The sequence below is a fragment of the Coffea arabica genome, chromosome 4c (assembly GCF_036785885.1).
Source record: "Coffea arabica cultivar ET-39 chromosome 4c, Coffea Arabica ET-39 HiFi, whole genome shotgun sequence".
In the NCBI taxonomy this organism is placed as follows: domain Eukaryota; kingdom Viridiplantae; phylum Streptophyta; class Magnoliopsida; order Gentianales; family Rubiaceae; genus Coffea; species Coffea arabica.
The window spans coordinates 23,024,276-23,096,364 of record NC_092316.1 but is presented as its reverse complement, the minus strand read 5'-3'; the positions used below and the strand labels follow the sequence as shown (position 1 = coordinate 23,096,364).

The window sequence follows — 72,089 nt, the reverse complement described above, 5'->3', positions numbered from 1 at the left end:
TAAGTATTCAGGCCGCTTTTGTATGTTAGTTGCTTATGTGTTTCGATATGTATGAAGAGGGTACTTAGACGAGGGTGTACTTTATCGCACTCGCTCTAAACCCTAATTTGCACACATATTTGTACATGACTTATGTATATGAGCAATTTTGGAACTAAAACCCTTGAGCTGGTGGCTCAGGGTGACTTTTGAATAATTTTGTGAATTTTGTGAGTTTGAGGTTGAACTCAATACCTAGATGGACTATTCGAGCCGATTAGGGCTTGGTCGAAGTCAGTCCAACTTGGTTTGAGGTCACCAAGTTTGTGAACCCGGTTCGCTGAGTATGTGAACCAATTTTGTGACCCGAGCTTGTGACTCAAGCTCAAGTTTGTGATTTCGTTCGCCTGGGCAAGTTTGTGAGGTGACTGGCCAGTGAGGGTGATAAGGTGTTCGGTGGGTGTACAAGTGGAGTTCTACGGACCTTATGTATGGTCGACGGAGTGTCGACAGGAGGTCACGCATGGCAACGACTTGGCTTTGGAGCCACCTGTATCCTTATTATGTGATGTTACTTTTCTGCTTTTGCTTTACTCTTATTGAGTAACTGTGGTTACGTGACATTTATGCTTTTGCCCCTGTTTACTTACTAAGCATATAGCTTACCCCGTTCCTTTTGTTTTCCTTAGCAGGGGCCGACGCGGGGACTTATGGGCACTTACACTAGTATTGGTTTGTCATAGTTGGACAATTAGGATGTTTGTTTTTATTGTGGTGGTTTGTATAAGGACCCTCCTTAGGGTCTACCTTTTAGTTTTGGTTGTAATTATAAGGGTGTAATAGTTTGAGCAGGTACTTTTAGAGAATGTAATTATAACCTTTTTGGGATTTGTATATAGTATGTAAGGTACTCTTTTGGATTTTCTGGTTTTTATCGCTTTAAGGTTTGAGTCCTGGCGCGAGCTAGGCAGGCGGCCCGCCGATACCCTTGGGTTCGCCCTTGGGAGAAGTGGGGTCGTCACACTGACTCAGAGGATCGGGCACTGGAAAGGTTTCTGAAGTTTGGACCTCCTAAATTCTATGGAGGACCCGAGCCGGAAGTGGCTGAAGGCTGGTGGGAGAGAATCACTGAAATCTTCACCGCCTTAAATTATGCGGAGGAGCGAAAGGTGACTTTTGCCACCTTCCAGTTTGAGGGAGCTGCTCGCTCCTGGTGGTACCTAGTACGGGTTACTTGGGAGACTAACTGTGAGGACTCACAAAATTTACTTATTTAATCTCCTATTTGTAGCTTATTTAATTATTTATTTGGTCTTTTACTCCGAATATTATTTTCTAAGCTCTTGAGACCTAATTACATGGAAATATAGTTTCATTATATTTTTAAAATGACTTGTTTCAAAAATTAATTTTCGGAAGCTCGTTTAGTGAAAATAGTGAACACGTCTTTGGAAATCTTGATCGATTGAGAGTACAATAGGTTTGAAATATTGGAGACATGTACAATGGACCTAAATTAGACATTTTAATGTTTAAATACTCAAGTGATAGTTATTAGTACTATCGTTATAAGAATTTCTCGGAAGTTTCGCGTTATTGCGCTTAAATTGGAGATACGCGTTTTCACACGCGCAATTTAAATTGAGGAACTTTAGACCCTTATTTTGGGACAATTAAGAGTGAATAATATTTATATGAATATAAATGCATTAGAAGTTTGGTACACTAGTGAAACAAACGCGAGAGGAATCGAGCACAAAACGCGCACGTGCGCGCACTTTTTGCGGTTGACTTTTGTGCACCCAATCCTTAGTCATTAAGCTTCCTTTGGAAGCCTCATTTCAGACCACAATTTCTCTCTCTTGTTCCCTCATCTGGCCGAACAACAAAGCAAGAAAAACAGCTCAAGAGTTCTTCCAATTCCTCCATCAAATCTTCACCAAACCTCTTCCAATTCACTCCAAATTCGAACTACACTTAGCTTAACACTTGAGGAGTATTTTGAGCTGCAAAAGGGAGCTGAAAAGCCACGGTTTTCTGGAGCAAAGAGTGACCAAAATTTCTGATCTAATCATCCAAGAAGGTAGCAAATCATCCAACCCATAGATCTTAGTTTTTGTAAGATTTATTGCACATATAAGGTTATATAATCATGTGGGTAGTCTTGTTTATGGTATAAAATGTGAAAGTGGGCTCTATGAACTCCCACTCTTGGGTTGTTGCTGATTTGATGTTGGATGATGAAATTAATGGTGGTTTAGTGCTTATATTAGTAGATTAATGTTGTATTGTTGGTAGAAAATCAAAGGAGGTGCTTGGAGCAAAAGTGACCGTTTTACCCCTGCCTTGTCCGACCATTTTCGTGCCAGATTTTGAGATTCTAATGAATTGATTATGTTGTTTATCTATTATTGTAAGTGTGTACAAAATTGCATTGAAAAATAACATGATTTGGTTGGTCAAATGAGTTGATTTCCAAAGTTAGCAAAACTGGAAAATGAATCCCGTATTGCCCAGGCAGTCATTTTGTAACGGCCATAACTCTTTGTTCCGATGTCGAAATCAAGTACCGTTTGCGGCATTGGAAACTAGACATTCCTAGCTTTCCATCGGTACCAATTTCACATTCTGGTTCCACTTGAGTGAGCCACACCATTCGATTGAATATCACTGTCCTGTTTCGTTGCTCTCCAGGAGACAGGACAGAAATTGCTTCTTGATGCTCAAAAACGAGCTATTTGTGAATGGAATTTGAAAATGGTTTCTTCTGAGAAAATTCAGCTTTAGAAGAGAGCTTTCCAACGCCATCAACCACGCCCAATTCCAAGTTGAATGGAGTGAGTTGTGGCCAAAGTTTGAAACTGCTACAGTGATAGAATTTTCCACTTGGACAGATTTGTAACTAACAATGATTTGGGACTTGTTGTTTTGGAAACTTTGATGTCCGACATCTACCAAACTTTAGATTAGATGTTCCTTGGACTTTGTTTCACAAATAAACCAGATTTGGGTTGGTTGCTTTGGACAAAATGTTTAAAAAGGAAAGAAGAGCTAGAAGACAGTTTTACCTTGGGAAATTTCCTGAACTTTGATGGTTTAGTTAACTACCTTCCCGTGTGAATTTTCAAATGAAATTTGATAGAAGAGTAATCCTCATATGGAGGTTTAATTGTACAAAATTTGGTAATATTCTAAGACCATTTTGATATGCAAATGATGTCACAAAATTCGCTCATCGAATCTGGAAAACTTTTCGTTTTCTCTTAGCCAAATGGTCAAATCTGATTTGGAGAGTTTTATTTCTAGAATTTGGGTGTCAATGGTCTTTAAATTGCTCAGTGTATGTTTATGAACTCTTGGTTTCAATAATGGAGAGATTTGAAACTGATTTCATGGTACAAAAAGTTTGTAAACAAAAGAAAAGTGAGAAGGTAGTTTAGCCTTGAAACTCTTCATAAACTTTGGTTGTTTTAATGACTACCTTACCGTGTGAGTTTTCGTATGAAACTTGGTAGAAACGTTGTTTACATATGGAAGATTTAGTGTACCAAGTTTGATGTATTTCTAATGCCAACTTGATGACCAAACGATACTTCGAATCTAGTTTTTAAACCTGGAAAATAGCCCAACAGTCTTAACTTTTTCAGCAACTTGGAGGTACTATATCTTGGTGCTCGAAACTCCGTTTCTCGTTCCGCTTGTTTTGTTATACTCTTGGATTGCAACACTAATTGATTTCCAAATTTCAAAGGTTAGTTCAAAACAAGTGAATTTTGCCGAATTTCTAAAGTTGGCCAAAAACCAACTTAAATCTGTCTTGATAATTCAAGTTACCAACTTTGAGCCAAAATTTGAGTGCCTTTCACTTACATTCGTGGAAAAGTGTCTTCTAAGAACTTTTAGTACTTTGAAAGAGGATTCCAACAGTACCAAGTTTTCCAATTTTGGACTTGTGGAGAGTGAAATATGATTTTTCAAAAATTGCTTGTTAAATCTGGAATTTTCTAACTTAAAGGAAACTAAGGGTTTCAAACCCTCCATTTTCCTTCAATATCATTTGATCGTTTTACATTTGATTTCAAAGATGGAAATCAGATTTGTCTTGTATTTTAAAACCCACTTTTGAACCTCGAGTTACACGAACTCTTAGACTCGTCTCTGCGTTAATTTCTTAGATTGTACTAGTGTACAATTTTCCTCGATAATTAGAATGATTTTGAGTGGTAGTTGATTATTGTTTGCTCAGGCACTCGAGGGAATCTCCCAGAGGAACTCGGAGCGGACACCTAAGACGCTTGTTTAAGAACTACTCGCTTGTTTTGACTAGGTGAGTGTTCCATATAGGAATACGTAATTGGAATAAGTCTATGACATGCTTAACCCATGGTCATTAAGTATTTACCACACTCATGCATATTTGAATAATGTATACTTGAATTACTCGACATGAAACACCTGAAGTAGGTATATTTGAACTATTCGATATGAAATGCTTAAAGAGCATACTTATGTGATTACTTGAAATACTAGATATGAAATGTTTGGAGAGCATATTTACATGATGTGTTTAAATGATTAATTATGCTATGGAAGCATAAGTCGGTTGGAGTAAATCTCCTCGACTCTTACATGGTGAAAGTGAAAAACGGCCAATGGCGGCCTATTGAAATGACATATGTCTACCAATTAACCGTAATTACTACCGTTAACCGTTTACCGTTTACCGTTAACCGTGTTTACTTACCGTTTTCTAATCTATTTGGTTACTTGCTTACTTGGTTATCTGCTTACGTGATCACCAACTTACTTGGTTACTTGACCACTTGATTACTTGATTATCATGAATCACATGTTATATGAAGCTGTCCATCATTATTAGGCGAGTGTGTACTTTACCTCACTCGACCTACTCAAATGATGAATTTTACCTTTTGTCGAATTACTTGGTTACCTGTGCATGTTGTAAGCTCTAAGCTGAACTTGGGCCCTGCCCTTGGTTACTGACCTACTCGAGCCAGGACTGGGCTCGGTCGGGTAGGTTGGAACCCTGGGCCACCATTTCGGTATACTCGAGTATTACCACTGGAGGGATAAGGCGATGGCCAGACCGTACCGTGGGGATCAGAAGTCATAAGGTGCAGATGACCGACAGAGTTCCACTGGAACACCGTATCCTACCGTATATGTTTACCTTGTATCATGATAATTGTTTCATGCTAAAATGTCAACATGAAATCCTGAACTATGCCTGTGATATGCTCCATACCTGTTACCTGACCAATGTACTTATATCATGATACCTGTCTCATGATAAATGTCTCATACCATGATAAATGTCTCAAATTACTCGTACAATGATTATCACCTCATGATAACACGCCATTGTGTAACATTGAACCATGCATATGATATGCCCAACTTACTTGATTTATTTGAATTGTTAGAGTGTATTGGAACCTCACTGGGCTGTGTAGCTCATCCCACGTTGTGGTTTTCTTTTACAGGGTTCGAGACCAAGGGTGCTCGTGAGTAGTACTAGATTGTTTTCTTTTGAAAACTTTAAGTTATATTATAACGGATGGCTATTGTACCCTTTTCCGTTGGGTTGTATTTAAGCTTGGAAGCTGCATAATTGTAAGTGTGAGATATTTGGAGTACTTTAATTATGTATTGAAGTTACTTAAAGTATTTCGAGCTTTTGAATGATGGATTGTAGTGAGTCCTGGCGAGAGCTGGGCAGGCGTCCCGCGGATACCCTTTGGTTCGCCTTAGGGAGAAGTGGGGGCGTTACACTAACTATACACCAAGGACTTAGGTGAACTTCACAAGGGAGTTCAATGCCAAATTCCTTCCACCTCTCATTCAAGAGAAGAGAGAGGATGATTTCATTAGATGCAAACAGGGAGCGATGAGTGTCGCCGAATATGAAGTCCAGTTCACAAAGCTATCCCGCTTCGCACCTGAATTGATAGCCACTAAACAAAGGCATGTTCGGAGGTTTGTACAGGGTTTGAATGTGGAAATACAGGAAAGCTTAGCCGCCGTGAGGATAGATACTTTCGCAGATGCTGTCGAGAGAGCCCAGAGAGTTGAAGTAGCTAGAGCCCAAGTGAAATCTTTCCAGTCTAAGAAAAGATTTGCTCCTAGTAGTAGTCGGGAGCCGACTTTTGGAAATGCCCCACCGGCCAAAATGGGCCGAGGAACCAGTGGAGTGACTAATCCTGGAACACCACGAGGCACTCTCGCAAGAGGAACCGGGACAAGGAATGCAGGGGGAAGAAACAATGGAGCTAGAGGGGGATCGAATGGAAGAGGACAACCTAGGAATAGCTCGCAAGGGGGTCGAGCAATAATTCCTCAAGTGACCTGTGCTTATTGCAAGAAACCTGGTCATTCTATGGATAGTTGCTGGAAGAAGCAAGGAAGGTGCTTGAAATGCGGAAGTAGTGAGCACCAAATTTCTGGATGTCCAAAGGTGCAGGAAGGGACTACTCCGAACGCTAGACCAAACACTTCTGGAGGGAGCCGACCAACAGTTACTACCAGAGTGTATGCTATAGATGACCAACCTGTACCTGATTCCTCGGAAGTTGTGGAAGGTACACTTCCAATTTTTCATCGATTAGCTAAAGTGTTAATTGACCCTGGTGCAACGCATTCATTCATAGATCCATCTTTTATGTCTGGAATTGATGTGCAACCCATTAGATTACCCTTTGACCTTGAAATTAGGACACCAATGGGTAATAAGAAGGTAATCACTAGCTTAGTTTATAAGAATTGCGAATTCTGGGTTGGAGAGCGAAAAATGTTAGTGGATCTGATCAGTTTGGACATAAAAGGTTATGATGTTATCATAGGAATGGATTTCCTAGGTCACCATCATGCTAAGCTTGATTGCCGAGCGAAAGTGGTGGAGTTTTGTATACCTGGAGAAGCGACCCTGAGATTAGATGTTAAGGGTAGGTTAGCATCTTCTGCTATGGTCTCGGGAATACGGGCAAGGAAAATGTTATCTAAAGGAGCTCAAGGTTTCATAGCCTTCTTGATCAATACTCCCAGCGATCAAGCAAAGTTAGAGGATGTACCAGTGGTACGGGAATTTCCGGATGTCTTTCCCGAAGAATTAAAGACTTTACCACCAGAAAGAGATGTGGAGTTCAAGATTGACTTGGTGCCTGGAACGGCTCCAATTTCTAAGACTCCGTATCGAATGGCTCCTGCTGAGTTAAAAGAGTTGAAAATTCAATTACAAGACCTCTTGGAGAAAGGTTTCGTGAAGGAGAGTGACTCACTAGTGGGACTGACCCATGTTTAGTGGCAATAAAGACGAAATGCACGCTAGTGGGACTGACCCATATTTAGCGGCGATGAAAATAAAATGCTCACTAGTGGGACTGACCCATGTTTAGTGGCAATAAAGACGAAATGCACGCTAGTGAGACTGACCCATGTTTAGCGGCGACGAAAATAAACTGCTCACTAGTGGGACTGACCCATGTTTAGTGGCAATAAAGACGAAATGCACGCTAGTGGGACTGACCCATGTTTAGCGGCGATGCAAATGAAGTTTAAAAACTGAAAATTCCAGTATACTTACCTGAAAATGGCCCAGAATTTTGCCTCAGTAGAGGTTAAGTTTTTACCTCTGAGCTAATTAGTTGATTCGGCATTGCCATGTTATTGCACCTTTTGATCAAACTTGCTTGCAATATTTTTTCGATTTGCTTTCGTTCACTGGAGAACTTTTCCTGACACCGATTCTAGTGCGAAGTGTGATTGCTTTCATTTGTACATGCAATTTTTCTGCAAAAGAGAAAGAACAAAGAAATTGCCGCCATCATTTAATCCGTTTTCCTCTTGAGAATCGTGTAAACATGAGTTTTCGTGCGACCTTCGTCAACTTTTGCCGCGGCATTTTTCCAGACTAACCCGATATGCACTTTGCCATATTGTGAAACTTGCGTTGCCGGCTTTGCTGAATCTCAACCATTTCCAAAAGATGACTGAATCCAAGTATGCTTCGAGTAAACCATAGGGATTGTTATTCACCAAAATTCAATGACTAAAATGATATATGCAGGGAAAATTCACATGTCATGCAGGAATGAATATGACAAGAATATAACCATCTGTGCTTAAAGCCTACAAAATGCCATGAATGCAAGCAATGAGCTTCCTAAGAATGTATTTGCAAAAGAATATTTTTTACAAAATGACACAGCTTTTGGCCAACAGATGTCATATTCAAATCTCTGGATATCTTTGTTCTGGAATTCAATATTGGCAGAAGTATTACAAAAATGAGGAGGAATCCAAATGAACCAGGTCACCAGCTGTTCCTCCTCGTGCTCGCTCACTGCAAAACCCTACCTTGGCGCCCTTTCGGGTTTTCACCAAGGTTGTCCCCACCCTTTTTTCTGTTTTGTTTTGTTTTTGTTTCTTTTTTCCTTTTCTTTCCCTTTTTTTTTTGAGGTGCCCTTTCGGGTTTTCACCTAAGGAGCAATGGAACAAACTCGGCCATGATCGACTCAAGAATGTGAGTTGAAGATCGCTGGCATCAGTAAAATGCGCTTCCCTTATAAGTTTAGGTGAAGGCATTATGGACATCACTTACCAGTTGATTAGCGAATTTCCTAATAGAAATACAACAAGTGACGAAAGCCAGGACTTTGGGCTTTTGTAATGAGGTCAGGTGGGATGTTTTTTCAAGAAAAGTTGAGGTTTGAAAGCAAATTTTGATGAGAGGTGTGAAATAGCCTGAGATTACATCATTTTGAGATCATCTCCAATTTTTTTTTTTTAACGAAACTGAGGAAAATTCGCCCCAATTTGATCGAATTCTTCTCTTTTTCCATTTTCTTTATTATAATTTCCTCACTTTTGCATTTTTCTAAAAACTAAATTTGCCCCAGTATGGGGTTTTCTTTTTCCTTCTTTTCTCTCTTCCAAAATGAATTTGCCCCAATGTGGGGTTTTCCTTTTCTTCTTTTCTCTCTTCCAAAATGAATTTGCCCCAGTGTGGGGTTTGCAATTCTCAAGGGCTGTCAAACGAAAATTATTGTTATGATAGCTCAAAGGGGATGACTAGGGATGAAATGTTTTGATTGGAAAAGAAGATGGCCTGACTTTTGTCTCGTCCCTTGCATGACTTCCTAAAAGAAATTTGCATAATTAAATAAAGAACTTCTTACATATGTCTGAGTTGATAGGTTGAGGGAATGTCTGTCCATCCATCTCTGTTAGGACAAATGCTTCACCCGGTAGCATCTTTTGAACGATAAATGGGCCTTGCCAGTTTAGAACGAATTCACCTTCGACTTCATCTCGCATTAACAAATTCACTTTAGCACTTTGTTCCCTTCTTCAAAAGATCGCCGGTGGACTTTTTGAGTCATGTGTTTTTGGCAGTTTCGGCCGTGGCATAGCATTCAGACACTTTTTATCAATCAGAGCCTATTGTTCATGATGTTGCCTTGATCAATCAGCTTCTTCCAATTTGGCTTCCATTAAAATACGCAATGAAAGGACTTTAATCTCGGCAGGCAACACAGCTTCCCTTTTCCAGCTTTTCATTCAAATGTCTACTGATCTTTATTTCTTTGACTTCAGTCTCAGTGCCATATGTTAACAATATCTGTCTTCAAGGTTCGAATTGGATTTCTCTTCGTATTGTTCGAGACCTTTTTGAAAAAGAATCAGATACTTCTTCACTATCACTCTTGTTTTGAAACTCGGATTCCATAATCTCAAAGTCATGAGTGAAATCGAGATTGCCATCATCGGATTCCAGAACAGTGACATCCAAATGGTCAAATAATTTTATTTTTGACCATTGAAAGAATTTAGAATGAAAATAAACAATCAACCAATATAAAATAATGAAAAGATGTAACTATGCACTCTATTGAAAAATTCAAAAAAAAACATCACAGGAACTTGATAATGCAAAAATTGTTTTAGCAAAAAACTTGATTGAACATGATAAAACTATTTACACAAAAGCAAACAGTGACGATTTTCAGGAATTTTAACAAATGACAATCCCCAAATTTATCGAAATTTCCTTCGAGAGAGAAAATATTCGGCAATCCAATTGTGCAAAACTCCTTCAAGATTTTCAAATTTCTTCGTTGGAGATGGATGCCTCAAAGGTGTCCTTGTGTTCAGGAAAAGAATTTGTACTTATGCTCGGCCCTTGTTCACCCTTTTTTCTTAGCACTATTTCCCCTGCTTCGATCATGTTTTGGACTTTGTTCTTAAGTGCTTTGCAGTCGGCGGTTGAGTGGCCAGGTGCTTCCGAATGATAAGCGCAAGTGTACTGTGGGTTGTATCCACCAGGGACGCCATGAAGGTAAGCTGGAAGGGGAATTACGCCGATTTTACTAGCGACTTTTAATTGTTTATACAATTGGTCCAGAGGCCTGCCAAGCTTAGTAAAAGTGCGATAAGGATTTTGATTTTGGGGTTCAATGGGTTGAGGGTAATTATAGGTGGGTCTATTTGGTGGAGGAAATTGTTGGAAGTTAGGTTGAGATATTTGGAAAGGGGCTATAGGCGAGTTGGTGTAATGGGCGAGGTCGAGGATGAGTGATATTGGTGTGATAAACAGGATGAAGGTTTGAATAGTAAGGGTAAGGGTTTGAGTGGGTAGGGTATTGTCGAGGTCTGGGTCTTAGGGTAGGTTTTCGATCCCAGACAAAAGCAATTTCCCCCTCTTTCTTTTGGAGTTGCGGCTTTTTTCCACTATTACTTTGGCCTTGCAAAGCTTCCACTTGAGTTTTCAGGGCAGACACATTAACAATCTTTCCAGCCTTCACAAAATCATCATATTCTTCAAGTTTATTGACAATAGCAGCAAATGAGCATCCAGTCATGCGAAAGATTTCCTCAAAATGCGGGGGATCGTGTGCTTTAATAAAGGTGCGAATGATTTCATCTTCAGTCATTGGTGGCTCAACCTTTGCAGCTATTTTCCTCCACCTTTTAGCATAAGTTTTATGATCTTCAGATGGCTTCATCTTTGTCCCCTCTAGTATGGTCCTCGTCGGTGCTAGTTCACAGTTGTATTCATATTGCCTTATAAATGCATCAGACAGGTCCAGCCAAGTCTTTATCTCATCAGGCTTCAAATTTGAATACCAATCAAGCGTGTCGCTTTCCAGACTCTCTGGGAATAGCCTTAAAGATAGATTTTCATTATCTGTTGGCTTACCCAATTTGTTGGCGAACAGTCGGAGGTGTGTCTTGGGATTACCCGTCCCATCATACTTGTTGAATTTCGGGGTTTTGAACCCCTCAGGCAATTGCACATTCGAAAAAAGGCAAAGCTCATCGTAATCCAGGACTCCTTGTTTGTTCAACCCCTGACTTTTCCTCATAAATTCATCAAAACAGTCAAGGCGCTTGAGCAACTTCATATCAACAGGAGCAGAAGATTCTCCTATCTCTGGCATGGTTTGCACAGGATGGTCTGGCAGTAAGGGCTCTGTAGTGGTGGGATAAAAAGTATACTGCTCTGGAAGCATATTCGAAGTGACTTGTGGTGGTGGGATTTGTGTGTGAGTAGGAAAAAATGAAGGATTAGGAGGGTAGGTGTATGGCAAACTTGTGGTGGTATAGGTGAGAGTTGCTTCGGGTGGAATAGAGAAAGATGGTATAACAGTAGTTTGAGTCGGGGGTATGACAAATGGTTCTTGCTCAGGCTGCCTGACGGATACAGGTTCGGGTTGAACTCCGCTGCTAATTAGCTCATCAATCAACTTCCTTTGGGCCGCTATCTCGGTAGCCATCTCACCAAACTTAGTAAGCATCTCAGTCAACTGAACCCCCAAACTCGCAGTCTCGAGTTGAGCGGTAGTAGCAGACCTATCTGATTGTTCCAGTTGTGAACTCATGTTTACACGGCTCCTCTGGGTTTGACTACGGGATCACGTTATGATGGGGCTTCGACGAGAAGCTATGTTTAAATATTACCTGAGAATTTTTGAAAGATTGCCTTTAGATTTAACCCTCGCTTAGTTATTCCAATAAAAATAAAGAAAAGGAAAAGAAAAAAGCAAGAGTTAGTAGATATCCAGAAAATTCGGATGCATGTCCTATGGGGGAACTCTTTTTGTGCCAAGGGTAGGCCTAGCATGAAAATGCAATCCTCTAGGGTAGGCACTATACCATACCTGAGTGGTCCGATCAACAGATTGAGTGAAAAATGATTAAAAAAATTTGGCCAATTTGGAGCGAGAAGGAACATTTGTCCTAAGAGATGAGGACAAAGTCCGAATGGATTGCTTACTTTGATCAACACATGATATGTGAAAGAGAGCTTACTTCTTGAAAGGATCGCAATGCCTCGACTAATTTATTCAGTGAACTTTAGATTTAAACCCTAAAAAGGAATAAGCAGATCAAGAGGATAGGATGAAATTGATGATTTATTCAAAAATTGACCGGATCACCTTTAAAAGGGTAAAATGGTCAAATGTATTGAATGAAATTTCATTATTTATTCAAAATTGAATGGACAACCCTAAAATGAATTAAACTACTCAAATGAATGAAATGAAATCAATTGATTAAGCGAAATGATGATTTATTCAAAATTGACCGAATTGCCCTAAAAATAGGTAAATTGGTCAAATGTATCGGATGATTTATTCAAAATTGACAAGATCACCCTAAAAAGGGTAAACTGGTCAAATGAAAATTGAACGAAACTGATGATTTATTCAAAATTGATTGAATTGACCTAAGAATGGGTAAACTAATCAAATGAATTAAATGAAATTGGTGATCTATTTAAAATCGACTAGATTGTCCTAAAAATGGACAAATTGATAAAATGGACTAGATGAAATTGATGAATAATGGTCCAATGGAGGGAATTGAATTGACAGCTTATTTGAAAATCAATCTATCCACTGGTAGCTTCAAAAATTTATTGCGATGCATTAGTTATGAGCCTTCGAAAATCAAATTTTGGCTTCAATTTATTTATCGTCTCAATAGTGAGGGATTACTTGTGAATTTCTTCAAATTAATGTCCTTTAAGCAAGGGATTTTTACCAATTTTGATAAAATGGCCAAAAGGTGATTATTAGACGCTCATATTCCAAAGATTGCTCTTGAAAATGATCGGATCTTACCTTACCTCGTGCACTACCCCTTCGGATGGTACAAAATGTAAACGTGCAAGTCTCCTTGGATTAAGTATCCGAGACACGAGGTGGTTTATTCCTAACACGGGATCCCCTAAATGGCATTCCCTTTCTAGGGTTTTTGCATGATGCCAGTTTATTAAAGCGGTAAAATATGCAATTCGAAATGAAACGTGACCTAAGGAACCCTTTATTTGCCTGGGTAGGCCTAAAATGGTATGGCATTATTAATTTATGAATGAAATATACCACAATTTTTTAAACGTGCGATAGCCTATCTACAAGTGTAGGTCCTAAAAGAAGGTCATGCCAGACCTTTTATCTCTTAATGTTTGTGAATGCAAAGGCAAGAAACAAGGAAAGTTAGCTCAACACATAATCACACAACACATTGGACAATTAGATGACATAAAAAGCAACAAAGATAAATAAGGAAAGAGAGGTAGAATCCCTCCCCTCGTGCTTAGTGTCCTTAATAGGGTAAGGTCGACTCTACCCTAGGCAATTCTAATATGGATGCATGAGGTTTGGTTCACTAATGCATCTAGACTCGATAAGGCTTCGGCTCCCAAGCCTTCAGACCTAAAGGCGAAGGGTCATCACTCCCAGGGCCTTCGGTCGGTGGCTCGAGTGATCCCTTAGGTAGCGCTATGGGCGCAGAGCACACCATCCGCCTACCCAAGGCAATCGATCCTAATCCTACAAGAAGGTGTGGGAAACGCCCACAAAAAAGAAAAAAAATGGGGTAAATAAGACTATGCATGCACGTATGAGGTGCTTTCTTATTGAGGGGAGGGATTGTACCATTATATGCGGTCGAAGGTTCTAGGGTGACTACTCCCCACCTAATAATGCAAGCGCGATACAAATAAATCATCCATTCATTACATACATAGTGCGCAAGAAGCGATTGTACGCGTGATAGATGCAAAAACCCTAATAAAGAGAAAAAAAGAGAAAAAAGGAAAAGAAGAATGCAACTTGCTACTCCAAATGTGATATATATGAAGGTTAAAAGTAGAAAAGGTCGACTAAATCGGATGCTCGTGTGACGCCCCGAAAGAATGAGTGCGAGAACCCAAGAATTTTTTTTAAATTTTCTAGGGTTTATTCTATTTAATTGCCCATTTTTTTTTCTACATTTTCTTTATTAGAAAATTCCCCCAGATAATTTTTATTGAGTAAATATAGTTCTTAGATAATTTTTCTAGTATCGGTTAGTTTTTGAGAAATTAAGAACGTATATCGGATGTGGGACCCACTAGTGCGGAAAGTTCGGTAAAATTCGGCCGATTAGGTTAAGTTTCGGATACTGGGTTTAATTTACCGGGTGTTATGAGATATTTAGAGGTATCAAGTGGATAGGTGGAAGAGAGAGAAAAAAGTTAGGCAAGTCATTAAATGAGGTGACAAGTGTCACCATAGTATTGTTTCTTACATAAGACCACTATTCAACCTTTTACCAATTACTAAATAAAACCAAAAATTTACCAAATATCTTCCATTTTTCTTCAAGCTTGGCCTGCTCTTTCTCTCAAAAAGAAAGGAAGAAACTCTTCAAGTTTTGCTTCCATTTTGCCCCAAATCATCAAAACCAACCATTGAAACTTGAACTTACTCCATAAAACCTCTTCAATTAGTGTTAGTAAGTTGATTGGTGGAGTGATTGGAAAAGCTAGGAGGACCTATAGCTCTCTCTCTCTTGTTTTAAAGGTAAGTCATGAAGAACCACCCCCCTCCCTTACTTGATGCTTAAATCATGCTTAGTGGTTGTATGAGATGCAAAATTATGGGTTATTTCTTGATTTGTGGTTGAAATGATGAAGTTTTATTATTTTTGGAGATTTTTTCTGTTTTAATATGAACATGATGGTGTGGCTATATATGATGATTGGAAATGGTATATAATGATTCTAGAGGGTGGAAAAAGTGGAAGATTGCAAGTAATTTCTGTTTTGGAAGAAATCTGGAAAATTAGGGTTCCTTGGTTCTTCATTCTGTCCGAAAATTTTGGTCCTAGATAGAGGCCGAATTTGTGACAGCCCCACCTCCCCCTAGGGCGTACCAAAGGGTTCGGCGGGCCGCCTGCCCAGCTCTCGCCGGGACTCAGTCGTTCACTACAATCCTCAAATATATTACAATACAAATCTCAAATATACATCAAATGGTCCACAAATACACATCCGTCTCCAATAATTACATGTCACAAATGCAGCGGAAACTAATCCCAAATATACATAAAATAATTCCAAATCCAAAATTGTACAAAGTTTAGGCCATCCATTCACGTGTATAAGCACAACAAGTCCTTCTTTCACCACGAGCCCTGTGGAGGGGAATAAAATAGTTTTTGGGGTGAGCTAAAAGCTCAGCGAGTAACCAGAAAATCATTAATCAAATCGGTTTCACAATAGTTCATTTCTATGATGTCATATAGCAATGATGTCATAAATCAAATGATAAATCCGGAAACCACTACAACATTTGCAAAACAGTAAATATGGATTAGCAATAATTTAAGAAACATTTACAATGGAAAGCGATAGTAACATTCATGAAAGGATACATTCATTCTCCTGACATTTCCTCGCTCATTTGGTCATTCATTTCATTTCATTCACCCCGTCCCTGGCTTTTGGCCAGGCTCCACCAACCTACATAGGTAATACTCGAGTATACCAAACGTTCACCCAAGTTCCTAATCGCCTGACCGAGTCCGCTTCTGGCTCAAGACGACCGGTAACAAGGGGCAATGGCCAGTTCAGCCCAAAAGGCTTACATTCATGCACAAGTAACATTTCAATCGAAAATTTCACATTTATCGAGGTCGAGTGCGATAAAGTACACACTCGCCTCGAAAACTCGTTTTGGAAATCATTATAAGCGCTTAACACGTTATCAACCAAAATACAAATCATGAAATCAAGAAATATAGCAAACAAGGCACACTCACATGCCAGCACGCATGATATGCAAGAAAACATTTCAAAAGTAACTTTGGAAACAGTTCAAAAGTAAATAACGTAAGAAACGGTTCATAAATAACTTTAGAAGTAGTTTGAGGTCACTCACCTCCACTGCTCAGAACCCATCCGTCATAAACCATTATCTTGTCCGAATCCAAGCCCTAAAACCCAAAACAGATTTGATGTCCTTTAGTGATTTTGGCACCATTGGCACTACGATTATCGGATGGGGGTGTAAGATACACCATTTCGAAGCTAAAAGACAGGGCTGCAACATTACAGAAGGTCACTCAACCCAGTTTTTGAGTGCAAACAGGTCAAAAATACAGAATACCAAACCAGAATCGTAATTGCAGGTTTACAAATCACACCATGCTGTAATTAGTCCAACTCAGTCTATACAGGTCCAAATGCATTGATTCCAAAGGTATGCGGTAGCTAAGACCTCAAGCTACATTTCATAAGAAGACACCAACATCCAAATCCAAAGCAATTCCAGTCAAAACAGACGATTACAAGCGCAGTTCGTACATTCTGATCAACCCAGAACAGCAACAGTAAAATCGACATATCTCACTCTACACCACTCAAAATGACCTGAAATTTTGCAGGCACCTCTAAATTATCATTCCCTACAACTTTCATGAAGACCACTCGGTCCATTTCTCACCCTAACTAGGTCATATTTACCAAAACAACCCCAAATTTTCTAGTTCGAAGCTCACTGTGGCAGTTCTGATTCATTCAGTCATAACTCAGCACACACAACTCCAAATCAGGTAATTCCAAAGCCATTTAAAAACTAAGATACAAGGCTAGAATTCGTAAGAAGACATCAACAACCAAATCAGTAGTATTCCCAGTCAAACTAACCAATTACCAAAGCTGATTTCCAGGTTCGGACAGAAACAGGGCAGCAGGGGTATTTTGGTCCTTTCACAGGCTACCGAACTCGGATTGAGCTGAAATTTTGTAGGCAACTATAAAACATCATTATCTACAACTTTCATGTTTTGTGCTAAGGCCCATTCGGCCTCTAACTATGATGAACAGTGCCAGGCAGAATTGGGGAAATTAAAAACCCTAATCTGGAATTTCATGCATTCAAGTGCTAATCCTCCATAAAATCACATCTTTAACCAATACAAACCATTAATTTGACATTAGCAAGACCAAAGAAGGAATTCATAAGTCACTCACCTTGAAACCTCAAGAAAGGAAGCAACTTAGCACCATTTTCTTCCAAACCACTTCACAACCAACCTCACAACCACTAAACTAAGGGTTTTTATGGAGAAATTGGAAGTTTAAACGGTTGATTTGCTAGATTTGAGCAAGAAATTGAAGAAACAAGTTGAGAGCTTTCTTTTCTTTTCTTGGAGAGAGAGAGAGTCGGCCAAGACAATAAAATGGAAAGAAATTGGGTCAAAATTTGGTTTAGTAAAGGTTAAGACAAGTCCAAGTCAAAGTCAAAGTCCAATGGTTTTGTGACAAATGGTTCTTTAGGGTTTTAATCTTATCTTTTTGTCTCTCCAATACAAATATCTTAACACATTGTAAAATAATATCACTTAATACAAAATTCCAACAAGTTTTAAAAAATATAATGCATTTACCGCACTTGCGGGTCCCACGTCCAAAATACGCTTTTAATTTCTCAAAAACTAACCGATACTAGAAAAATCATTTTAAAACTATCATTGCTCATCATCTTTATTTGGAGAATTTTTCTAATAAAGAAAATGCAGAAAATGCGGGCAATTAAATAAAATAAACCCTAGAAAATTAGAAAATTTCCGGGTTCTCAAAATTTTTTTTTTCGGGGCGTCACAATTTAAAACTTATCTTTTGTCTCTCCAATTACAAATATCTTAACACCTTGTAAAATAATATCACTTAATACAAAATTCCAACAAGTTGTAAAAAAAATATAATGCATTTACCGCACTTGCGGGTCCCACGTCCAAAATACGCTTTTAATTTCTCAAAAACTAACCGATACTAGAAAAATCATTTTAAAACTATTTTTGCTCATAAACTTTATCTGGAAAATTTTTCTAATCAAGAAAATGTAGAAAAGGCGGGCAATTAAAAAAATAAACCCTAGAAAATTAGAAAATTTCCGGGTTCTCAAACTCAGTTTTTTTCGGGGCGTCACAGAATTGGCCTTGGCTTAAAACATGAAAGTTGTAGGTAATGTTATTTTAGAGGTGCCTACAAAATTTCAGGTCAATCAGAGTAGCGTAGAGTGAGAAAAGTCGAAATTACCCTTGCTGTCCTGGTTTTATCCGAATGTAAGAACTGCACCTGTAATTAGTGATTTTGGTTAGGAATGCTTCCGAACTGGTTATTGAGGTCTTCTGATGAAATGTAGCCCTGTTTCTAAGCTTTCATGTGGCTTTGGAATTTCTGGATTTGGACTTATATAGGCTGTTTTATGATGTTTGAACTAGAATACGGTTTGTGAACCTGTTATGAGATTCTGGTATAATATGTTACATTTTTGACGTAATTACACTCAAAATTGGGTTGAGTGGCCTTCTTCAACATTGTAGCCTCTTAAGTCCTGAATCTACCTGTAAAATCTCAGGTCAAACAGATTAGAGTATCCTGAGTTATGGACCAAACCCTCAGGCCTGTTTTAGACATTAGTTTGTGTACGTTTTGAATTTTAGTTTCTGATCGTGGGTTTTTCTGTGTTGATCATGTATGAACTGGGTGCTGATCCCTTCATATGAAATTTAGATCTTGGTCTCAGCTTCGAAACGGTATAAAGTACGTCAAAATCCAAGTTCCGTAGCTCCTGTTATCACCGAAATAAAAGCGATCGTCAGAACTGCCTTGTATCTGGACAGTTCTGACGGGTACTTTGGCACTCGATTTTTGTTCTGTTTTGAGTGGATTCAGGTCTTTGCCAAAACATCAAAGTTTTAGCCTTATGTCTCAGATTTCTAACGCCTCTGGAATTTCTTGATTTTGATTTTTGAGCCGTGAGTTGCGGCCTTACAAACAGGGCCTGTTTGGTAACCCGTAATGAAACAGCTGGCACTATTTCGTGCATTTTTTACCTATACCAATTGAGATCTGGGTTGAGATGTCTAAATTAAAGTTGTAGCTCTTCCTCTTAGCTTCGAAACGGTGTCTAACCCACCTTGATCCGACACTCCTAGCCTAACTTTTGACCAAAACGGTTTGAGATGGCAGATTTGGCCGTCCCGTTTGCCGTCCGCGCGCGCGCGCGTGCCCCTTTTTGCCGTTTCCGCACTTGCGTGTGCCGATTTTGCCGTTTTGCTTGTTTTAAGCATGTTAGTAGCCGTTTGTGATATATTGTGACACAATCTTCTATTTCAGACGTTGGTGAGTTAGGTGGAGCCGGTGGGGCCTACTAGCTACTCCTCGCGGCACAAATTTCGTATTTTGCCCTTTTGTTCGTTGTGTAAGTATTCAGGCCGCTTTTATGTGTTAGTTGCTTATGTGTTTCGACATGTATGAAGAGGGTACTTAGGCGAGGGTGTACTTTATCGCACTCGCTCTAAACCCGAATTTACGCTCATATTTGTACATGACATATGTATGTGAATCATTTTGGAACTAAAACCCTTGAGCTTGTGGCTCGGGGTGATTTTGAATAATTTTGTGAAGTTTGTGAGTTTGGGGCGAGCTCTTGACCTAGATGGACTATTCGAGCCGGTTAGGGCTTGGTCGAAGTCAGTCCAACCTGGTTGGAGGTCACCAAGTTTGTGAATCCGGTTCACCGAGTATGTGGACCAAGTTTGTGACCCGAGCTTGTGACTCAAGCTCAAGTTTGTGATTTCGTTCGCCCGGGCAAGTTTGTGAGGTGACTGGCCAGTGAGGGTGATAAGGTGTCGGTGGGTGTACAAGTGAAGTTCTACGGACCATTAAGTGTGGTCGACGGAGTGTCGGCAGGAGATCACGCATGGCATATGAATTGGCTTTGGAGCCACCTGTATCCTTATTATGTGATGTTATTTTTCTGCTTTTGCTTTACTCTTACTATGTCACTGTTGTTACGTGAAATTTACGCTTTTGCCCCTGTTTACTTACTAAGCATATAGCTTACCCCTTTAGTTTTGTTTTCCTTAGCAGGGGAAGACGCGCAAGGACGGGATCTTGGCATACTAGCTTGGTCTAGTTTTTGATTTTTGTAATGGTTCTCACCCTAGTGCTTGGCACGGGTTGGTTGTAGGTGAATTGAGAACCTGTGTATATTCGACGGTTGTACTTCCTCTTGAGATAGTAATGTAGATAAGTTTTGTTTAGGTTTTGGATCGTTATTATGTTATTCTTATGGTTATTCCGGTAGTTGCTTAAAGTGATCAACTGAGTCCCGGCGAGAGTTGGGCAGGCGGCCCGCCGAACCCTCTAGTTCGCCTTAGGGAGAGGTGGGGCTGTCACAGCTCGGACCCTCTAAGTCCCCAGTGGAGTCGCCAACTGGCCCGAATACATTCTTAAGAAGCTCATTGCTTGCATTCATGGCATTTTGTAGGCTTTAAGCACTGATGGTTATATTCTTGTCATATTCATTCCTGCATGACATGTGAATTTTCCCTGCATACATCATTTTAGTCATTGAATTTTGGTGAATAACAACCCCTATGGTTATTCTCGAAGCATACTTGGATTCAATCATCTTTTGGAAATGGTTGAGATTCAGCAAAGCCGGCAACGCAAGTTTTACAATATGGCAAAGTGCATATCAGGTTAGTCTGGAAAAATGCCGCGGCAAAAGTTGACGAAGGTCGCACGAAAACTTATGTTTACACGATTCTCAAGAGGAAAACGGATTAAATGATGGCGGCAATTTCTTTGTTCTTTCTCTTTTGCAGAAAAATTGCGTGTACAAATGAAAGCAATCACACTTCGCACTGGAATCGGTGTCGGGAAAAGTTCTCCAGTGAACGAAAGCAAATTGAAAAAATATAGCAAGCAAGTTTGATCAAAAGGTGCAATAACATGGCAATGCCGAATCAACTAATTAGCTCAGAGGCAAAAACTTAACCTCTACTGGGGCAAAATTCTGGGCCATTTTCAGGTAAGTATACTGGAATTTTCCGTTTTTAAACCTCATTTGCATCGCCGCTAAACATGGGTCAGTCCCACTAGCGTGCATTTCGTCTTTATTGCCACTAAACATGGGTTAGTCCCACTAGTGAGCAGTTTATTTTCGTCGCTGCTAAACATGGGTCAGTCCCACTAGCGTGCATTTCGTCTTTATTGCCACTAAACATGGGTCAGTCCCACTAGTGAGCATTTTATTTTCGTCGCCGCTAAACATGGGTCAGTCCCACTAGCGTGCATTTCGTCTTTATTGCCACTAAACATGGGTTAGTCCCACTAGTGAGCATTTTATTTTCGTCGCCGTTAAACATGGGTCAGTCCCACTAGCGTGCATTTTGTCTTTCATTGCCACTAAACATGGGTCAGTCCCACTAGTGTGCATTTCATTTTCATTGCCACTAAACATGGGTCAGTCCTACCAGTGAGCACTTCAGTTTCACTGCCACTAAACATGGGTCAGTCCCACTAGTGAGCACTTCATTTGCATCGCCGCTAAACATGGGTCAGTCCCACTAGCGTGCACTTCATTTTCATTGCCATTGAACATGGGTCAGTCCCACCAGTGAGCACTTCAGTTTCACTGCCACTAAACATGGGTCAGTCCCACTAGTGAGCACTTCATTTGCATCGCCGCTAAACATGGGTTAGTCCCACTGTGACGGCCCACCTCCCCCTAGGGCGTACCCCAGGGTTCGGCGGACAGCCTGCCCAGCTCTCGCCGGGAGTCAGTCGTTCACTACATTTCTCAAATAGATTACAATATAAATCTCAAAAATTACATCAAATTCTCTAATAATTACATGTTATAAGCGAAGCGGAAACGATTCCCAACTATATAGCAAATGATTCCAAATCCAAACTGTACAAGATATAAACCATCTAGTCACGTGAATAATTACTACAAGTCCTTCCTTCGCCTTGAGCCCTGTGGAGGGGAATAAAATAGTTTTGGGGTGAGCTAAAAGCTCAGCGAGTAACCAGTAAAATCAGTAATCAAATCGGTTTCACAATAGTTCATTTCAATGATGTCATAAATCAAACGATAAGTCAAGAAACAATTACAACATTTACAAGAAACCATACATGAAAAGGATACGTTCGTTCGTTCATTCGTTCCTTCGTTCGTTCTCCTGTCAGTCCCCTTTCCTTCATTCATTTGAAAATGCATTTTTCATTTATCAATAAAACCCTCGTTCGTTCGTTCGTTCATTCAACTTTTCCTGGACATTGACCAGGTTCCACTAACCTCCACCAACCTACAAGGTAATACTCGAGTATACCAAACGTTCACCCAGGTCACCATATCGCCCGACCGAGTCCGCTTCTGGCTCGAGTCGATCTGTAACAAGGGGCAGTGGCCAGTTCAGCCAAAAGGCTTACAGTCATGCACAAGTAACATTTCAATCGTTCCATCTTTGAAAATTTCACATTTATCTAGGTCGAGTGCGATAAAGTACACACTCGCCTAGAAAACTCGTTTTGGAAATCATTGAAAACACTTAATACGTTATCAAACAATAATACAAGTCATGAAGTCAAGAAAATACAACAAACAAGGAACACTCACATGCAAGCACGCATGATATGCAATCAAGTAAATAATGCAAGAAAACAGTTCAAAAGTAACTTTGGAAACAGTTTAGGGTCACTCACCTCCACGGCTCAGGAACCAACCATCATATATCATTGTCTTGCTCAAATCCAAGTCTTAGATTACAAACTCAATGCAATCAAGTCCTTTCAAAGTTCGGACAGCACTTCCACTAAATTTGCTTACTTTTCCAGCCGTCAAGGCTTCATTATTTCCTCAGCCAGTCCCAAAGTCACACAAATAAGTTCATTCAACAACCGTTCAATAAGCTCCAAGTAGTACAAGTACAATTCAAGCTAGGCAAAAGTCCGGAAATGAAAGTTAAGTTCTAAACCATAAAAACAGTTTTTGACATCATTTTGCGATTTCGGCACCATTGGCACTACAATTATCAAATAGAGGTCAAAGATACACCGTTTCGAAGATGAGAGATAGGGCTACAATGTTGAAGAAGGCTACTCAGTCCAGTTTCGAGTGTAACCAGGTCAAAAATTCAATATACTACACCAGAACCGCAAAAACAGGTTCACAAACCGCATTCTAGTTCAAACATCATAAGTCAGGCTCCCTAAGTCCAAATCAAGTGATTCTAAAGCCATACAAAAGATAAGATACACGGTTACAATTCATCAGAAGACCTAAACAACCAATTCCGAAGTATTCCCAACCAAAATAACCAATTACAGACGCAATTATCAAATTCGGATAGAAACAGGGCAGCAGGGGTAATTTAGTCGTTTCACAAGTTACGTTGCTCCGATTGACCTGAAATTTTGTAGAAATCTCTAAAATATCATTCCCTAAAACTTTCATGTTTTAACCCAAGGCCAATTCAGCCTCTAACTATGAGGTACTGTGCCGGGCAGAATGTAAACAATTGAAACCCTAACTTTCCAAATTTCTTTCCAAAATAGAAATTTCTTGCAATTAACCGCTTTTTCCACCTTCTAGCTTCATTCTAGATCATTTCCAATCATCATACATAGCCACAACATATGAATCATATTAAATCAGAAAAATCATCAATAATTATAAAACTTCACCAAATTCAACCAAAATCAAGATATAATCCACAAAATTCCCTCTTAGGCTACCACAATTCATTACTTTGACATTATCAAGACCAAAGGAAGCATTCCCTGGATACTCACCTTGAAATGCAAGAAAAGGATCAACTTGGCACCTTAATCCTCCAAACAACTCCACTAATCACCTTAAACTAGCTTAGCAACTCACTTTTGTGGAGAAATTTGGAATTTAACCGGTAGGTTTGCAAGATTTAAGCTAGAAATGAAGGAAAATTGAAGAAACTCTCTCTCTCTTTCTCTCCTCCATGGCCGGCCAACAAGAAAGAAATAAGAAGAGATTTTTTGGGTCAATTTTGTTATATGGTAAAGGTAAAGTTAAATAGTCAAAGTCAAGAGTGAATTGGATGGTGACACTTGTCACCTTTAGGTTTAAAACTTATCTTTTTGTCTCTCTCACACCAATCCATAATTTTCTCTTAACACCTTGTAGAAAAATATCACTTAGCACAAAACTCCAACAAGTTGTCAAAAATATATTGCATTTACCGCACTTGCGGGTCCCACGTCCATAATACACTTCAAAATTAATGTGGACTAACTTGGATCAAGAAAATGATTTGAAAACTATATTTCCTTATAAAAATGTATAGAAAATTAATATATTGAAGAAAACAAACTTATAGACAAGAAAACAAAATAATGTCGAGAAAATATATAAAAATTTTCGATTTCTCACACTCATACTTTTCGGGGCGTCACACCCACTAGCGTGCATTTCATTGCCACTGAACATGGGTTAGTCCCACCAGTGTGCGTTTCATTTTCACGGCCATTAAACATGGGTCAGTCCCACTAGTGAGCATTTCATTCATCACGGCCACTAAACATGGGTTAATCTCACTAGTGCGCATTTTCATCTTATCATTAGACATAGGTCAGTCTCACTAACGTTTCATTTCACTTCATTGCATGATTTAAATTTTGTTCGGGCCAGTCCCATGATTTTATATTTTATTCGGGTCAGTCCCATGATTTTAAATTTTATTCGGGTCAGTCCCATGATTTTAAATTTTATTCGGGCCAGTCCCATGATTTTAAATTGTATTTGGGTCAGTCCCATGATTTTAAATTTTTGTTCGGGCCAGTCCCATGATTTTAAATTTTGTTCGGGTTAGTCCCATGATTTTAAACTTCTTGTTCGGGTTAGTCCCGTTTAAATTTTCTGTTTGGGTCAGTCCGTTTTAAATTTCTCGTCCGAATCAGTCTTATCAAAAGGGGTCAGTCCTCATTTCAAGAACGGCAGTCGTTCGGCCAATTTGCAGGTAAGTATTTGGTGTCTATTTCTTTGTCTCAAGTTTTTCCAAAACTCAGACAAAGAGGGGCAAACTGTAGACACCAAAATTTTATTTTTTATTTTTATTTTTTTATTTTATTATCCATGTTTGCTCATTAGTCTCTTAATTTTATTTTTAGGTATTTTTAGCATTAAATATATATATATAAAATAAAAAAAAAAGGGGACCGACCAAGCTCATGCACCGTGAGCCACACAAGATCAAAATTCTTTCTTTGTATCATATTTTTTTTTACAGAATAGCATGCGGGAAAGGAAAGGATCCGAGGACTTAAAAAAAAAAGGCAAGAGTTGAGGATTCTTGGGGAGCCCTTTAGATGAGGATTTAGGGTTTGCCATTTGATATAAAAGGGAGAGTTTTGGGATAGCATGTAGGGGGCAAGGAGTGACGGCTAGAAAGACTGGGTTTTTCGGGCAGAAAGAAAAGGAAACCGAAAACAGAAAAGGGGGGGAGAGAGTAGCGGCGGAGGGTTAGAGAGAAAGCTGGGGAAGAAAAACAAAGGGAACAGGAGAGGAGAGTGTGGACGCCTAGGGAATAAGAGAGAGCGAGAGAGAGAGCTAGGGCAGTGGACGGCTAAAGAGATTCTGGGGACGGCTGAAAAGAAAACCAGAGAGGAGAGTAGAGGAAAACAAGAGAGCAAGAGAGGAGAGGGGCGGCTGGGAAAAAACTAAGAAAAGCGAGAGAAAAAGCTGGGAAAGCAAAGGTTTCTTCATCAGAGCCTGGGGATGGTCTCTTCATCAAACTCAAGCTGAGGTTTTAGATCCAAAGGAGGTATAACAGGTAACCTTCGACCTATTTCTCGTTCATACCACTTCCCATATGAAGCCCGTGAGTGTGGTCAGAGGTCGAGAGAGAGACAGTCTACCTGCAAGTTTACCATTTTATAGCAGTTTTCTCGCATGTTACTTGTGTTTTACAGTCAAAAGCTGCTTTCTTTAGTCGTTTGCTTGTTCTCTTTTGCTGTCTGCTGGTTCCATTTTTGCTTCCATGTTGACTGATGATTCTTCACGGATGAAGTTATAATGTCTGGAGTTCTGGGTAAGGAGTCAGAAGGTAAATTATCTTGCATGATTGTGTTTTAGCCGAATGAAAAATTGCAGAAAGTTTCCAGCTTTGATTGTTCTTTATTCAGAATCTTTTGATATGTATAGATCTAGAGTGGGGTTTTGTTTGGATTAGGTTTTTGGGGGGGGGGGCAGGCATGGCTGTCTTCTATAGAGTTGTATCATGGCTTCTTGCTTGAATTTATTGGCTGGTGTTTGTGTTTGGATAAGCAAACCCAGAAAATGACATAAAACGTCGGGCAGTGTGTCTTTCTTGCTGTTTACTTGTGGTAGTGTTTAGTGGTTCTTGTTTTTCTTACCATTTTGTTCTTAGTATCTTGTTTGTTGTCATGGTTTGGCTTTAGAATGTTTTCTCAAAGTTTTTGAGTTAGAGGTCAGTAAATGTTGATATGATTTTGCATTGCTGCTGAATTTTGGTTGGGGATGGGTGAACCTGTTTCGTCACCTTGCTGCGTTTTATGATTGCCTTGTTGTTTTATCCTTTGTTTGTTGATTTTTGGGCATGAGCTTTTAGAGAATAAAAGGCATAAGTCGCCTGAGTTTCGTTAGTTTAGAGACTGTTTGTATGATCCGTGATTTTGATAAAGCAAAACCCATAAACTTGTGAATGAACTTGGAACTTGTAAAGCCTTTCCCATCTCAGGTTTTCCTTCCCCTCACATGATATTTTGAGGATAAGTTTGTAGTACTGAATGAGAACTTGGAGCTTAGATGTTTGTCAATGATTCTGGTTTCATGTTTTTTTTTTGTTGCACGTTTTCTCTTTTTCGATAAATCAAGAACCTTGTCCAGATTATGCTAACTAAATGGGTTGAGATTTTTATTGGTTTTGGATTGATAAACCCGTGAGCTTGGTGCATTTTTTTGGTGTGAAGTTCGCGTGAGTTGAGCTGCAAAGTTGCAGCTGCAAAATTGCAGCAGCAAACCTTGACTTGAATCTAATTTGGAATGAACCTGAAACCTCAAATTTTTTTTCCTTGTTCTGTCTCTCTCTCACATAGTATCTTGGCAATGAATTCCTGAGGTCTAGTGTGAACTTGGAAGTTGAATCTTTCTCCTTGTTAAAATTTTTGTTTGCCACACAAGGTTACTGAAGTTTCCAAAGTTTTAGCTGGCTGTCGAAAGTCTCTTCTTGTTGCAGAAATGTTTCGTAAGCTTTGCATGAAGTTGCTTGAACTGTTCAGATTTTGCATGTCTGTTGTCCGACTTTTTGGTGTTTAAATCTCCAAGTTTCATGTTGCGAAGTGAGAGGATTAGAAAGTGGTCTCACTGTTTTACGCTTGAATCTTGTTAGGATGTTCTGTTTGAATCTTGTTGCAAATTGCGGCAGGCTTCATTCTTTGTTGCAGAAGGTTCATTCGTAGTGTGCATGGCAGTTTGCATGAAAAATGTTTTCAAAGTTTGCATTCCAACCCCTCATGTTACAAAGGCCCAATTATATTCTAGTCTCTTGCAATTAGGGCCTAGAGTATTTGCAATTTTAACCATTACTTGACTTCTTCTTTACTCTTGGACCCTTGAAGCTCCCAAAATGTTTTGTTTGGACTTGAATGATTGATTAAGGGTTGCTTTTGAGTTCCTAGTAGTTGCTATATTTGGGAATTTGATGGGTCATTCCACTTTTCTTGGTAATTATGCACTATGTGATTTCATTTGAGTTGCAATTGGGGGGATTTTGGTGATTTTGTTTATATTATTAGTTAATTGGTACCTTGACCCTTTTATTGTTTTGAAGCTAATATCTCATTTACTCGATTTCCATTGCAAAGGAGGTAACCTCTACCTCCTTGATTTTATTTCTCCTACGTGCTCCTACGTGTTATGTGTGAATATGCATGCTTTAATTCGCTTTTCATTTTATATTTAATTGCTTGTTTTGCTTGCTTTTATATCGCTTTCTTTAATTAAGCAAGTTATTCATGGGCATTTGAATCCCAATTTGTAATAGTTTAGTATTTCTTTTAATCATTTATTTATTTATTCCCCCTTTTTAGATTGTAGTAGGTTTCCCCCAAATGTAATAGTTAGGGCTTTGTTCGTTTTATTTGCCTCATGTGTGATTTGCATGTCTATGTGCTATGTGTTACTCGCTTTGTTAGGGCATTGCATCTAGATACCATGCTTATGTGTTATGTGCTATATGTGGTTTATGTGTTTATTTGCTTTACTTATCCTTTACATGTTTGATTTGATTTGTAATGAATATGTGACGTCACCACACTAGTCCAACGCTAGTTGTGGCCCCTTTCCCGAATCCACACTAGTCCAATGCTAGTCGTTGTCCTTCTTTCCGATTTTCCACTAGTCCAATGCTAGTAGGAATTCATAGATATGGGCTAGTCCAACGCTAGACCCTTAGGGACCTCCTACGCTAGATCATGCTTGTATGACTACATCACATTCTCATGCATATTTTTCACTTTTTTAGGGTCTTTTATCATTTGTTGCATGACATCCCTCCTTACACGTATATCCCTTCCCCCATATTTTTCCTTTATGTATATTACTTACCCCTTCGTATGAAACATGACATTAGACTTGCATTTCATCTAAGCACTAGACCTAGGTTAGTACATTTGCTTGATTAGACTAGGAAAAACCCCTTGAATATGGGATATGGACGAGTTTGGCTTTCCTAGTCTTAGCACGCTCGTATTCCCTCTATTAAAGGGAACATTGAAAGTCACGAGTATAAAGTCCCCCACACCCATTATGATGCATTCCTTTAGATCGTACACATTTGTATATTATTATTTTCTTTACTTCTTCTTTCTTTCGAGTCTCATGACTTGCATTATTCGTGACCTCTTCGAAGAGTCTTTATTGGGCATCACAATTAATGTGATTGGCACCAAGTAAGTTTTGAAGATACATTTCGACCCCCCGACACCCTCCTAGGTTTAGGGTATGCATTCATATAGTACATCCAAAAGTGATAAATCTTAAGGTTAAAATAAGAAAATTTTTTACTGAATCGCGCAACTAGCCTTGGCTAGGTTGAAAAGGTGCCTTAGATTCTTATCCTTGCCTTCCCTTTCTTCAAATGTGACTCCCGAATCTTTTTCTCTGATTTTCGTTGACTTGGAGTCGTTTAAAAAGGGTTTTCTACTTTTTTTTAAAAAAATTCATTTTTAGGTGACTTGGTACACCTTAACTCTATACCAAGTAGTGACTCCATTTTCCATTCAAAAAACCCTTTTTAAACTATATTTTGGGTCAAATCGTCGCATTTTCAAGTCCCATTTAGACCCATGTTTTTCATTTTCTTTTTAAATCAAAAATTCACTTTCCAATCAAAAATTGAATCAAAAACCATTTTTCTAAACTCGTCTTTTATTTTTCTTTATTCAAAAAAATGGGGCGCGACACATAATAGGTAATTTTATATGACATCAAACAGTTGATCCCATATTAATATTGATATCACTTTCTCAAAATTGTGAACTAAATTACAACTTACTTATCTTTCTTTTCATTATTTTTGCCCAAAACTCCAGAATTTTTTTTATTTTATAATAAGAAGAGATGATTTGTTTCAAATGGTTAATTTCACTTCAAATTATTGCACTAATATTAATTTACATGACAAAATTTGAGTTCCTAATAGTTAAAAAAATCATTAGAGAGCAAAAACAGAATAACAATTGGTAGAGTGTATACATATTTTAAATCAGATCGTGACAAGAGAAAGTTGTCACTAACTAGTTCCATTATTATTAGTGACAACAACAACCAAGTTGTCAAAGAAAGGGGAATTATTACTGATAACTCCTACATAGTCGTCGCTGATGTAGTTTGGCGCGAAGTGGCGGGAGTCCAACTGTGACGAAAATTCAACGTCATCTCTGATGCCTTTGCTCCTCTCAGTCAATTGTGACAACTTTTCATGTTGTGGCTAATGGGCACCATTTTGTGACGACATTGTTTCATCACTGGAAAATGTTGTCACTAATGACCAAATTTCTTGTAGTGTATTAACCGTATAATTAATATCTTAGAACGGTTAGCAGAGCGTCAAGATCCAAGACCTGTTAATCAGCCTGGGGCTCAGGAGAGAGGGGAGGATAGAGGCTTGGAGCAATTTTTGAAGTTTGCCCCGCCTAAGTTTCTTGGGGGATCTGATCCCGAAATAGTGGAGAATTGGTTGGAGAGAATGACCAGCATCTTTACCACCTTAGACTATACTGAGCAGAGGCGAGTGAATTTCGCTGCCTTTCAATTTAAGGGTGCGGTGTGATGGCCTCACCTCCTCCTAAGGCGAACCAAAGGGTCGGCGGACCGCCTGCCTAGCTCTCGCCAGGACTACGGATCAAATCATCAGGAAAATGAATCATCGGAAAGCGCTAAGGACCGCGGCTACGTCAAAATCCGACCAAATTTTTCTTCCTCGTTCAAGCTTCACACTCGCTCGTTTTTCCCAATGGATACAAGCAAGTTCACATAGCTATAGAAACGTACAATCTTAAATGAATACGCGTGAAACGCTTGATCAAACACTTATTTACATATATGTGCATCAAAGTTTTCAACCAGTTAACTTGAAATACAAACCATAGCAGTCATACTTATATAAACTATATTTAGGGTTTGCCAATACAGAAAAGCCTAATCAAAGGAAACATCTAGAACTGGCTCAACTCTTATCTTCAAAATCATAACTCTCAAAATATTGAACCCTGTAAGGAAAACAAAGATAACGGGAACGTGGTGAGCTTACGCTCAATGAGGTACTACAAGTACAAGTAGTAAAGAATCATGGCATTTCACTTTTAAAGCACATATACACAACATATAAGAAAATGAACAAACACCTCAAATAGAAAGGATATAGGTGACTCTCAGGAGCCAAATTTCCGTTGCAGTACTTGATCCACCCTCATTGACTCTCCGTCAACGTTTAGAGAACATACATGACCGTAGACCCCACTTGTCAACAAATTCCGTCCACCGAACATACCCCTTGCCGGGCCCGAACACCACATACAGAACAGAGGTGGTAATACTCGAGTTTACTGAAAATCCAGAGTCTCAAATACCCAAGGATTTCTCAGAAACAAACTACCATGATTCATTATCTAATCGACCAGGCTCTTGTCGGCTCGACTCGAATAACTAGCCACAGGTTTTGAGCTCAGAGGTCACAGAAGGGTCGTTGGATACAAACCTCCAAACGACATCAAATAGATATAGATACAGATATAGATAACAAATTAAAACATATACAAGAACCAGAACAGACAGATGAGAGAAACGAGTGTGATAAAGTACACTCTCGTTTCATACAGAACATACAAAAGTCACAGATAATCAGATTGTAAGTTGCAAGTACAAATAAACCAGATAGATAAACCAGAGAAGCGACACATTAGGGGAGTGGTATACTCACCAGTTCAAGTAAAGCTACCTTCAAAAGTTTTCTCCCAAAGGATGGCTTTGATTACTGTCACATCCTATCAACAACCAAGATAGAACAATTATGGTTTCTCCCATCCACTAACCCAGGAAACGAAATGCACAAATGAAGCTCGACTATAAGTCGTGTGCCCAGCCAAGTGAACTACTAGTGCGAAGAAATAACAATGTGACATTAGTGTAAAAAGGTAGCAGTTGGTCTTAAAACTTGAACAACCCTAAAAACCTTTCACTCGAGTCATAAGTACATCCAACTAGCCTGCGAGTGAAGATTTGGGCAGCATACCGCTTGTGTTTACCTATTTTCCAGCCATTTATGGCTTCATTATTTTCCTCAAATTAGCCCCAATGTCACACATAGGTAATGTTACCACAATAGCTCATCAACTAGGCTCAAAATAACCCAATTACAACAAAAGTCTAAACAAGACAACCGGAAATCAAGTTTAAAGACAAATAGCCAAACAGTAGATTCGACGTCTCTTAGCGTATCGGTCACAACTGAAGCTACATGTAACGGCCCCACCTCCCCCTAGGGCGTACCAGAGGGTTCGGCGGACCGCCTGCCCTGCTCTCGCCGGGACTCAGTCGCTCACTACAGTCCTCAACCCAATTACAATATAAATCTCAAAATTACATCAAATTCTCCAATGATTACATATGACAAATGCAGCGGAAACTGATTCCAATCGTGGAACGTATACTTACATCCATATCAATTTCAAATATTTATACAAGACCAACTCGTACATAAAATAGATCCAAACTTAAACTGTACACGATATAAGCCATCCAGTCACGTGAATAAGCACTCCAAGCTTTTCTTCACCTTGAGCCCTGTGGGGGGGGAAAATAAAACATTTTTGGGGTGAGTTAGAAGCTCAGCGAGTAACCAGAAAATCAGTAATCAAATCGGTTTAACAATATTTCTTTTCAATGATGTCATAAATCAAATGATAAGTCCAGAAACGATTACAGCATTTACAAAACATTAAATATGGAGTATCAATAATTCAAGAAAAATGTACAATGGAAAGCGATAGTAACATTCATGAAAGGATACATTCATTCTCCTGACATTTTCTCGCTCATTTGATCATTTATTTCATTTCATTCACCCCGTCCCTGGCTTTTGGCCAGGCTCCACCAACCTACATAGGTAATACTCGAGTATACCAAACGTTCACCCAAGTTCCTAATCGCCTGACCGAGTCCGCTTCTGGCTCAAGACGATCGGTAACAAGGGGCAATGGCCAGTTCAGCCCAAAAGGCTTACATTCATGCGCAAGTAACATTTCAATCGAAAATTTCACATTTATCGAGGTCGAGTGCGATAAAGTACACACTCGCCTCGAAAACTCGTTTTGGAAATCATTATAAGCGCTTAACACGTTATCAACCAAAATACAAATCATGAAATCAAGAAATATAGCAAACAAGGCACACTCACATGCCAGCACGCATGATATGCAAGAAAACATTTCAAAAGTAACTTTGGAAACAGTTCAAAAGTAAATAACGTAAGAAACGGTTCATAAATAACTTTAGAAGTAGTTTGAGGTCACTCACCTCCACGGCTCAGAAATCATCCATCATATAACATTGCCTTGCTCAAATCCAAGTCTTAGATCACAAACTCAAAGCAATCAAACCCTTTAAAACTTCGGACAGCACTTCCCCTAAATTTGCTTACTTTTCCAGCCGTCAAGGCTTCATTATTTCCTCAGCCAGTTCCAAAGTCACACAAATAAGTTCATCCAATAGCCATTCAGCAAGCTCCAAGTAGTACTAGTACAAGTCAAGCTAGGGAAAAGTTCGGAAATGAAGGTTAAGCTCAAAACCAGAAAAACAGTTTTGACGTCATTTTGCGGTAATGGTGTCAATTTCACTATGATTATCGGATGGGGGTGTAAGACCCACCGTTTCGAAGCTATGAAACAGGGCTACAACAATGTAGAAGGTCACTCAATCCAAATCCTAGCACAACTAGGTCAAATATGCCAAATACTACACCAGAACCACCAAAAACAGGTTTACAAATCGGACAATGCTGTAATGAACACAACTCAGTCTATACAGGTCCAAATGCCGAAATTCCAAAGGCATATGTTAGCTAAGACATTAAGCTACATTTCATCAGAAGACACCAACAACAAAATCCAAACCAATTCCAGTCAAAATGGCCAATTACTAGCGCAGTTTTCGCATTCTGATCAACCCAGAACAGCAACAGTAAAATCGACATATCTCACTCTACACTAATCCAAATGACCTGAAATTTTGCAGGCACTTCAAACTCATCAATACCTACAACTTTCATGTTTTGAGAAAAGTCCAATTCGGCCTCTAACCCTATGATCTAAAACCGGACAAAATTAGGGGTTTATGAACCCTAACTTTTCACAATTCATTCCAAACCCAAAATTGATTGCAAATATCAACAATTCACACCTACTAGTGTCATTATAGGCCATTGCCAATCATCATAAACAACCACACCATCATAATCCAATTAAACCAGAAAAATCATCAATAAAATAAAAACTTCACCAAATCACTTCAAACCAAGATGAAAACCAGAAATTTCAGCACTTTAATCACTAATAAGCATAACTTAAGCTTCATTAAGTGCAAGAGGGAATTCACACACCACTCACCTAGTAACCAAAAGAGATAGAGATGTTGGACACCTTAGCTCTTCAAACAAACTTCACTAAACTACCTACTAGCACCCAAGGAAGGAATTTTATGGAGTAAAAACTAATTTAGGCAATTGTTTTGGTTGATTTGAGCTAATTGGGAGCTTGAAAATTGAAGAAGCTTTCTTCCTTCTTGAGCTAAGAGGGCCGGCCATCCAAGGTGAAGAAATGGTGATTTTTTTGTGAATTTTCAAGATATTTAATCAAATGGGTCAAAAGTCAAAAACATGAATAGTGTTCCATAAGTTAAATCCAATCACCAAGTGACACGTGGCACTTCATTAATGCATTCCTATCCTTTCTTTTCTCTCTCACATCAATCATTTCACACACTCTACTTATCCCTTAACACCCGATAAATTTTACACAATATCCGGAATTTAACCTAATTGGCCGAATTTTCCGAACTTTTCGCACTAGTGGGTCCCACGTCCATTATATATTCTTAATTTTCCAAAAAATCTCCAAGGCTAGAAAAATCATCTAAAAACTATAATTACTCATAAAAATTCCTCAGGAAAATTTCCTATGCCAGGAAATGCAGAAAACATGCTATTAAAGGAAATAAAACCCTCGGAAAAGATTAGGGTTTTTACGGGTTCTCAAACTCTTTTTTTTTCGGGGCGTCACACTACACTTATCAAATTGGGATATACTTTATACCGTTTCGAAGCTAAGACAAAGGACTACAACTTTCATGAAGATAACTCAACCCAGTTCATGGTTTATCTAGGTTGAATTTACAGATTACAGAACAAGAATTTCACCATCAGATTGGTTAATAGCACTATGTTCAAATGACAATAACTCAGGTTACACAACTCCATTTGAGGTGTTTTCAGTTGCGTTGGAAAGCTTAAACAAAGGGGTAAAAGTTTCATGTTTTGGCTAAAGGATAATTTGATACGAATCAAGATGAAAAATGCAGCCAAAATGATGACATGTCAAAACTGTCTACAAAACTATACCTATGGCAGTCAAGGGTATTTTTGTCATTTCACATGCTACAGTGCTCAGATTGAGCTGAAATTTTACAGGCAGATAGAAAACATCATTTTCTACAACTTTTATGTTTTAACCTAAGCTAATTCGGCCTCCATCATGGCCGAATGAAACTGGTCAGAATAGGGCATGTTCCTCTCTAAAGCTGGAAATTAACCACCAAGCTGGAATTTTTGTAAGCAACCAAAAATAACATATAAAGGCTTCAATTTTACACATAACAAAACTAGTAAACCATGGCCAATCAGTAAGCATCACATGAGGACAGAAAATTCACTATAAAACTGAAAATTCCACAATGCTACTTCAAACTATGAAATATTCTCACAAAACTACATCTTTAACAACTCTAATCCACTAATTTGCAATTATTAAGAGCAAAGAGGGATTTCTTAGACAAGTTACCTTAGAACCACTAGAAAGATAGTAGCTTAGTACTTTCTCCTCAAAAATCACTCCACCAACACCTCTAATTCTCCTTAGTGAATGCTTGTATGGACTGGTTTGCAAAGTTATTGGGTAAAACTCAAGATTGAAGCAAGTTTGGTAGCTAAAGAATGAAGTAGTCTCCCTTGTTCTTCCTCTCAAGGTGGCTGGCCAACAAGACAAGGAAATGAAGAGAAATTTGGTCAAAAAACTGATTTTAGAAAAGTTATTAAACCTTGGTCAAAGTTGGTTGGATTTCCACCACTTGTTGCAATGAGATGAAATCTTAAAATTATCTTTTCTCTCTCTTATTCTTGGTCAAAGATGGCAGCTGTTTATAGGATATTTGAGGGTTAATTTTGCTGAAATAAAGTGAGAAGATTAAGCTAATAAAGTAGTGTTCAAGTGGTGTACTCACTCGGTAACAAACAGTACCCGTCAGTTCAAGTCGATTTTCCTTAAATTGCGTATACTAGGGTTTTAACTTATTATTATCACTTCCAATCACACACTTAATATCATCTAAAACTCACCCTAAATCACTAAATTTGATACACACTCCGTACCTCCATGCCGAATAATCACACTACGAAAAGGCGTAAAAACCCTAATTAATGATAACTTGAAAACGAAAGGAAAAACCCTTGATTCTATGTTTGTTTGCACTTATTGTGGGATGAATGAGTTGTAAGGATATTATAAAGTAATAAAGTTCAAATAAAAGGAAATTTTAAGAAAAATATAAGGGATTTACCAGTCCTCACATGCGGCACGTGCTTGGTGGAACGTGATTAGGGGGAAATGGTGTGAGGACCTGAAAATTTTCTTATTTATTGTGTATTTGTGACAGCCCCACTTTCCCCTAAGGCGAACCAAAGGGGTTAGCGGACTGCCTGCCCAGCTCTCGCCAGGACTAACGGTGCAGTTCAGAGCGATCTATTGCGTTCCGGAACTTATAACGCGCGTAAACAAGGCAAAAGGGCAAAATAACCCAAAATAAAAAAAATGAAATTCGGTGTCGACCATGAATAGTAACCGACCCGTTAGAACGCAATCAAATATCAAACAAACATTCATATCTTGAACGTTAGCAATTACAATCCAAAGTGACATACAAAAGTTTTCAAAAGTTAATATATACACGGTTTGCCAAATTGAAAGTGAAAACGACCCTAAAGATACATTTAGGGTTTCACTTCATATACAATACAAAAGAGATATACATCTAGTTCATTCGGCAATCATCTATCAAGATTCATTCCAAAAAGAGTCATATTCCTGTAAGGAAAACAAAAGGAACGGTGTGAGCTAATTGCCCAGTGAGATACTATCACTTACGCAACCAAGTGCATATAAGCATCAAGCTTTCAATCAATATAATAAAAATAAACAAAGGCACACGTCCAATATGGTGAGAAAAGGATACAGATGGCTCTCAAGAGCCCTTTCCTCGTTTGCATTTCTTGATCGGACGTCATTGACCCTCCGTCAATGTTCAAAAGTAACCAACCGTAGACTCCACTTTACCTCCACTCCTTCCACCTAACATCCCCCTACCGGGCCCGAACTCCAAACACTTGCACTTTGGTATTACTCGAGTATACCGGAATCGAGAGTCTCGCATACTACAAGATTCCATATAACTTTACCCAAGGTTCATTAATTGGCACGACCAAGCCCTCGCCGGCTCGATTCAATCAACTACCAATGGGGTTGAGCTCATTGATAACATTTGTAGTCGTTGGATACTCGTCCAATCGACACCAAGTCGAGTACTTTCATTTCATGTAACATTTCATGTAACATTCCAATAACATGACAATAATGATATAAGGCATATAAGTGAGAGTGATAAAGTACACTTTCACTGCAATCAAGTCACATTCAATTCACTTCAAGCAATTTACATTCAAAGCCATATAGTAACACACAAGTGAGTAGTACACTCACCAGGGTCAGTGCAGATACCTCCCAAAAGAGAGCTTTAATCACCAATAAACCCTAAAATAATCCAAGGAAAACAATTGAAGGTTCCACTTTCAAAATTGAGTATACAGAATGCACATGTGAGGCTCGACTACCAGTCGTATGCCTCGCCAAATTTACTAAAGCAAGGGTGCAAAACATGATTTTTGGTAACGAAAAGGTAACATGAAGACCTAGGCTCAAACAACCCAAAAGCCCTTCGCTCAAAACACAAGTAAATCCAACTAGCCTTCAAGTAAAATTTCGGCAGCATATCCCTTGTGTTTACCTATTTTCCAGCCATCATGGCTTCATTATTTCCTCAAATCAGTCCCAACATCTTGTACAAAAATAATCTCATTCCCAAAAGCCGTTCACTAGGCTTAATGGTATTCAAGTACAAAATTTAGCTAGGAAATAACCGAATATGAAAGTCAAGCCCTAACTATTCAAATGAACACAATAAGACTCGATTACAAGTCATAAACCAATTCTATATACTACCAAAACAGGGTTCCCTAAGCATACACAAACATTAAAGGAAACCAGAAAATTCGGAAATGCAATTAGCTTTGGCCTTGAAAAAAAACAGTTTTTGTCCTTGTTTTGCGGTAATGGCACCAATTTCACTACGATTATCGGATGAGGGTTCAAGACCCACCATCTCGAAGCTAAATGACAGGGCTACAACATCACAGAAGGTCACTCAACTCAGTTTAGAGTGCAAATAGGTCAAAAATGCAAGATACTACATCAAAAACGTAAAACAAATTCACCAAAACGCATTCTAGCGGAAACATCATAACTCAGACTCTCCAAGTCCAAATCCAGAAATTCCAAAACCAGCTGAAAGATAAGGAACAGGGCTACATTTCATCAGGAGACATCAACAACCAATTCGGAAGCAATTCCAGCCAAAACAACCAATTACAGGCGCAATTCTTGCATTTGGGTAAAACCAGAACAACAATAGTAATTTCGACATTTCTCACTCTACGCTACTCCGATTGACCTGAACTTTTGTAGGCACCTCTAAAATATCATTACCTACAAATTTCATGTTTTAAGTTAAGGCCAATTCGGCCTCTAACTAGGAGCTATAAATTCGGACAGAATGTTCCTTCATGAACCCTAGGTTTTTTCAATTTTCTTCCAAAACAGAAATTGGTTGCAATTAATCACTTTTTCCACCTTCTAGATGCCTTAAACATCATTTACAATCATCATACATAGCCACACAATCATGCTTATATTAAAACAGAAACATCCCCAAAAATAATAAAACTTCATCATTTCAACCACAAATCAAGAAATAATCCATAAACTTGCATCTTATACTCCCACTAAGCATGATTTAAGCATCAATTTAAGGAGGAGGGTGGTTCTTCTCAACTTACCTTAAAAACAAGAGAGAGAGAGCTATAAGTCCTCCTAGCTTTCCAAATCACTCCACCAATCAACTTACTAACACTAATTGAAGAGGTTTTATGGAGTAAGTTCAAGTTTCAATGGTTGGTTTTGATGATTTGGAGCAAAATGGAAGCAAAACTTGAAGAGTTTCTTCCTTTCTTTTTGAGAGAGAGGGCCGGCCAACAAGGGAGAAGAAATGAAGAATTTTTGGTTGTTTTTTGATTTAATTAGTCAATTGGTAAGACCATGAATAGTGGTCTTAAAGGTAGACCACTCAAATGGTGACACTTGTCACCTTTTATTAAATATCTACCTAACTTGTCTCTCTCATATCAATCCAAATTGCAACCTCTACTTATCTCTTAACACCCGGTAAATTAATTCCAGTATCCAAAACTTAACCTAATTGGCCGAATTTTTCCGAACTTTTCGCACTAGTGGGTCCCACGTCCGGTATACCCTCTTAATTTCTCAAAACCTATTCGATATTAGAAAAATCATCTAAAAATTATATCTGCTCCTTAAATTCATCTAGCAATTTTTTTTCTAATCACGAAAATGCGGAAAACAAGCCACGAAAAATAATAAAACCTAGAAAATGGGAAAAAAATACGGGTTCTCACAATATTACTGGCTTATTTAATTATTTATTCACCCATTTTTTTTCGAATAATTTATTTCAACCATTTTAAAACCATTTACATGGAACTATGACTTGCATATACTTTTAAAATGTCCCATTAATAAATTTAATTTTCAGAAGCTCGTTTAATAAGAAATAGCGAATACGCGTTTGGAGACAATATTCGATCTGAGAGTACAGTGACCTTGGAGATTTGAGAACTCATGTGTTAGTCTTAAAATAGATATTTTTATGATTAATTACCCTAGTATTGGTTAGTTATATTATCGTTACAAGAATTTCTTAGAAATTGCGTTTTATCGCACGCGAGTCGTAAGTTCGCGTTTTCATGCGCGTGACTAATTGGAGGACTTTAAGAAATTTATTCTAGACTACTAAGAGTGAATAATTATAATGTTAAAGGAAGTACATCAGAGGTTTAGTGCACATGTGAAACAAACCCGAGAGAAAACGGACACAAAACGCGTGCGTGCGCGCACTATTAAGAGTTGACATTTGAAGGAATCTTAACCACAAAACCTCAAGCTTGTCAAGGAAGCTTCATTCACCAGCCAACCCTTCTCTTTTTCACTTCAAGTGTCGGCTGAAACTCTTCAAGGAAGAGGAAGAAAAAGACTTCACCATTTCACTCCACATTCTACTTCAAATCACCTTAAACTTTGCATCCAATCTCAAAATTACTTAGAGATTCACTTAATCTAGAAGAAGGACATCATCTCACGGTTTTTGTTGGGCTTTAGAGGTGTAAAATTTCTGATTTTACTCCAAAGTGTAGGAGGTAATCATCCGATCACTTAATCTTAACTTTAGTGGGATTATTTTTACTAGGAAGCTTGTAGCTTCATGGTTATTGTTGTGGTTTGAATTTAAATATTGGAGTGGGCTCTATGAAATCCCACAATGGATATATTGGACTGATATAGTGATAATGAATGTTGTTTGAGGTAATTATATGTTAAACAAGATGATATTTGGGCAGGAAAGTGAAAAGGAAACCGATGGAAGTTGATGTTAGGTATGAACGAATCTGTCCTGTTTTTGTAGTGGTTTGATTTCAAATTTTTGATGCTCAATTGACCTTGAAACTGATGTATATATGTTGTGTGTGGTGTGTACAAAGTTTCTACCAAAAATGAGTTGGATTGGTTGGATAAAAATTGAATTTTGGCAAGAACAAAATTTGGAAAATGTGTAACAGTGGTCCTCTGGCAATGTTCTTTGAACGAACATATCTCTCTATCTGGACGTTGGAATTGAGTACCATCAGTGGAATTCAAAACTAGACATCTTTATTTTTCTAACGGTGTATCATGCACTATCTAATTCGAAGTGAGTCATCTGTAGTGACTGATCAAAATCAGCTGCCCTGTTCTGTCAGTCCAAACGAGAGGAAGTTAGAAACTGCAATTTGTGGCTCTATTTTCTCTCTTTTGTAAACTGAATTTCAAAACAATTTGTTCAGATTAAATGTAGCCTTTTGAATCTAGTTTTCAACACCACCACCATTCTCAATTCCAAGTTGTATTGAGTGAGATATGGTGCAATTTGTAAACTGCAGCAAATTTGGAAAACCCTCTTTTCATGCTAACCGACTGGTTTGGTTGCTTGTGAGAGGTTTTATTTTGAGATTTTGATGTCAACCAACTAACAATTGATTATGAAATGTTTCTTGGACCTTGGTTTCGCAAATGACCCAAAAATTGGCCTGATTTCATGATACAAAGCGTTTAAAAAGGGAAGAGAAGCTTGAGTTGGCAGATTTGTTTTGAAAATTTCACAAACTTTAGTTGTCTTGTTAACTGCATTTCCACATGAGTTTCTATATGAAATTTGGTAGAGATATAGTTCATATATGGAAGATTTAGTGTACCAAATTTGGTGTATTTTCAATGCCAATTCGATGGCCAAATAATACTTCAAAGATAGCCTTTCAAATCTGGAAAATGACTGAACAGTTTATAAAATGTGACCAACTTTGAGCTGCTATATCTCAATGCTCAAAACTCTGATTTCAGTTCTGTTTGTTGTGTTTTAAACCTTTGGTTGGAATTCTAATTGAGTTACAAATTTCAGAGGCTAGTTCACTTTCTGTGAATTTTGTCGAATTTCCAAAGTTTGCCGAAAAATAAGACTAAAACTGTCCTGTGTGCCTATAGTTAGCTATTTTGAGCTAAAATTTGAATGTCTAATAGGAAGAGTGTCTACTAGGAACTTTTAGTACTTTGAATCAAGATTCCAATGATATAAAATTTTTCAATTTTGAATCTACTGAGTGCAAGATCTGATTTTTCTAAATTTAACGCGCAAAGCTGAAATTTGCCGATCTCTTAGAAAATGAAAATTTGAGAATTCATTATTCTTTCTTGATGTTAAGTGATCGCTTCAAACTCGATTTCATGAAGGAAATCAGTTTTTTTTGTGTTATTAAACCATCACTTTTGAACTTCGATCTTCGAGAAATATAGGTTCTCTTTTGAGACTTTGGTTTAATCTAAACAAGTAGATATTCTTTCTTGTGTGTTACGTGGTAGTGGGTTTACGTGAGTGATGTATGGTTACTATTTCTTCAGGTGCTCAAGCGAGACTTGAAGAGAATCCCGAAGGGGACAACTAAAGACTTTACTCGCTCAATTACTTTTGAATTGGTAAGTGTCAAGTGCATGACTTGTTGTGTTTACTTGATTTATCTGCTTATATACGTGAATATCACTTGGTGAGACGAGTATGTACTTTATCGCACTTGCTCTCCTTTACTCAAATTTTACTTACATTAAACTTGATTTTCAAAGTTGATTGAAGTGAATCTCGCCGGCAAAATATACTTATTTACATGTGCATGTCGTGTTGTTGTGCGTGTCGTATTGTCAAGTGGAGTGAACCTCCTCGACTTATGGGAACGTCCAAATCTCATTGGCCAATCTTGCACCTTGAGCCGGCATGGGCTTGGTCGAGAAGCTTGATGATCCATGGAATTATTACAAAACACAACTTGATCTTTTGAGATCTTGTTCGGCATACTCGTGGAGTATCGCCCTTTTCGTGCGTGTTCTTAAAAACAAAACTTGATCTCTTGAGATCTTATTCGGCATACTCGTGTAGTATTACCCTCTTCATGCGTGTTTGGTTACGGATCCGAGAGGGTGGAATGGTGGATGGAGGAAGTATTAAGTGAAATTTGTACGGACTTAATACCTACCTGAATGACGGAGTTTCATCACGAGGGGGTATCAGATCCAGCCTTGGCAAAGCAAGTGGAAATTAGCTCCTGAGAGCTCCTGTATCCTTAACAAGTGTGTTATATTATCAATTGTGAATTACTTGAATTTTCTGACTTTAATTCCTGTACATATGTTATTGTTACTTGTTACTTGAACTATGTGTTCGCATGTGCATGTTTTATTTTTTTTCTTGCCCTCACGAGCATTCGCTCACCCCGTTAGATTTGTTTTCCTTAGCAGGGCCGGATGGGGAGATTTTAGAGAAAAACTGACTAGATTGCTCTTTTGATTAGTACCTTGGTTGTAATTGTTTGGTCAACTTATAACGGTTGTATTTTGGGACTTGATACACTGTTGAATTTGGGATTTTGAATGTATTTGTCTAGACGACTTTTGGAGGTTGTATATTTTAGAAATAAGATGTACTTTTGGTATCTTGTAATATAAGATTGAATATCTATGCATGGAAGTGACTTCTTTTCTTATGTTGTCTAGTATTAATAGTCATTATTGTATTAAGTTTGAATGGAAATTATACCGAATCTTGGCGAGAATTGGGCAGGCGTTCCGCGGATACCCTTGGGTTCGCCCTTGGGAGAAGTAGGGGCGTCACAAATGGGAAAGAGCAGAGACCCCTTGGATCTGGAAAAAATTTGTCAGAGAGTTGAATGAGAAGTTTCTCCTGCCCATGATTCAAGAGAAAAAGGAGGATGAATTTATAAAGTTGAGACAGGAGACTTTTAGCGTGGCTAACTATGAGGAACAATTCACTAAGATTTCTAGGTTTGCTCCGGAGTTAGTGGCCACTGAGAGGAGAAGGATAAGGCAATTCATACAAGGGCTAAATGTGGAGATTCAAGAGGGGTAGCGGCAGCTCAAATCTCTACTTTTACTGAGGCCCTAGAGAAAGTGCAACGAGTCGAGAGTGCAAAGCTGCAAGTTAGAGATTTTCGTGCAAAGAAAAGGGGCGTTCCTACTAACCCTCCTGGATAAGCAGATAAGAGTGCTCCACCTCCAAAAATGAGAAGAGGAACAGGAGGAGTAAAGGCATCTGGAACACCAAGAGGGACTATATCAAGAGGAGGTCACAGTGGACGAGGCCAATCGAGAGGAACACCTCCTAGTGGACAGGCCGTAACTCCTCAAGTTTTCTGCGGCTATTGTGGTAAGGCCAACCACACGGAGAATGAATGTTGGAGGAAGTCGGGAAAGTGTTTGTATTATGGCAGCATCGAGCATCAGCTATCAAAATGTCCAAGTGTGCCGAAGAAGGGAGGTAATACTCAATGGCCAGACAAGTCGACATCTAAACAATCTAGTACTGGAGGAAGTCGACCTAAGGTGTCAGTTAGGGTTTATACATTAGACCATCAGTAGGTTCCCGATCCCACTGAGGTCGTTGAAGATACGATTCCTATCTTCGATCGCTTAGTTAAGGTTTTAATTGACCCTAGTGCGACACATTCTTTTGTAAACCCTAAATTCATGAGTGGGGTAGACGCGAGACCGATTAAGTTACCCTATGACTTGGAGGTTAAAACACCTACTGGAGATTAAAGTTTAATTGCCAACTTGGTGCATAGAAATTGCGAGATACGGATTGGAGAGCGAAAATTGTTGGCCGATTTGATGGGCTTAGCTATTAAGGGGTATTATGTTATCCTAGGTATGGATTGGTTAGGTCGCTACCATGCTCAGTTGAATTGTAAGACAAAAACGGTAGAGCTATGTATTCCGGGAGAGGTAACCCTAAAATTGGATGTAAGGGGTAGACTAGCCTCATCTGCCCTTATTTCAGGAATTCGAACTAGAAAAATGTTAAGTAATGGAGTTCAAGGATATTTGGCTTTTCTTATAAGTACTGTGAGGACTCGCAAATTCCTTACATATTTCTCAAAAATTCCCTTTTATTTGAAAATTATTTGGAAATTATTATTTCATGTTATCCATGGTTCAATCACCCTAGAAAAGTGCCAATGACCATAGGAAATTAGGGTTCTCCTATTCGTTTTCAATTCAAGGTGAAATCGGATTTTTCGTGTAACCGAAGTATAATTATCTGGTACCGAGTAAGGATCAAATTTGGTGCTTAAGAGTGACTTTTAAGTGAGAAATAATATGTGATTAGAAGCAATGATAAAAAGTTAGTGAATAGGAAGCAAAAACCCTAGTACGTGCGATTTAAGAGAAAACGCGTCACACCGACGTGTACCGTGCACTACCGTTTGAACCGACCACTTGACCGCCACTTACTTGTCACACAAGTTTATTACTAATGGAGTAAAATATCTCCTCTCTCATGATGACAGCTTGGCCGAAATTTGTGGCTAAAATGCAAGGAAGGAGAGAGAAAATTGTGTGGTGGAAATCAAGCCAAGTGTTGGCTAAACTTGTGGACAGAATTTGTTCTAACTTTCTTGTCTTCTTATAAGACCAAGTGAGCTTCATTCTTCCCCAATTTTTCTGCTGCATAGCCGAGCAAGGAGAGAGGAAAGGGAGAGCAAGAGAAAACCAAAATTTCTTCTTGATTTGCACCATCCAAGTGCAAGAAACAAATTCTAAACCGATTAAAGTGTGAATTGTGATCTTGGGAAGCTAGGGAAGCTAAAATTTTCAAGAGGAAGTGAAGTGGTACTCTTGCAAGCCTTGTTTCTTTTGAGGTATGTGCTGCTTGTACTTGCTATATGGATGATCTATGTTGTATCTAAGCTTAGATAAGTGGTTATAGTGATGATGGGAGCAAGAAATCAAGAAAGGTTCCATTAGAAATCAAAATTCCAGATTTCTGGAAAATTTTCCCCCTTTTCTGCCCGATTTTATTGCTCCATGTTATAGGCCGAATTTGGCTTGACACAAAACATGAAAGTTGTAGAGAATGGTATTTTATATATGCCTATAAAATTTCAGCTCAATCGGAGCAACGTAGCTTGTGAAAAGACGAAATTACCCTCGCTGATCTAGGTTACTTTCCAGAATTCCGCGTGGACAGTTTAGTCTCTTTGGTTGTGTTTGTTTACTATAATCCGTTCAGATTTAGCCAATTGTCAAAACATGAAAGTTTTAGTACCCTGTATTAGATTTTCAACGCCGCCAAGAACGTCTTAAACAGACCTCGGTAGACTGGGATATGGTCATTTGAATGCAGTGCGGTTAATTGACCAACTAGTTGGATTTTGGATCTGTAAAGTGGGCATTTGACTAGATTGCACTGTAAATCTGACTAAGTCATCTTCATGAGAATTGTATACATTTGTCTTAGCTTTCATATGGCTTTGGAATTATTGGATTTGGAGTTATGTGTGCGGAGATTAGAGTGGATGAATCAAGACTACCACAGTAAACCTCGAACTAGAAAATCTGGGATCATTTTGATAAATTTGACCTAGATACAGGGCAAACTGGACTGAGTGGCCTTCTTCAACATTGTAGTCCTGTGTCTTAGCTTCGAAACGGCTTAAGTTTCATCCCAATCCGATAAGTGTAACTCCGGTTGTGACCGTTATGCATGAACCCATCAAAGCTGTCTTTTGTCAAATTGCATTTCCGCACTTGTTATTCCTTTGATTTTGTTCTTATATTGTCTTGAGCCTATGAAATGGCTATTATGATGAGTTTGTGCTGTACATGACTTTGGAATTGGCTGAGAAAAATCATGAAGCCATAAATGGCTGGAAATTAGGTAAACACAAAGGGCATGCTGCCCAAATTTTCGCCCGAAAGCTAAGTTCTATTTGAACTTGTATAATACTATGACCGTTTTTCCATCTTAAAAACATGATCCTTCTTCAATTGGAAACTCCAAATGTTTACTTACTCTTACCAAATAAAGAGGAGTGGTTTAGGATTTTCTTGAGTATTTTGTCCACGGGTCCAAATGTCCTCGTTCCACTTTAAAGTCTCTTTTTATACGTTCTACTCATCATTCGTCGAGTTTCTTTGATTGCACCTAATTGTTTGTGATAAATGAGTGGTAATATTCTTTTCATTTAATTTTAGGTTTTCTCAGTGACTAAAGATAATATCCGGAAGGATATTTTGCACGTTGTTGTGCGTAAATAGGTGAGTGTTCTATATACCCGTGTTTTCTGTGACTACCTGATTACCTGACTATCTGTTTACTCGATTTCCAATTTATGTGATTACGTGATATTCGTGAATTACATGCTCCCATGAAATCAATTTGTATTGTTTACGTGCTAAGTGTCCACTTGATTACTTAAGTATCATGAATCACATGCTATATGAAGTTGTCCATCATTGTTAGGCGAGTGTGTACTTTACCTCATTCGACCTATTCAATTGATGAATTTTACCATTCACCGTTTACCGATTTACTTGGTTACTTGTGCATGTTGTAAGCTCTAAGCTGAACTTGGGCCCCGCCTCGGTTACCGACCTACTCGAGCCAGGACTGGGCTCGGTCGGGTAGGTTGGAACCCTGGACAACCGTCGGTATACTCGAGTATTACCTCTGGAGGGATAAGGTGATGGCCAGTCAACCGTGGGATCCGGAAGTTATAAGGTGCAGAGGACCGACAAAGTTCCACCGGAACACCGTATCCTTCAGTATATGGTTACCGTGTATCATGATAATTGTTCCATGCTAAAATGCCAACATGAAATCATGTGCCATACCTTTTGATATGTTCCTTGTTTAATTACTTGTTTATTTATATAGAACCTCACTGGGCTTTTTAGCTCATACCACGTCAATTGTTTTCCTTAGCAGGGGAAGGCGAGCAAGGACGAGAGTTCTGTATAGTCTGGTTGATCTAGTTCTTTGGCCTTGTAATGGTTCTCGCCCTAGTGCTTGGCACGGGCTGGTTGTATGAGGAATGAGAACCTTGTATATTCGATGTTTGTACTTGAATTGTAAAAACTTTGAAAACTTCTGGTGTGCAGAAGTTTCTTATCTTTTACTTGAGCATCTATGTATATATTAAGTTGAAGTGGATGGGTTACTTATTGTCTATGGATGTACGCACGGGATACGAGTGACTGAGTCCTGGCGAGAGTTGGGCAGGCGGTCCACCGAACCCTTTGGTGCGCCTTAGGGGGAGGTGGGGCCGTCACAAGTACTCCTAGTGATAAGATGAGGTTGGAAGAGATGCCAGTGATAAAGGACTATCTAGATGTTTTGCCTGAGGAACTAGAGTCATTGCCACCGGAAAGAGAGATAGCATTTAAAATTGATGTGGCTCCAGGGATAGCACCTATCTCTAAGACACCTTATAGAATGGCTACAACTAAATTGAAAGAAATGAAGTTGCAATTGCAGGATTTACTAGAGTGAGACTTTATAAAAGAAAGTGAATCTCTGTGGAGAGCTCCAGTATTATTTGTGAAAAAGAAGGATGGGAGCTTAAGATTGTGTATAGACTACCAAGACTTGAATAATGTTACCGTTAAAAACAAGTACCCTTTACCCGACATTGATGAATTGTTTGACCAATTGCAAGGGGCGGTAGTATTCTCAAAGTTGGATCTCAGGCAGGGTTATTATCAATTGAGAATTTTGGAAAAAGATATACCTAAGACTGCCTTTAATTTGAGGTACAAGCATTTTGAGTTTGCAATGATGCCGTTTGGGTTAACTAATGCCCCTATTTAGATCAATTTGTGGTGGTGTTCATTGACGATATATTGGTGTACTCTAAGATTTTGGAGGATCATGAGAAACATTTGAGGATTGTCTTGCAAACCTTGAGAGAACATCAACTGTATGCTAAGTTCAATAAATGTGAATTTTGGTTGAAGGATGTAACTTTCTTAGGTCATATAATCTTTAAGGATGGAATTAAGATGGATTTGACCAAAGTTGAAGCAGTTTTTCAGTGGAAGCAACCGGAAAATCTTACTGAACTTCGAAGTTTCTTAAGGTTAGTAGGGTATTACTGGAGTTTTATCAAAAAATTTTCTAAGATTGCCGGACCCCTGACTGAGTTGACTAAGAAGAGTGGGAAATTTATGTGGAGTTCTAAGTATAAAGAAAGTTTTCAAGAGTTGAAGAGACGATTGACAAGGGCACCTGTCTTAGCCTTACCTAATGAAAAAGATAGTTTTGTGGTTTACACCGATACTTCAAAATAAGGTTTGGGGTGTGTATTGATGCAAAATGAGAGGGTAATTGCGTATGCTTATCAAAAATTAAAATGTCACGAGAGAAGTTATCTAACTTATGATTTGGAGTTAGCGACAATAGTGTTTGCATTGAAAAAGTTGAGACATTACCTATATAGGGTGACGTTTGAAGTTTTTACAGACCACAAGAGTCTTAAATACTTGTTTTTCCAAAAAGAGTTAAACTTGAGACAACGTAGATAGGTGGAGTTTTTGGAGGATTATGATTGTACGATTAATTATCACCCAAGGAAAGCTAATGTGGTAGCCGATGTTTTGAGTCATAAAGTGCAAGTGGCTAGATTGATGATTAAAAAATTACACTTGTTAGAAGAAGTTAGTGTTTGGAACCCTCATCTTGAACCAAGAAAGGTAATCCTTGGGAACAATGTTGTGAAATCTACTTTATTAGATCGTATCAAGGAGGTACAAGAGAAGGATTTAGAGGTACAAAAGTATTTGGAGAAAGTTAAAAAGGGGGAAAAGTCAAATTTTAATTTGGAATTAAATGGTGTACTAAGGTTTCAAAATCGCATAGTAGTGCCAAAGAATAAAGGGCTAAAAAAGAAAATTTTAGAAGAAACTCACCGTTCTAAGTATACAGTACATCCTGGAAGAAATAAAATGTACCAAGACTTGAAGAGCTCATATTGGTGGGAGAATATGAAGAAGGAAATTGCTCGATTTGTCCAGACATGTTTGATTTGCCTCCAGGTTAAAACCGAGAATCGGAAACCATTTGGCCTTTTGCAACCTTTGGAGATACCCGAGTAAAAATGAAAAAATATCACCATAAATTTTGTATTTGGATTACCAAGCACACAAAGAGGTCACGACGCCATTTGGGTGATAGTGGATATATTGACCAAATCTACTCATTTTCTACCGATTAACTTGAAGTACTCACTGGAGAAGCTAGTTAAGCTATATTTGGATGAAATTATAAGGTTACATGGGATACCAGTGAGTATTGTGTCCGATTGAGATCCTCAATTTGTTTCTCGGTTTTGGCAGAAGATGCAAGAAATGCTAGAAACTAAATTGAGTTTTAGTACTACCTGTAACGACCCCACCTCCCCCTAAGGCGTACCAGAGGGTTCGGCGGGCAGCCTGTCCAGCGCTCGCCAGGACTCAGTCGTTTGCTATAGTCCTCAATTAAAAATTGAAATAAATCACAAGAATAAATAGGGCATTGATTCGAACTTAAAGCGGAACTTATATACATTGACAACCCAAAAGAGAATATAAACATCAAATATACAAGGGTTCTCAATCCTTCATACGTCCAGCCCGTGCGAAGCACTAGGCGAGAACCGCTACAAAAGAAACAAAAAAAACAAAACTAGATTGGCTAGTCTATCTCAAGCTCACCTCCTCGCTCGCCTTCCCCTGTAAGGAAAACAAAACTAAAGGAATGAGCTAAAAGCCCAGTGAGGTTCCGAACACATAATTAGATAATCAATCCAATACATTAAACATGGAGTATCAATAATTCAAGAAACATTTACAATGGAAAGCGATAGTAACACATTCATTAAAAGGATACGGCTCACAAGGAGCAATTCGTTATTTCGTTCATTCGTCCTCCTGACATTTCCCCTTATTCCTCCAATCATTTGAAAATGCATTTTTCGTTTATCAATAAACCCTCGTTCGTTCGTTCGTTCATTCATTCATTCATTCACCCTCGTCCTGGCCGTTGGCCAGTCTCCACCAACCTACAGGTTAATACTCAAGTATACCAAACGTTCACCCAAGTCCCTAATCGCCCGACCGAGTCCGCTTCTGGCTCGAGACGACCGGTAACAAGGGGCAATGACCAGTTCAGCCCAAAAGGCTTACATTCATGCGCAAGTAACATTTCAATCATTAAATCCTTGAAAATTGCACAGTTATTTAGGTCGAGTGCGATAAAGTACACACTCGCCTAAAAAGCTCGTTTTGGAAACCATTAAAAACACTTAACACATTAGCAAATGATAACAACAAGCCATAGAATCAAATAAGGAACACTCACCTAGAAATGCAAAATATCGTGCAAAATATCCTTCCGGATATTACCCTTAATCACCAATGAAACCTAAGGTTGAACAAGAGAACATTATTATAGTTTATCGAGCAAAATATTTAAGGGAAACAAAGAAACCCGACTAATTAAGAGTAAAACGTGTAAAGATGACTTTCAGGTAAGAAGAGGGTTGTTTGAACCCAAGGATGAAAAATCATGTTTTAAAATGGAAAACTGGTCATGGTATTGGCCTAACAAAAGTATACAAGTTCAAATAGAAACCTAGCCCTCGGGCGAAAATTTGGGCAGCACGCCCTTTGTGTTTACCTAATTTTCCAGCCATTTTGGCTTCATTATTTTTCCTCAACCACAGCCCAACATCACACATAAGCAATTCAAGTCAAGAGCCGTTCCATAGGCTCACAATATCATAAGAATAAGAATTACAACAATCACAAGTGCAGACATTCAACTTAGCACAAGACAGATTTGACGTACGAATGCGGAAATAACATATCCGAAGCTACGCTTATCGGATTGAGACGAAACCTATGCCGTTTCGAAGCTAAGACACAGAGCTAAAACATTCATGAAGGTCACTTAGTCCAGTTCCTAATGTAACTTAGTCAAATTCTCAAATTACTAAACCAGAACCCAATTCGTCGGCTGTTTAAACGCAGAACACTGTAATGGACATAACTCAGAGTACACAAGTCCGAATCAGGTGTTCTTATAGGCATTTGAAAGCTAATTCAGAATGCTACAACTTTCATGTTTTGGCAAATACACTAAATCAGAATGGATCCTAGTCAAAAAATGGGATAAACTGGACTTAACTGATCACACGGACTGCTTAGGAAATACTTAAAATAGAGAGGGTATTTTGGACTTTTCACATCCTACGTTGCTCCGATTGAGCTGAAATTTTGTAGGAACCTATAAAATACCATTCTATACAACTTTTATTCTTTGACCTAAGGCCAATTCGGCCTCTAGCATAGGGATTCAAATTCGGACAGAATGTTGGGAAAACATTTCCAGATTCTGGAATTCCTAGTTTTTAGTGGAACTTTCCTTAATTTCTTGGTCTAATCACTACCAAAGCCTCTCTTATAACCTTAATTTCAACATATATACTTCATACAACTAATTGGGCAGAAATTCATCGAGCCCTAGTTCATCATATAAATTGGGGAAAACTTCCAAAACAAGATAATATCCATGATTCCACCACAAAATCAAGTTGCTAAGCTTAATTTAACAAGATTGAAAGTAAAACTTGGAGAGATAAGCTTTCTTACCTTGACTAGAGTTCACTAAGAGTAGCCCAAGCTTTCTCTTTTAAAAATCACACCACAAGTCACTAACTAATCACTCAAGGACAAGTTTAATCGGTTTGTTTTGTTTGATTTCTCACTTGGTTGATCAAACTCAAGATGAAATGGTTGTTTTTCTTGTTTTTCTTGCTCTCCCTTTTCTCTCTTTCTCTCGGCTGTGATGGTGCAGAAATGAAGAGCTTTGGAGTTGGTTTTAGGGATAAATATGATGGAAATTCATTAGTCAACCAACCAAGGAAAGTCTACCACTTGTTGCTTCAAGATTGGTTCTTAATTTTTTTCTTTTTCCTTGTTGTTTTTGGTCAAAAATTTCGGCCAGCTTGCTCAGCTTTATAGCTGATGTTTGGCTCTAATATTAAAGAGATTAAGTATATAAAAAATGATGGTCAAGTGGTGCGTTCAAACGGTAGTGCGCGGGACCCGCCGGTTCGCGCCGTTTTTCTTAAAAACTCACGTACTAGGGTTTTTACTTCCCATTCACTAACCTTATATCATTGCCACTAGTCACATATTATTTCTCACTTAAAAGTCACTTTTAATCCCCTAATTAATTCTTACTCTGTACCGAAAATTCATCCGGCGGAAAATCGCGAAAACCCTAATTTCGCTCCAAACTTGAAACCGAAGCGTAAAACCCTATTTTCTAGGTTTATCTACACTTAATGTGAAATATTTGGGTAGTGGCCTTTGATAAATACTAATTTTCAAATAAAAGGGTATTTTTGAGGAAAAATACAATGAATTTGTGAGTCCTCACATTCTCTCCCCCTTAAAAAATTTCGTCCTAGAAATTTTACCTTCAGTTGCCTCAGACGAGTCCGGAACTTGTCGGTTGTCTAAAGCATAAACCTTTGCCGGTCCGCTAGTTCGTTTCCCTCCTTCATTCACTTGTGATTTAGCTCCATCCAGTTGCAGAGTATTGCTTTCACGTGACTGTCTCCTCGGACAGTTGCTAACTTGATGATCGCCACTTCCGCAGATTAAACATTTCCGCCCCTTTCTCCAACAATCGCTTTTGACATGATTTGCCTTTCCACAGTACCCACAAACCACGTGAGAAGCCATCTTTTGGCTTTGTTGAAAACTTTTCCCAAATCTGATTTGGCTTTCTTTTGTAGATCCTTCACCTATCGCCCCTAATGTCCATGGTGGGTGGGATAAAAAGTTCACTTTTTGCACTTTGGAGGGGACTCTCGCTTCACTTAATTCCTCCGCTACACTACTCGATGCTCTCCTTTTCTGGGTCTGGGAAGCTTTTATCTGTGCCTTTGCAGTCTCGATTCTTTGAGCTTTCTCAAGGGCCTCCGTAAACGTATTCACTTGTACTGCCGCTAATGCTTCTTGGAGTTCCAAATTTAATCCCTGTATAAACCGTCTTACTCTTCGCCGCTCTGTGGCCACCAATTCAGAAGCAAACTTGGATAGTTTCGTAAATTTTGTTTCATATTCGGCCACACTTAGCGTTCCCTAGCGTAGTCCAATAAACTCTTCCTCTCTCCTCTCTTGAACTAAAGGAGGGAGGTATTTCTCGTTAAATTCCCTTATGAAATTCGTCCATGTCCATACGGTCTGTTCTCTTTCCCATTTTGCTTTAATAACGTTCCACCACGCTCGGGCCGATCCTTCAAATTGGAACACCGCAAAGTTTACTTGTCTTTGCTCGGTGTAGTTCAAGACGGTGAAAATATTAATCATGGCCTCTAACCATTGTTCGGCTATATCCGGATCAGATCCTCCAAGGAATTTCGGAGGAGTAAATTTTTGAAACCGCTCAAGAGCCTTATCTTCTCCGATTTCAGGGTTCCGGGGTTGATTCATGGCCATTTGGCCTTGTTGATCCACCAGTCTTGCCAAGATATCTGTCATTTGTTGCATTACCGTTGCCATTTGGTCTTCGGCTTCAACCCTCATTCCTTGCTCTTGTGCAGCTGTTGTTTCTCTTTCCTCTCTTGGCTCTTGAGCTCGTTCATTCCCACGGCCACGTCCACGTCCACGGCTACGTCTCCCGTCCATATATATGTTTTCCCTCTCTTTTCTTTTCCCCCAAAAGGTAATTTAGTAAATAAACACGATAAGGTTACTAAAGTAACTATTGAGGGCACCAAATATTCAAATAAACATATACCCACATAACACGCCATACCAAAAAGACGGATAAGCAAATACACAAATACATATCAAGTTGGACAGATAACCATGTACATACAGGTATACTAACGTCATGTAGTAACAATATACAGGTAAATCAAAAGGAAAAGGTGAAGTCGCCCCAGTATCAGCCCGTCTGGTCTCTCACGTCATTTACTATCCAAACTAGACGTCCCTGACCTCTTGTGCTCATTCTAGTCAGACAAAGCCTGTTCATGTTCCCAAAATACAAGTCTCAAGTATTTAGCAGCACCTCAACTATAGAGTACTCAGGCACGAGAATCCGAAAGAAGATAATTCACATCTCGAGCTGCAGTCTCAAGAGTAAACTATCTACAATCGGAATTCCTACCTGACATACCTATCTATGGTCTTCAGATACCATGAGAAAGATTTAAGGCCTATAACATTCGCAATTCATAGCTTCACTTAGTCCCTCATACTTTTTCACCACTTAATCCAGGGTCACTCCACGTAGAAACCACGCGAAGCAGCTATAAGTTTTATCCCTCAATCGCTTAACTTTCAAGTCCAATCAAATCCCACAGTCCGGTATCCTAATCTTTAATCTAGGATACACTACAGAGATCTGAAGCCTAAGCTCTGATACCACTTGTAACGACCCCACCTCCCCCTAAGGCGTACCAGAGGGTTCGGCGGGCAGCCTGCCCAGCTCTCGCCAGGACTCAGTCGTTTGCTACAGTCCTCAATTAAAAATTGAAATAAATCACAAGAATAAATAGGGCATTGATCCGAACTTAAAGCGGAACTTATTAACATTGACAACCCAAAAGAGAATATAAACATCAAATATACAAGGGTTCTCAATCCTTCATACGTCCAACCCGTGCCAAGCACTAGGCGAGAACCACTACAAAAGAAACAAAAGAAACAAAACTAGATTGGCTAGTCTATCTCAAGCTCACGTCCTCGCTCGCCTTCCCCTGTAAGGAAAACAAAACTAAAGGAATGAGCTAAAAGCCCAGTGAGGTTCCGAACACATAATCAGATAATCAATCCAATACATTAAACATGGAGTATCAATAATTCAAGAAACATTTACAATGGAAAGCGATAGTAACACATTCATTAAAAGGATACGGCTCACAAGGAGCAATTCGTTATTTCGTTCATTCGTCCTCCTGACATTTCCCCTTATTCCTCCAATCATTTGAAAATGCATTTTTCGTTTATCAATAAACCCTCGTTCGTTCGTTCATTCATTCATTCACCCCCGTCCTGGCCGTTGGCCAGTCTCCACCAACCTACAGGGTAATACTCGAGTATACCAAACGTTCACCCAAGTCCCTAATCGCCCGACCGAGTCCGTTTCTGGCTCGAGACGACCGGTAACAAGGGGCAATGGCCAATTCAGCCCAAAAGGCTTACATTCATGCGCAAGTAACATTTCAATCATTAAATCCTTGAAAATTGCACGGTTATTTAGGTCGAGTGCGATAAAGTACACACTCGCCTAAAAAGCTCGTTTTGGAAACCATTAAAAACACTTAACACATTAGCAAATGATAACAACAAGCCATAGAATCAAATAAGGAACACTCACCTAGAAATGCAAAATATCGTGCAAAATATCCTTCCGGATATTACCCTTAATCACCAATGAAACCTAAGGTTGAACAAGAGAACATTATTATAGTTTATCGAGCAAAACATTTAAGGGAAACAAAGAAACCCGACTAATTAAGAGTAAAACGTGTAAAGATGACTTTCAGGTAAGAAGAGGGTTGTTTGAACCCAAGGATGAAAAATCATGTTTTAAAATGGAAAACTGGTCATGGTATTGGCCTAACAAAAGTATACAAGTTCAAATAGAAACCTAGCCCTCGGGCGAAAATTTGGGCAGCACGCCCTTTGTGTTTACCTAATTTTCCAGCCATTTTGGCTTCATTATTTTTCCTCAACCACAGCCCAACATCACACATAAGCAATTCAAGTCAAGAGCCGTTCCATAGGCTCACAATATCATAAGAATAAGAATTACAACAATCACAAGTGCAGACATTCAACTTAGCACAAGACAGATTTGACGTACGAATGCGGAAATAACATATCCGAAGCTACGCTTATCGGATTGAGACGAAACCTATGCCGTTTCGAAGCTAAGACACAGAGCTAAAACATTCATGAAGGTCACTTAGTCCAGTTCCTAATGTAACTTAGTCAAATTCTCAAATTACTAAACCAGAACCCAATTCGTCGGCTGTTTAAACGCAGAACACTGTAATGGACATAACTCAGAGTACACAAGTCCGAATCAGGTGTTCTTAGAGGCATTTGAAAGCTAATTCAGAATGCTACAACTTTCATGTTTTGGCAAACACACAAAAATCAGAATGGATCCTAGTCAAAAAACGGGATAAACTGGACTTAACTGATCACACGGACTGCTTAGGAAATACTTAAAACAGTAAGGGTATTATGGACTTTTCACATCCTACGTTGCTCCGATTGAGCTGAACTTTTGTAGGCTCCTATAAAATACCATTCTCTACAACTTTTCTTCTTTGACCTAAGGCCAATTCGGCCTCTAGCATAGGGATTCAAATTCGGACAGAATGTTGGGAAAACATTTCCAGATTCTGGAATTCCTAGTTTTTAGTGGAACTTTCCTTAATTTCTTGGTCTAATCACTACCAAAGCCTCTCTTATAACCTTAATTTCAACATATATACTTCATACAACTAATTGGGCAGAAATTCATCGAGCCCTAGTTCATCATATAAATTGGGGAAAACTTCCAAAACAAGATAATATCCATGATTCCACCACAAAATCAAGTTGCTAAGCTTAATTTAACAAGATTGAAAGTAAAACTTGGAGAGATAAGCTTTCTTACCTTGACTAGAGTTCACTAAGAGTAGCCCAAGCTTTCTCTTTTAAAAATCACACCACAAGTCACTAACTAATCACTCAAGGACAAGTTTAATCGGTTTGTTTTGTTTGATTTCTCACTTGGTTGATCAAACTCAAGATGAAATGGTTGTTTTTCTTGTTTTTCTTGCTCTCCCTTTTCTCTCTTTCTCTCGGCTGTGATGGTGCAGAAATGAAGAGCTTTGGAGTTGGTTTTAGGGATAAATATGATGGAAATTCATTAGTCAACCAACCAAGGAAAGTCTACCACTTGTTGCTTCAAGATTGGTTCTTAATTTTTTTCTTTTTCCTTGTTGTTTTTGGTCAAAAATTTCGGCCAGCTTGCTCAGCTTTATAGCTGATGTTTGGCTCTAATATTAAAGAGATTAAGTATATAAAAAATGATGGTCAAGTGGTGCGTTCAAACGGTAGTGCGCGGGACCCGCCGGTTCGCGCCGTTTTTCTTAAAAACTCACGTACTAGGGTTTTTACTTCCCATTCACTAACCTTATATCATTGCCACTAGTCACATATTATTTCTCACTTAAAAGTCACTTTTAATCCCCTAATTAATTCTTACTCTGTACCGAAAATTCATCCGGCGGAAAATCGCGAAAACCCTAATTTCGCTCCAAACTTGAAACCGAAGCGTAAAACCCTATTTTCTAGGTTTATCTACACTTAATGTGAAATATTTGGGTAGTGGCCTTTGATAAATACTAATTTTCAAATAAAAGGGTATTTTTGAGGAAAAATACAATGAATTTGTGAGTCCTCACATTCTCTCCCCCTTAAAAAATTTCGTCCTAGAAATTTTACCTTCAGTTGCCTCAGACGAGTCCGGAACTTGTCGGTTGTCTAAAGCATAAACCTTTGCCGGTCCGCTAGTTCGTTTCACTCCTTCATTCACTTGTGATTTAGCTCCATCCAGTTGCAGAGTATTGCTTTCACGTGACTGTCTCCTCGGACAGTTGCTAACTTGATGATCGCCACTTCCGCAGATTAAACATTTCCGCCCCTTTCTCCAACAATCGCTTTTGACATGATTTGCCTTTCCACAGTACCCACAAACCACGTGAGAAGCCATCTTTTGGCTTTGTTGAAAACTTTTCCCAAATCTGATTTGGCTTTCTTTTGTAGATCCTTCACCTATCGCCCCTAATGTCCATGGTGGGTGGGATAAAAAGTTCACTTTTTGCACTTTGGAGGGGACTCTCGCTTCACTTAATTCCTCCGCTACACTACTCGATGCTCTCCTTTTCTGGGTCTGGGAAGCTTTTATCTGTGCCTTTGCAGTCTCGATTCTTTGAGCTTTCTCAAGGGCCTCCGTAAACGTATTCACTTGTACTGCCGCTAATGCTTCTTGGAGTTCCAAATTTAATCCCTGTATAAACCGTCTTACTCTTCGCCGCTCTGTGGCCACCAATTCAGAAGCAAACTTGGATAGTTTCGTAAATTTTGTTTCATATTCGGCCACACTTAGCGTTCCCTAGCGTAGTCCAATAAACTCTTCCTCTCTCCTCTCTTGAACTAAAGGAGGGAGGTATTTCTCGTTAAATTCCCTTATGAAATTCGTCCATGTCCATACGGTCTGTTCTCTTTCCCATTTTGCTTTAATAACGTTCCACCACGCTCGGGCCGATCCTTCAAATTGGAACACCGCAAAGTTTACTTGTCTTTGCTCGGTGTAGTTCAAGACGGTGAAAATATTAATCATGGCCTCTAACCATTGTTCGGCTATATCCGGATCAGATCCTCCAAGGAATTTCGGAGGAGTAAATTTTTGAAACCGCTCAAGAGCCTTATCTTCTCCGATTTCAGGGTTCCGGGGTTGATTCACGGCCATTTGGCCTTGTTGATCCACCAGTCTTGCCAAGATATCTGTCATTTGTTGCATTACCGTTGCCATTTGGTCTTCGGCTTCAACCCTCATTCCTTGCTCTTGTGCAGCTGTTGTTTCTCTTTCCTCTCTTGGCTCTTGAGCTCGTTCATTCCCACGGCCACGTCCACGTCCACGGCTACGTCTCCCGTCCATATATATGTTTTCCCTCTCTTTTCTTTTCCCCCAAAAGGTAATTTAGTAAATAAACACGATAAGGTTACTAAAGTAACTATTGAGGGCACCAAATATTCAAATAAACATATACCCACATAACACGCCATACCAAAAAGACGGATTAGCAAATACACAAATACATATCAAGTTGGACAGATAACCATGTACATACAGGTATACTAACGTCATGTAGTAACAATATACAGGTAAATCAAAAGGAAAAGGTGAAGTCGCCCCAGTATCAGCCCGTCTGGTCTCTCACGTCATTTACTATCCAAACTAGACGTCCCTGACCTCTTGTGCTCATTCTAGTCAGACAAAGCCTGTTCATGTTCCCAAAATACAAGTCTCAAGTATTTAGCAGCACCTCAACTATAGAGTACTCAGGCACGAGAATCCGAAAGAAGATAATTCACATCTCGAGCTGCAGTCTCAAGAGTAAACTATCTACAATCGGAATTCCTACCTGACATACCTATCTATGGTCTTCAGATACCATGAGAAAGATTTAAGGCCTATAACATTCGCAATTCATAGCTTCACTTAGTCCCTCATACTTTTTCACCACTTAATCCAGGGTCACTCCACGTAGAAACCACGCGAAGCAGCTATAAGTTTTATCCCTCAATCGCTTAACTTTCAAGTCCAATCAAATCCCACAGTCCGGTATCCTAATCTTTAATCTAGGATACACTACAGAGATCTGAAGCCTAAGCTCTGATACCACTTGTAACGACCCCACCTCCCCCTAAGGCGTACCAGAGGGTTCGGCGGGCAGCCTGCCCAGCTCTCGCCAGGACTCAGTCGTTTGCTACAGTCCTCAATTAAAAATTGAAATAAATCACAAGAATAAATAGGGCATTGATCCGAACTTAAAGCGGAACTTATTAACATTGACAACCCAAAAGAGAATATAAACATCAAATATACAAGGGTTCTCAATCCTTCATACGTCCAACCCGTGCCAAGCACTAGGCGAGAACCACTACAAAAGAAACAAAAGAAACAAAACTAGATTGGCTAGTCTATCTCAAGCTCACGTCCTCGCTCGCCTTCCCCTGTAAGGAAAACAAAACTAAAGGAATGAGCTAAAAGCCCAGTGAGGTTCCGAACACATAATCAGATAATCAATCCAATACATTAAACATGGAGTATCAATAATTCAAGAAACATTTACAATGGAAAGCGATAGTAACACATTCATTAAAAGGATACGGCTCACAAGGAGCAATTCGTTATTTCGTTCATTCGTCCTCCTGACATTTCCCCTTATTCCTCCAATCATTTGAAAATGCATTTTTCATTTATCAATAAACCCTCGTTCGTTCGTTCATTCATTCATTCACTCCCGTCCTGGCCGTTGGCCAGTCTCCACCAACCTACAGGGTAATACTCGAGTATACCAAACGTTCACCCAAGTCCCAAATCGCCCGACCGAGTCCGTTTCTGGCTCGAGACGACCGGTAACAAGGGGCAATGGCCAATTCAGCCCAAAAGGCTTACATTCATGCGCAAGTAACATTTCAATCATTAAATCCTTGAAAATTGCACGGTTATTTAGGTCGAGTGCGATAAAGTACACACTCGCCTAAAAAGCTCGTTTTGGAAACCATTAAAAACACTTAACACATTAGCAAATGATAACAACAAGCCATAGAATCAAATAAGGAACACTCACCTAGAAATGCAAAATATCGTGCAAAATATCCTTCCGGATATTACCCTTAATCACCAATGAAACCTAAGGTTGAACAAGAGAACATTATTATAGTTTATCGAGCAAAACATTTAAGGGAAACAAAGAAACCCGACTAATTAAGAGTAAAACGTGTAAAGATGACTTTCAGGTAAGAAGAGGGTTGTTTGAACCCAAGGATGAAAAATCATGTTTTAAAATGGAAAACTGGTCATGGTATTGGCCTAACAAAAGTATACAAGTTCAAATAGAAACCTAGCCCTCGGGCGAAAATTTGGGCAGCACGCCCTTTGTGTTTACCTAATTTTCCAGCCATTTTGGCTTCATTATTTTTCCTCAACCACAGCCCAACATCACACATAAGCAATTCAAGTCAAGAGCCGTTCCATAGGCTCACAATATCATAAGAATAAGAATTACAACAATCACAAGTGCAGACATTCAACTTAGCACAAGACAGATTTGACGTACGAATGCGGAAATAACACATCCGAAGCTACGCTTATCGGATTGAGACGAAACCTATGCCGTTTCGAAGCTAAGACACAGAGCTAAAACATTCATGAAGGTCACTTAGTCCAGTTCCTAATGTAACTTAGTCAAATTCTCAAATTACTAAACCAGAACCCAATTCGTCGGCTGTTTAAACGCAGAACACTGTAATGGACATAACTCAGAGTACACAAGTCCGAATCAGGTGTTCTTAGAGGCATTTGAAAGCTAATTCAGAATGCTACAAATTTCATGTTTTGGCAAACACACAAAATCAGAATGGATCCTAGTCAAAAAACGGGATAAACTGGACTTAACTGATCACACGGACTGCTTAGGAAATACTTAAAACAGTAAGGGTATTATGGACTTTTCAAATCCTACGTTGCTCCGATTGAGCTCAACTTTTGTAGGCACCTATAAAATACCATTCTATACAACTTTTCTTCTTTGACCTAAGGCCAATTCGGCCTCTAGCATAGGGATTCAAATTCGGACAGAATGTTGGGAAAACATTTCCAGATTCTGGAATTCCTAGTTTTTAGTGGAACTTTCCTTAATTTCTTGGTCTAATCACTACCAAAGCCTCTCTTATAACCTTAATTTCAACATATATACTTCATGCAACTAATTGGGCAGAAATTCATCGAGCCCTAGTTCATCATATAAATTGGGGAAAACTTCCAAAACAAGATAATATCCATGATTCCACCACAAAATCAAGTTGCTAAGCTTAATTTAACAAGATTGAAAGTAAAACTTGGAGAGATAAGCTTTCTTACCTTGACTAGAGTTCACTAAGAGTAGCCCAAGCTTTCTCTTTTAAAAATCACACCACTAAGAGGTTTGTTTTGTTTGATTTCTCACTTGGTTGATCAAACTCAAGATGAAATGGTTGTTTTTCTTGTTTTTCTTGCTCTCCCTTTTCTCTCTTTCTCTCGGCTGTGATGGTGCAGAAATGAAGAGCTTTGGAGTTGGTTTTAGGGATAAATATGATGGAAATTCATTAGTCAACCAACCAAGGAAAGTCTACCACTTGTTGCTTCAAGATTGGTTCTTAATTTTTTTCTTTTTCCTTGTTGTTTTTGGTCAAAAATTTCGGCCAGCTTGCTCAGCTTTATAGCTGATGTTTGGCTCTAATATTAAAGAGATTAAGTATATAAAAAATGATGGTCAAGTGGTGCGTTCAAACGGTAGTGCGCGGGACCCGCCGGTTTGCGCCGTTTTTCTTAAAAACTCACGTACTAGGGTTTTTACTTCCCATTCACTAACCTTATATCATTGCCACTAGTAACATATTATTTCTCACTTAAAAGTCACTTTTAATCCCCAAATTAATTCTTACTCTGTACCGAAAATTCATCCGGCGGAAAATCGCGAAAACCCTAATTTCGCTCCAAACTTGAAACCGAAGCGTAAAACCCTATTTTCTAGGTTTATCTACACTTAATGTGAAATATTTGGGTAGTGGCCTTTGATAAATACTAATTTTCAAATAAAAGGGTATTTTTGAGGAAAAATACAATGAATTTGTGAGTCCTCACACTACCTACCACCCACAGACGGATGGATAGTGAAAGAGGACAATTTAGACTCTTGAGAACCTGTATTTTGGATTTTGGAGAAAGTTGGAGTAAGTACTTAAAATTGGTAGAGTTTGTTTATAATAATAGCTTCCATTCATTCATTCAAATGGCTCCTTATGAGCGGAAGTGTAGATCTCCAATTTGTTGGGATGAAATAGGCGAAAGAAAGATTTTAGACCCAACTGCAGTGGCATGGATTGAGGAGGCGTACGAAAAGTTGAAGTTGATATGCTAAAGGATTCAAACAGCTCAAAGCCACCAAAAGAGTTATGCAGATAATCAAAGAAAGGATTTGGAGTTTGCGGTTGGAGATCAAGTTTTTCTCAAGATCACTCCTCTAAAAGCGAGTTTGATGGCAGGAAGAGGAAAGAAGTTGCAACCAAGATTTGTAGGACCCTATAAGATTCTCTGACGTGTGGAAAACGTAGCCTATAAGTTAGAACTATCACCAAGTTTGTCTCGAATCCATAATATGTTTCATGTATTTATGCTCAAGAAGTATCATCCAGATCCCTCTCATGTACTGCAACCAAAAAATATTGAGATTGACGAGGCACTAACTTATGAGGAGAAACTAGTAAAGCTTTTGGATCGTAAGATGAAAGAACTGAGGAATAAGCAAATCCCTTTGGTAAAAGTTTTATGGAGAAATCACAGAATAGAGGAAACAACTTGGGAGGTAGAAGAAGAGGTTCGAAAGAAATATCCAGACCTATTTCTGAATCAAGATATGAATTTCGTGGACGAAATTCTTTTAAGGGTGAGAAGATGTGAGAACTTATATTTTTATTTTTAATTTAGCCTATTTTAAAATTATTTGCATTCGTGTTATTTAATTTTATTATTTTAGTATGAATTTTACTTAAATTATACTTTTGTCATTTACATGTCAAAAATTTTCAAAAGTCGCACCAGCGCGACTAATCGGAGATTTGGAGAATTAATTTTAGACTTGTAAGAATGAGTATTTGTAGTACTAGAGGAACTATCTTGGAGGATTAGTATTTAAGTGTAGCAAACAAGAAGGAAATTGGTAGTGCATGACACTATTACACCACTATTCAAAGTTGACTTTCTCACCAAACAAAAGGCTAGCTTTTCTTCTTACCTTTACACCACAAATCAAAAGTTCATCTTTCCTCATTCTTTCTCTCTCTTTGGCTGAATTTGGAGCTCAAGAAGAAGGGAGAAAAGCTTTAACTTTTGGCCTTAATCTTCCTCAAAGATCCACACCCAACCCTCAAGACCCTCGGATATTGCTCTAGTTAGAGAAAAGTTGCTATCTTGTGGAGATTTTTGGTGAAAAAAAAAACTAGTCTCCAACTAGAGTTCAAGAAGTTTGAAGAGTTAACAAGCTCATCTCTTTTGATCTTTAATTTTTACAAGGATTAGTAATGGTTAGTGGTTGTTTTGCATGGATTTGAAAATCCTAACCAAAAACCTAAGCTAAAGGACTTGAGGAAACCCTTGTTTCTTACTTTATATCCTAGGTAGTGGCCTTGAGGTGAACTTCTAGGTAGAGGACTTGAGGATTCTTGCTTGTTGGTTGCTAATCTTGTGAATTATGGCTTGATATTTGGCTTGGTAGTGGAGAGAAAACTTGAAGAAATCAAGGGGAGGGGCTGACCAAAATTTTACTGTCTTGTTCCCTTGCTTTAATTTCAAATTTTGTTGCTCAAATAGCTGCAAAAATGTTTGTTATATGTTGTATTGTGTGTGAAAAAAATTATCTTTCACAAATTGTTTCCAAAGGTTGGATAAAACTTGAGTTTTGAGAAAAGAAAGAAAACTGGAAAAGTTGCCCAGGCCAGCTGACCAGGGGCTCTTTGACTGTGCATAAATTTTTGTACAAAAGTCAAAATCAAGTACTATTTGTGGCATTTGAAAACGGTGTAAAATTCCCTTTCTAATTCGTTTTGAGTGAGCCATAGTGAACCGGCAAATTGGACTGATTTCCTTCACCTGTTTACCCGAGAAAATTATACAGCAGCATCTTGTGGCTCAATTTCGTCCTTCTTGTGAAAAGAATTTGAACACAATTTCTTGTGATGATTTATAGAATTTTGAATCTAGTTTTCAATGCTGTAAACCATTCCCAATTTGGACTTGTGTAGCGTTAGTTATGGCCTGATTTCGAAACTGTGTTGAAGCTTTATGACTGAAAATCTATGGAACAGGTTGCAAAAACCAGTTTTCTTAAAACTGTTATATCTCGGTGTTGGAAAATCCAAATTGAGTTCTGTTTGTTGCATTTGAACTTGACTTAAGTTCTTTCTGTGTTATAAATTTTAGAGGCTAATTCAATTCCTGTGAATTTTCTGCATTTTCAAACTTTACTGAAAATCAAGACTGTTTCTGCCCTGTTTTAATAAAACATCAAGTTTGAGCTGAGATTTGAATGATTCTAATTGGAATCTAGGAAAAGTGTCTTCTAGAAAGTTTTAGTAATTTGAATCTACTTTCCAACGGTATAAAGTTTCCAATTTTTTGACTTACCAAACTCAATATATGATTTTTCAAGTGTTGTCGCATAAAGTTGGAAATTTCTGGTTTCCAACAAAATGAACTTTTAAGAACTTCTAGCTTTCTTTTGAGATTGATAGTCCATTTCAAACTTGATTTCATGGATGATACAAGTTCTCTTGTGAATTTAAACCCTCATTTTTTGAATCTTGGTTTTCAATGGATTAAAACACTTTTGAGGCGTTGCCCTAAGTTCTAAGCAAATGAATTTTCTTCCTTATATGCTAGTGACCTAGGATATCCGTGAGTGATGGTTGATTAATATTTCTTCAGGTGCTCAAGAGGGGTTTGAAAGGAATTCCGGCAAGGAACTTTAAAGGAATTTCTTGCTCACTTGCTTTTGAAATTGGTGAGTGTTAAGTGCATGACTTGTTGCATAATACTTGAACTACTTCTTGTTGAATATGTTATTTGGATTGTCGAGACGAGTGTGTACTTTATCACACTCGTTCCTATTTACTTGACTTGATAATTGACATGCTCGTACTTGACAATTATACTTGTGATTGACTTGGCATCGATTTGAGAGCAATCTCGTCGACTTATACTTGAACTTGTGGGGACGCCTAAAACCAATGGCTAGCCATTCAACTCAAGCCAGCAAGGGCTTGTTGACGAGTTTGGTGAACCTTGGACATATACTTGACCTGGATATACTCGAGTAATATCAACGGACTTTGGCAGCTTGAGATATGGCCATTTAAAGGTAGTACGGTTAACTAGCCGGTTAGTTGGATTTTGGTTCTGTAAATTGGGAATTTGACTAGGTTACACTGGAATTTGGACTAAGTGGTCCTCATCAAAATTGTAGCCCTCTGTCTTAGCTTCGAAATGGTATAAATTACATCCCAAACCGATAGACGTAGCTTTGGTTGTGTCCGTTACGCAAAAATATGTCAAATCTGTCTTTTGCTAAACCTCATTTCCGCACATGTCGTTAGCTTGATTTTGTATTTGTATTACCTTGATCCTATTGAATGGCTATTGTGATGAGCTTATATTGTGTATGACTTTGGTATTGATTGAGGAAAAGAATGAAGCCATAAAGGGCTGGAAAATAGGAAAATACAAAGGGCGTGCTGCCCAAATTTACGCTCAAGGGCTAGGTAGCCATACTTGCAACTTAAGTAAGGGTTAAGAGCGATTACTACTTGAACCATCTAGGATATTTACGTCTTCTTTTACCGAGGTATATAAGTGTGAGAACCCGTATTTTTGCATTTTCTAGGTTTTATTATTTTTCATGGCTTGTTTTCTGCATTTTCGTGTTTAGGAAATTTCTAGATAATTTTAAGGAGCAGATATAATTTTTAGATGATTTTTCTAGTATCGAATAGGTTTTGAGAAATTATGAGCGTATATCGGATGTGGGACCCGCTAGTGCGGAAAATTCGAAAAATTTCGACCAACTAGGTTAAGTTTTGTATACTGGGTTTAATCTATCAGGTGTTAAGAGATAATTAGAGGATACCTAGATGGACTATCATTGGAGAGACAAAAGGATAGAGTTGCATTAAAAAGGGTGACAAGTGTCACCTTCCTATTCAACCTTGACTTTGACCATTATTTCTTACCTTTACTAATACTCAATTTTGACCCAAAAAGCCCCTAAATTTCTGCAAGCATGGCCGACCCTCTCTCTCTCAAGAAAGAAAGAAAACTCTTCAAGTTTTAGCTCCAATCTTGCTCAAGTTGAACCATCCAACCATTTGATCTTGCAATTACTCCATAAAACCTCTTCACTTAGTGTTTGTGAGTTGTTTGGTGGAGTTTTTTGGAAAGTTAAGGTGACCAATAGCTTTCTCTCTCTTGTTTCTAAGGTAAGTTGTGAAGAACCACCCTCCTCCCTTAATTGATGCTTAAATCATGCTTAGTGGTAGTATGAGATGCAAGTTTATGGATTAATTCTTGATTTGTGGTTGTAGTGATGAAGTTTTATTATTTTTGGGGTTTTTTCTGTTTTAATATAAACATGATTGTGTGGCTATCTATGATGATTGGAAATGGTATGTAAAGGAGCTAGGAGGTGGAAAAAGTAGTTAATTGCAAGAAATTTTGGTTTTGGAAGAAAATTGAAAACCTAGGGTTTCATTAAGGAACATTCTGCCCGAATTTTTAGCTCCTAGTTAGAGGCTGAATTGGCCTTGGATTAAAACATGAAAGTTGTAGGGAATGATATTTTAGAGGTGCCTACAAAATTTCAGGTCAATCGGAGTAGCGTAGAATGAGAAAAGTCGAAATTACTATTGCTGTTCTGGTTTTACCCGAATGAAAGGATTGCGCCTGTAATTGGTTGTTTTGGCTGGAATTGCTTCCGAATTGGTTGTTGAGGCCTTCTGATGAAATTTATCCCTGTTTCTTAGCTTTCAGCTGGTTTTGGAATTTCTGGATTTGGACTTGGAGAGCCTGAGTTATGATGTTTCCGTTAGAATGCGTTTTGGTGAATCTGTTTTACGTTTTGATGTAGTATCTTGCATTTGTGACCTGTTTGCACTCAAAACTGGGTTGAGTGACCTTCTGTGATGTTGTAGCCCTGTCTTTTAGCTTCAAAATGGTGGGTTTGTACCCTCATCCAATAATCGTAGTGAAATTGGTGCCATTACCGCAAAATGAGGTCAAAAACTGTTTTTTTTTCAGGGCTAAAGCTAATTCCATTTCCGGATTTTTCTGGTTTCCTCTAATGCTTATATATGCTTATGGAACCCTATTGTGACCGTGTTGGCATTGGTTTATGACTTGTAATCGAGTCTTCTTGTGCTTATTAGAATATTCTAGGGCTTGACTTTTATTTCCGGTCATTTTCCTAGCTAACTTTTGTACTTGGATAACCTTGAGCCTATTGAATGGCTGTGGTGATGAATGTATATTGAGTATGACTTTGGGAGTTGATTGAGGAAAATAATGAAGCTGTGATGGCTGGAAAAGTAAGAAATTTAAGGGAAGTGCTGTCCAATTTTTCTAGGCCGATTGGTTCCTTTAAGTTTGAATTGGCTTGTGATAGAAATTAAGGGCTTTTGGGTTGTTGAACCTAGGTCTTCATGTTACCTTTTTGTTCCCAAAAATCTTGTTTTGTACCCTTGCATTAGTAATTATTTGACGAGGCATACGACTAGTAGTCGAGCCTCACATGTGCATTTTGTTTACTCGATTCTGGATGTGAAACCTTCAATTGGTTTACTTTGATTATTTTAGGGTTTCTTGGCGATTAAAGCCAATCCGAAGTGAAAACTTTTGAGGTATCTGTACTTGAACCGGTGAGTGTACCACTCCCCTCCATGGCTGTTTAACTTGATTTCTGCTCTGCAATCTGTTTAATTTGTTTGAGACGAGGGTGTACTTTATCACACTCGTTCTCTTGTCTGTTCATATGCCAATTTTGGTGTCAATCTGAATCTGTATCTGTATCTGATATCTGTATCTGTATGTGTATCTGTTCGGACGTCGTTTGGAAACTTGTAACCAACGACCTTTCTGTGACCCATGAGCTCAAGCCCTGCGGCTAAGTTATTCGAGTCGGGCCGGCAAGAGCCTGGACGATTAGATAACGAACCACGGTAGTCGGCTTTGGGATCTTTGGGTATTGAGACCCTTGATTCCGGTATACTCGAGTATTACCATTTCTGTTTCTGTTGAGTTGAGCGGGCCCGGTAAAGGGGTGTTTGGTGGACGGAATTTGGTGTAAAGTGGGGTCTACGGACGTGTTGGTTCTATATACGTTGACGGAGAGTCAACCGGCTTGGATCAAGTACTGCGCTGGAAAGCTGGCTCCTGAGAGCCACCTGTATCCTTCCTATTTGAGTTCTTGTGTTTACCTGTCTTACTTTATAGCGAGCATGTGTATCTGATTTGTACAACGTGAAATGCCTGATTTTTTTGCTACATGTTTGGTATCTCATTGGGTGTAAGCTCACCCCCTTTCTGTTACCTTTGTTTTCCTTACAGGAACCTCTTTTGGAAATCATGATTTTGAGAAGCGAGTTGAGCTAGTTAGAAAATCTTTTGTTCTTTGTAAAGCTCCTCGAGAATGATCAAACTCTAAATGTATTTCGTTTCACTGGTTCCATTTGAATTGTAAACCTAGCGACATGTATTTATATGAAAGCGTTTTCCCCATGTTTAAGCTTGGCGGTCTTCAATCGTTCATTTCTTTTGGGTCCTATCTTGCGTAATATCGGATTTGTGTGATTCGACTCCGTAGTCCTGGCGAGAGCTGGGCAGGCGGTCCGCTGAACTCTTTGGTTCGCCTTAGGGTGAGGTGGGGCTGTCACAGGTGGTATCAGAGCTGCTTCGCGTGGTCTCTGCGCGAAGTGAGCTTGGGCCAGTGGTGTTATGGTTCTGATTTCGTGAATGTGTTTAAGTGCTCGTTTGAGCATAAGCTATGAACCGTGCCTGTTATAAGTGTAAAGATCTTTATCATGGGACTTGAGGAAGTTAGGTATGTATGTCGGGTAGGAATCTTTAATATGGATGATTTATGCTTGGGACCGGCCGGCTCGAGTTGTGAATTATCTTAGATGGGATTCTTGCGCCCGGATACCAAAAAGAGGAAAGCCTAGGTTAGAAAGGACTTGGGCAAACTAGAAATGTGATACGATAGAACTTCGTGTGGTCTGTTCGGGTGTGGTTAAGCGTGATCGACCTTGATATGGAGTTGTTATCATAGATTATGGACGGAGCCCTAGAGGGGAAAAGCTTTTCGTTAGTTATTCTTGTACTTGTGACCTAGTGTGTCTATAGTACTTTTGGATAACCCCGCTACTTTCATGGATTTGTATTTAATTGATCGCTACTGTGTGGCTTGTTTGATACAGTTATGTTATATATGGATACTTTTGATCTGTGCGTACCTTTTGCTACTTGCTTTTGCCTACCTATGTTTAATATTATATTCCCGCTTCGACCCTAGATTTCTTAGACCAATGGAAGGCACTCGTAGTGGACGGGGCCGCGGGCGTAGAATTAGGCAACCTACATCTGAGAGGCGCACTGGAGAAACCTCATATGAACCAAACTCTGAACCTAGGGTTGACCCTAACGTCCAAATAGCTGCTGCTATGCAGCAAATGACTAATTTGCTAGCCCAAGTGGTGCACCAACAGGGTCAAAACCCTAACCCCAACCCTGGGAACCCTGGTAATCACATAGAGGGTGAGGATAGAGCCCTTGAGAGATTTCAGAAGTTCTCCCCACCCAAATTTCTTGGAGGCCCTGATCCTGACGTAGCCGAGAAGTGGCTAGAGAAGATGATCGATATTTTCGCTGCCTTACACTAAACCGAGGAGAGACAGGTAACATTTGCTGTCTTTCAACTAGAGGGAGCCGCCCATTCCTGGTGGAATGTCATTCGAACGAAATGGGAAAGAGAACAAACCCCGAGGACGTGGGCGAACTTTATAAGGGAATTTAATGCCAAGTTTTTCCCTCCTCTAATCCAAGAAAAGAAGGAAGATGAATTTATTCGGCTTCGCCAAGGAACTCAGACCGTAGCCGAGTATGAGAGTCAATTCACTCGGTTGTCTAAGTTTGCGCCTGAACTGATCGTCACCGAACAAAGACGGATAAGGCGTTTTATTCAGGGACTAAATGTTGAGATTCAAAAGGATTTGGCGGTAGCTCAACTTAGTACCTTTAGTGATGCTGTGGAGAAAGCTTAGCGGATTAAAGATGCGAGGCTACAAGTGAGAAACTTCCAAACCAAGGAAAGGGGCTTTCCTGGGAGCAGCTCAGAACAAGCGGATACGAGTACAACCCCTAAAATTGGAAAGGGAAATGGGGGAGTACGGCTACCGGGGGTGTCAGGTGGTGTCCCACAGGGGGAATCAGTTTCTGCTACTCGTGGTCCCTGTGGATATTGTAGAGGGCCAAATCATACGGAAGCAAAGTGCTGGAAGAAAGAAGGAAAATGGCTGCGCTGTGGAAGTGCCGAACATCGGATTGCTAACTGTCCAGCTCGCCTGCGCGAGCGGAGAGGGACTTTGCCACCAACCAAGCCCAATTCTCAGCAACTAGCCAAGAGCAACCCTGGACAGACGAAAGGAGAAGGGACGGGATCGAAGGCACCAGCTCGAGTATATTCTCTAGAGCAGCATCAGGTCCCTGACTCGTCTGAGGACGTAGAAGGTACAATCCGTTAGGTACCTTAGATTTTGAAAAAAAAAAATTCCGTTGATAAGGAAAATTTCGAGGGCGAAATTCTTTTAAGGGGGAGAGAGTGTGAGAGCCCGTATTTTTGCATTTTCTAGGTTTTATTATTTTTCATGG

The 72,089-nt window shown here is 39.0% G+C and overlaps 1 protein-coding gene and 2 long non-coding RNA genes across 3 annotated transcripts; all 3 read left to right on the top strand.

Moving 5' to 3' along the window:
* Window positions 1-1,852: 1,852 nt before the first annotated feature.
* On the top strand, window positions 1,853-5,719 carry LOC140004944 (uncharacterized). The gene is made up of 3 exons (XR_011812762.1): window positions 1,853-2,062; window positions 4,226-4,306; window positions 5,484-5,719. It is a non-coding gene; the product is annotated as an uncharacterized lncRNA (long non-coding RNA).
* A 168-nt stretch (window positions 5,720-5,887) lies between these two features.
* On the top strand, window positions 5,888-9,710 carry LOC140004737 (uncharacterized). Its single transcript, XM_072044879.1, has 2 exons — window positions 5,888-7,265; window positions 9,592-9,710. Exons 1-2 carry the CDS (start codon window positions 5,888-5,890, stop codon window positions 9,708-9,710), a joined length of 1,497 nt encoding a protein of 498 aa, XP_071900980.1.
* A 35,758-nt stretch (window positions 9,711-45,468) lies between these two features.
* On the top strand, window positions 45,469-47,848 carry LOC140004943 (uncharacterized). Its single transcript, XR_011812761.1, has 3 exons — window positions 45,469-45,651; window positions 46,988-47,050; window positions 47,721-47,848. It is a non-coding gene; the product is annotated as an uncharacterized lncRNA (long non-coding RNA).
* The last annotated feature ends 24,241 nt before the right edge of the window (window positions 47,849-72,089 follow it).

What these genes read in the sequence shown, in the direction of transcription:
- LOC140004737 (XM_072044879.1), top strand. Translation starts at nt 5,888, where the DNA reads ATGAGTGTCGCCGAATATGAAGTCCAGTTCACAAAGCTATCCCGCTTC. An exon ending in GAAAGGTTTCGTGAAGGAGA is followed by an intron (nt 7,266 to 9,591) that starts GTGACTCACTAG and finishes CTTTGACTTCAG; the next exon opens with TCTCAGTGCCATATGTTAAC.